This window comes from Populus alba, chromosome 10 (genome assembly GCF_005239225.2).
Source record: "Populus alba chromosome 10, ASM523922v2, whole genome shotgun sequence".
Classification (NCBI taxonomy): Eukaryota; Viridiplantae; Streptophyta; class Magnoliopsida; order Malpighiales; family Salicaceae; genus Populus; species Populus alba.
The window spans coordinates 62569-134354 of record NC_133293.1 but is presented as its reverse complement, the minus strand read 5'-3'; the positions used below and the strand labels follow the sequence as shown (position 1 = coordinate 134354).

At 32.7% G+C, this 71786-nt stretch overlaps 6 protein-coding genes and 1 non-coding gene across 11 annotated transcripts; 3 read left to right on the top strand and 4 right to left on the bottom strand.

Annotated features, from left to right (window-relative positions):
* Positions 1–16172: 16172 nt before the first annotated feature.
* LOC118057322 (COBRA-like protein 7) lies at positions 16173–19434 on the top strand. Its single transcript, XM_035069861.2, has 2 exons — positions 16173–16968; positions 17761–19434. The coding sequence occupies exons 1-2, from the start codon at positions 16437–16439 to the stop codon at positions 19179–19181; spliced, it is 1953 nt and encodes a 650-aa protein (XP_034925752.1). The 5' UTR covers positions 16173–16436; the 3' UTR covers positions 19182–19434.
* Positions 19435–20583: 1149 nt separating this feature from the next.
* LOC118057321 (two-component response regulator ARR2) lies at positions 20584–24793 on the bottom strand. Of its 4 annotated transcripts, none has more exons than XM_035069859.2 (7): positions 24320–24793; positions 23718–23870; positions 23232–23615; positions 22767–22843; positions 21414–22607; positions 21249–21301; positions 20584–21156 (listed from the first exon to the last, which is right to left on the bottom strand). In XM_035069859.2, exons 1-7 carry the CDS (start codon positions 24474–24476, stop codon positions 21153–21155), a joined length of 2022 nt encoding a protein of 673 aa, XP_034925750.1. In that variant the 5' UTR covers positions 24477–24793; the 3' UTR covers positions 20584–21152. The 4 variants fall into 4 exon arrangements, with proteins under 4 accessions (XP_034925750.1, XP_034925749.1, XP_034925746.1 ...); XM_035069858.2 differs by having other exon boundaries at positions 21249–21304; positions 24320–24791; XM_035069855.2 differs by having other exon boundaries at positions 20584–21301.
* An 11270-nt stretch (positions 24794–36063) lies between these two features.
* Positions 36064–36137, bottom strand: TRNAT-AGU (transfer RNA threonine (anticodon AGU)). The gene has a single exon. It is a non-coding gene; the product is annotated as a tRNA-Thr (tRNA).
* A 2843-nt stretch (positions 36138–38980) lies between these two features.
* LOC118057320 (protein DEHYDRATION-INDUCED 19 homolog 4) lies at positions 38981–41718 on the top strand. The gene is made up of 5 exons (XM_035069851.2): positions 38981–39181; positions 39276–39409; positions 39774–39851; positions 40297–40559; positions 41434–41718. Exons 1-5 carry the CDS (start codon positions 39118–39120, stop codon positions 41537–41539), a joined length of 645 nt encoding a protein of 214 aa, XP_034925742.1. The 5' UTR covers positions 38981–39117; the 3' UTR covers positions 41540–41718.
* Positions 41719–42684: 966 nt separating this feature from the next.
* Positions 42685–47150, bottom strand: LOC118057319 (uncharacterized). 2 transcript variants are annotated; one of them, XM_035069849.2, is made up of 5 exons: positions 46645–47150; positions 45780–45997; positions 43792–44077; positions 43512–43689; positions 42685–43418 (listed from the first exon to the last, which is right to left on the bottom strand). In XM_035069849.2, exons 1-5 carry the CDS (start codon positions 46927–46929, stop codon positions 43159–43161), a joined length of 1227 nt encoding a protein of 408 aa, XP_034925740.1. In that variant the 5' UTR covers positions 46930–47150; the 3' UTR covers positions 42685–43158. The 2 variants fall into 2 exon arrangements, with proteins under 2 accessions (XP_034925740.1, XP_034925741.1); XM_035069850.2 differs by having other exon boundaries at positions 43792–44074.
* Positions 47151–54198: 7048 nt separating this feature from the next.
* On the top strand, positions 54199–55044 carry LOC118057318 (major allergen Pru ar 1). The gene is made up of 2 exons (XM_035069848.2): positions 54199–54446; positions 54546–55044. The coding sequence occupies exons 1-2, from the start codon at positions 54263–54265 to the stop codon at positions 54836–54838; spliced, it is 477 nt and encodes a 158-aa protein (XP_034925739.1). The 5' UTR covers positions 54199–54262; the 3' UTR covers positions 54839–55044.
* Positions 55045–68015: 12971 nt separating this feature from the next.
* Positions 68016–68966, bottom strand: LOC118057317 (major allergen Pru ar 1). Its single transcript, XM_035069847.1, has 2 exons — positions 68722–68966; positions 68016–68520 (listed from the first exon to the last, which is right to left on the bottom strand). Exons 1-2 carry the CDS (start codon positions 68903–68905, stop codon positions 68222–68224), a joined length of 483 nt encoding a protein of 160 aa, XP_034925738.1. The 5' UTR covers positions 68906–68966; the 3' UTR covers positions 68016–68221.
* Positions 68967–71786: the final 2820 nt, after the last annotated feature.

Below are 71786 nucleotides of genomic sequence, written 5' to 3'. Positions count from 1 at the left end.
ACCTCTGTAATTTAGGTGTTATTGGAAGTATCTAAGCTTTTTATATGCTACAAGAGTCTTTTCCCTACCAATTATAGGTTTATAACAGAAATGCTCACATGTCCTGCACTCGGTTAGCTCAACATTTTCAAAGTAGTACAACATGCAAAAGTTTGGACATATGTCAATTTTCTAGTACCTTAAACTGAGAGGTTTCATCATGGACTTGGCAACATAGAAGTTCTCTTTCAGCCTGTTGCATTTAGGTATAATACTTCTTGTTCATTCGATAATTCTATCATAACTGGCCTCACTCAACCCATAATTCAGCCTGATGGTAAACATCTGTGCAACAACCAATAATTTACTATGATTTGTGCAGCCATCAGAATCTTTTAAATGATCAAAAAAATTGGTCGTGTCTGTATTAGGTTCTTCATCTATAATTGGACATTAAATGGCATAACTCTAATTCATTCTTATCGCATCCATAACCATGGTCTTATAAGGATTACTGTTGTTATTTACAACTATATGCACGTTACTAACACTAGAAGTTGACTCAATCATCCTTTTTGTGAGGAACAAATGGTTCTTCATATACGTACCAACATAGATATTCCTCCATAAATCATTTATGTAGAAGATGCATCGTTACAATATCTAGATCAAGAAACTTTTTATTTTTACAGCTCTTGTACGGATACATAATACCGCCTTCACTAAACCCTGAACCTCATTACAATAATCCTTCCTCTGCAATTCTTAGGGTGAATCTTGATGTATCTATGAACGATCATCCATGACTAATTCTATCGAACCTATATCAAATAATGATGACAACATGTATTAATTAACTACGTTAATTAAATAAATTTACAAAAATATTAGTTTAGCTCAAGATTATCTAATGTATTTCCATACTTCTCTTAATTTATTATCAATTATCTACATACATACAAATTTGTACACATTAATTTATGAAAATCACAGGTCAATAATAAAATTGATAAAATATAAAATGGACTCATTAAATAAACAATTATTTATTTCATCACAACACAACTAAGTTGGTAATTCAAAATAAGTTTCAATAATTTACAAACAAATATAATTTTACAAAATCTAAAACATAACATGTACAAAATCATAAATTCATACAACAAGTTTGTTTGAGAAAAAACAATAAAACAAGTAAAAACTCAAACAAAATACATATACTACAAAAATATGCAATAAAAAAATAACATTTTAAAATTATGTTCAAATTATATAAAAAAAAAGGTAGATTTACTTACTTAAAATGAAAAATCTACAATAAAACACAGATGTTGTGACTGGAAAAGTTGAAGAATGATGATTTGTGTTGAGATAAAGAGGGATGTGAGGGGGCGTTCGTTTAGTTACAAAAAGGGGGTTTGTTTAGTTGCAGAGGGGAGGAGAAGGTCGATGGTCAGGTAATATATTAACTATTACCGATAATATGTTTTTGTCTTTTGCTTCGTCGACCATTTTATCAATATAAGTAACGCATCACTATATTGACATCCCTATTTGAATCCAACTGTAATTCTATCAGTAAAATTGTCCATAAAAACTTACATATCATTGTACTGTTTGATTTTTTAAAATTCCTTCTATTTCGACTAGGATTTCATTGGTATAAATACTGACAGAGTTAGCGATGGATAAAATTCAATCGGTAAATATTACCCTAAAATACCGACAAAAACAATTCATCGATGATTCCATTTGTATTCATAGATTTTTTAGTAGTGTATGTTAACAATAAATGAATTTAAAGATATAATCAATTATCTCACCTTAAAACGATTTATTATTTGTTGTAGAATTTAATTGCAATATCATTTCCAGATCCACTCAATTATCTACCCTCAACAGATTAAATAATGAGCCAAAGTTTGTAAATAAAATTGTTCCAATAACTGATAAAAGAGCAAGATGAAGAAACAAGAATTTACTTGTGTTCTTTACAAGAGGAAAGTATATAATGGAAGATGTTTTTTTAAATTGATACCTATATATATATAGTAATTTATTATCATTCCTTTTTTGTTTAAACTTAAAAATTAATAATTTTATTTCAAATAGACACAACTTTAGGTAAATTGTTTTATGTATTTTAAAAACACATAACTCTATTTAAAACTTACTTTTACATAATTTCTCATTCACCTTCCATTTAAAAATTTACTCCATTTTCATATACCATAAGAAATTAATCCTAACAAAGAGAATTTATTCATTTATTTGTTTTTTCCATGGATTCTCTAAAGTTCATAACAATGGTTAGACAACAAAGAAGCTTGTGTTAAGTAGCAGAAAAGGAAAGTCATCTTATTACAATGAACTAAATTGATCATCATTATAAAGATGATGAACTCAATATATTTTAGGCTTTTTCCACCCAGCTAGTTAATGGACTTGACATTTGCTAGCTTTTTAGTTGGTGAATACGCTCCGTATTACAGTACGCCATGAAACTTGAGTTTTTGAATGTTTGGATAATGAATATTCACATGTGAATGTTTATCTTTTATTCTCTATATAATTGAGGGTGTAGAGAGTTGGTGTAAAAGGTCTAGATTCCTATAAAACAATCTTTTTTTGTGAGATTTAGAGACCTTTCGATGATTTTTTAGTGAAGAGTTGTAGTAAATAAGCATTAAATTCTAAAAACCATAATGATTGTTCTTAGTTCATGCATGATAAATGTTGAGAATATATTGTAAGAGAGTGAAGATTGTGAACTTCTTACCTGAGTTGTTTGTGGAGTATTTATAATCTTTGTACCTTAAACTTTCTTCCTCTTATTCGAGGGGTCGTAAATCTTTTTTTTCTTCACATCCAAGTGGAGAGAGAAACCCTTACATAAACATGTAAGTGTCTCCTTATATAAATATTAATGTTGATAGGGGTACCATGTGCCTATAAAAAGTGGCTCTACTTCGTTCTGCACATGATATTAATGTTGATAGGATCAACCCTTATAACTAACATTAATATTGATTGAAGTATGGACAACTCTTAGAGGAATTTTTTGCATGACTAAGGTGCAAAGAGATGATGATCCTAGATTTTCATGTTAGGTGCTTGGATCTGAAGTATTCCTAAGCCCAAAGATGTAGGCCCAAAGATGTTGGGTGTAACATCTTGTCAGACCCACAAGCTCTTGGGTCTGATGTGTAGCCGAACCCAAGAAAATTGGGTTTAGCATCTTACCAAACACTCTTTTCACGAGTTTTGATTTCTGTTGAGCCTTTATATTGGGTTTTTTTTTTTTTTTCTCATATTCCCTTTAGCTATGAGTCTAAAAAGGAAATGATTTTCAATATGAAATGCACCGATATACTAGCATGATTACGTCGGTGGTGATTTTTCAGTTCTCTTTATGCCTTGTTTGGGAAGACAAATATAGTCACAGTTAAACCTACATTCATAAATTAAAAACATTAAAATAATGTTTTTTGTTTGGTAACGCTGGTACAACCATGACATGCTCACATTCCTAAATGGATGCAATATTGGTATGAAAAAAACTCGAACAATGTAAAGCCTAAATATATTGTTGAAACCCAAATATATAGAGTGGCTAAGATATTGGTATGAAAAAAACTCCAACGATATAAAACACAAATATTTATTTCCAAAAAGCCTGAAAAGGGTGTCTAAAAAACAAGACAAGATGAGCAGATCCAAGTCCTTTTCTATGGATTGTTGTTTCTTCAGGGTGCATATTTCGTTTTCTGAGTGATGATTAGCTTTAAATAACTTGAAATTGATGGGTTTACATATGAAGCAAGCACAGGAATTGAATACATGTAATTGACATGTAATCTAGAGGACCCTATATGACACACACCCCCGCGGGCAAAAGAAGTCGGATTTTGTTAGGAAAAAAGCAATGGGGGATGTGATGGGAGGGACCAGAATCACTCTCATGACAGGCTCTCGGTACAAATTATAAATATTTTTCTATTCAACATAAAAGGTATTTAAATCGTTAATTGACTAAATGCAAAATTATTTTTGAAAAAATTATATTTTTAATATTTTTAAATTATTTTTATGTACTGAAATTAAAAATAAATTTAAAAAAAAATTATTTTAACACCTTCTTAAGTAGAAAGCATTTTAAAAAATAACTGTTATCAACAACTCTAAAATTAATTCATTCAATTTTAAAAATATATTCTATATATTGATTTAATTGTATTAAAATAAATAAAATTTATTTATTTTTTAATCCTCATCAAGTGCCAATCCGCAAGAGTTGTTTGGTTTCCATGTAAATTACAAGTGTCTAATGAATTAGTCTTTGTCTCGGTGAGAGGGAGAACGAGAGCAGCTATGTGGCAAAATTATCAATTTTGTTAGTTCTATTATATTTTTGTTAGGAAATATCGTATATCTTGTTTTATTTATCAATTTTATTAGTTCTATTATTATTTATCAGAATTTATAATTTATTATGATTTATTTTTTTTAATTAAATTATATTTTTATTATTCGATTAAATTGTTTTTTTAACTATTTGAATTTATTAGGTCATATCGGTTTAACTTTTATTTTTCTATTTGTGTTTGTAATTTAAAATAGATGATTTTAAATTAATTTATATTTGAATTTGAAATAAAATTATATTTCTTGAATTAATATTTTAAATTATATATATAAGTAATGCAATCTAAAACAGTACACCGGGAAATTTCAAAACCAAAACATATCATTTCAGTAAAGAAAAAACAAAAAAGAATATAAAATTGACAACCGAAGACTAATTGCCATTGTGAATTTATACAAATTAATATCCATCCTCATCTTGAGTCCATTTCGGATGGTTTTCTTCCTTGAATGAGTTCCATGTCCTTTTAGTCTTGGGATTTGTCTCCAATCAAATAAAAAATTAAAACGCATAATGAATTATCGTTTTGTGAGCTCCCAAAATTTGACCCAGCTGTCAAATTTATTATTAATTAACAGTGACTACATTTGTCCGTTGTGAATTATAAAAATATCTAAACCAATTTCGTCATTGAAATTGGAAAAACTCCAAATTAAACTTGGGTTTGTTTTTGGTAGGCGCACTGGGCTTTGAGTTTTTTTAGGCTAGGCCGCGGCTCATCACTTTTTTCGCAAAATAAGTCCATTGTCGATATGTGAGACCCCCTCCTGATCTCAAAATTAACAGGTATGTTGGAGAAAATAGCGTATAATAAAAATAACAAGAACGTAGAAGAGTGAGCCTTGTGATTGTTGTGTGTCATTTTATATCATGACATTGATCTTGGCTAAGATTCAAGGAAGGCAATTTCATTTTATATCATACAAGGCAATTTCATTGATAGTTTTCTGGTTTATATTTTTATTCATTAATCTTGTCTAAGATTATAGGAAAATTTCTTTTCGTGAGAAAATCTATCTTATTGAGTTAAGTCCTAAATATTTTAAGATCCGAATTTTAGTATTGTAATTATTTGCTAGATATTATCCATCCCTAACATTTATTGCTATTAATTCATTTAATTTAATGTCGTGAGTGTACTTTATATTGCAAAATTTATATCTCAAAAATTAATAAAACAAATTAATTGTTCTGGGATTTTGGGTATTTTGACTAAATTTTAATGGATGATCATAAACTAGTTACGATATCCATTTTTATTTTTTAAAACATAATAAAAATGTATTTTTTAAAGAAAGAATGCATGACAATTTTTTAGAATTTGGTTACAAAAACAAAACATATTTTTTATGTTTTTGAAATGAGGAAAGTTTTTTGAATCATTCATATTTTACAAAATTTCAAAGAGAACCATGTATTTTTAATATCGAGAATACATCTTATAGTGTAAGTCTATAGTCCAATATTAAATGAAATTCTTGAAAAAAAAAATATTTTTTGCATTCTGAAATAAAGGAATTTATTTTGTATTTTTTTGAATTTGTTAAGAAAAATCAAGTACTTTTAATATCAGATCCGTATTTTATAGTATAAGTTTACAGCCTGATATTAGATAAAAATATTGAAAAAACATGTGAGGGACCCAAAAATAATTTCAAAATGATCCCTAATTTTTTTTAGATTTTTTTGTGAAAATTTTAAGGGTCTATTTGGCTTGACACAAAAATATAGATAAATAAAAACTAAAAAAAAAGGCTTTATGGTGTGTTTGCCAAACACGTCATTAGCCTAAAATCAAAGGCGTAAAGAATTTATTAAAAACATGTTTGTCAAACATGCTCTAAAAAGCCAAATAAGGTTGATTTTTATTGGGCTAGCAACTAGCCCAACAAGCCTCCTTCTATTTTTTTATGTTTGGATTGGACCGAGTCCACCCTCACAGGTTGAGTTTGTGTCTAGCTCAAACCTTGAATGGTCACTAGCCCGACTTAGTGACCAAGCATTTTATAACGTGCAGGACGTGAATTATATTTAATATTTTGCAAGTTTTACTCCTATTTTTTCTTGTAGGTTGTAGTTGAAAGAAGGAGGAGAAAGGGTACCTAGTTCAGGGTGGTAGTTGTCAATGGTTGTTGATGGTGGTTGATAATGGTAGAACCAAGAGAAGAGAAGGAAAATCTATAGGGTTTCAGAAAAAGAACAATGGTGGAGTTAATGGTGATTTATGGCATTTTTTGAGTTCTTTTTGGCTGAAGTGAACTATGGGTTATTGCAATGTATGCTAGAGTGGTTTGGTTTTGATTTTTTGATGGTTTGATGTAAAATAGGGGGTGGAGTGATGGCACAAATGGTGGTTTTTAGCTTTTTTTTTTTTTTTTACTCCATTCTCTTTTAATTTTATCTTCTTTTTTGTGGAATGAAATCACTTTTATTTACAAGGAATGAAAAAAGAACATTGTCTGTTCTGGTCATGAATCTTGTGCATTGATTCAAATAGGAAGGATCATAAATTTTGGCCAAAAGTCACCATCACGAGTTGTCATGGCCGATCGAATCAGTCTTTTTGGATTAACTTTGCAGACATATCAGAGCATAGACAGGACTGAAATAAGGTTGACTCTTCTAGTGAATATCAATAAGCTTGGAGATTTTGATTTCGATATTTATTGGTTAGATCTTGCTCTTAATATTGATTTGTGTTATCAAAGCTAGGATTGTCAAGGCGTCAACAAACTAACTCTTACACCTACTCATGTGAGTGAGTTATATCTCCTCGAACTCATTAACTTTCAAAGATAATCCTAATATAGCTTCAGCGTCTCATCTTTGGTTTGTCATTTTTCTTTCACTTGACAGGTAATTAGAACTTCTAGATTGATGATGCAGGCTTCATCCTCGGTTGTATTATTGATGCATTCAAATTGCAACCTCACCGAAAGATGGTATTCCTTTTTTTTTTTTGGGGAAAATTATCACTGCTCTAGGCTCATTTCCTGATACATTCTCCATTCTATCAAAGTACATGGTCCGCTAGTTGTTCATCTCATTGTTATCTTCAACTATTAGGACATCCTTATCAAGAAGGTTAAAATTCAGTGGCTCATAATTTTCCATAACATGATTTACCAAATGGTTAGCTATCACGCTTCCTTTTACAATTTTCTTATTATATAAACAATGTCGTATTCTGCTAACAATACTTCCCATCTTACTATCTAATTTGATAAATAAGGCTTTTCACATATATATTTGAGTAGATCCAGATTTAAAATCAACTAGGTTGTATAATACAACATATATTATTTAAGTCTTTTTGCCCCCAAACCAAGGTCTAACATAACCTTTCAATAGCAGTATAATAGGATTTCGCAATCATTAAACTTCCTGCTCAAGTAGTAAGAGTGTGTTTGGTATTGCGGTAGCTGTTGTGGTTGTGGTTTAAAAAAAGTTGTTTTATAAAAAGAGCTTTTAGTTGAGTTTGGTTTGAGAAAATAGGTGTTTGGTTAAAACTGTGGTTGAAATTAAAGTTGAAGAAAAAGTAATTTAATGTGTTTGATTAAGAATGATTTTAAAATTGAGGTTGTCGCACCCGACATCGCGGCGGCCCTAAAAAATAATAATTCTCTTGAATTAATTATGAAAAAAGAACAGATTCTGGCATCCGGTTCTTTTAGGAAAAATGTTTTATTTGAGGAGTCGCCACCTAGTATTATGGTCACTAGGAACCCTAACTGGTCAACAGAGATTCTATGGCTCGGGATTGGTTACGTAAAAGGGAAGATATTATCACCCCTTAAACGTTCTGCCTAAGGCAGACTGCATTGCTGGTTTTGTCTTAAATTGCTAAATACTTATTAGTTTATGCTGTGATGATTTGTTTAAATATTCCTGACTCTGGCGCCAGTGAATATTCGAGCTCGAATAATTCCAACTCTGGCGTTGGTAAAAATTCGTAGTTACGAAAATTAATTAGATAAATAAATTAGATCAATATTTTTATTCCATACTCTAGCGCCAGAGAATAAATAAATAAAAATAAACTTATTTTTACACATGCACATATTTTTTTATTTTTCTAGCTAAATAAAATAAAAATACAACAAATAAAAATAATATAAATTTAAACCGGTATTTTTATTCCTGACTCTGGCGTCAGTGAATAAACCAGTAAATTTACATTATTTTTATTCATGCATACACATTTTTCTATTTTTTTTGTTTCTTTTTGTATTTTTTGTATTTTTGTATTTTTTATGTTTTTGGGCTGTTGCACGGTAAAAAAAAAAGAAAAGAAAAAGTTGGGTCACTGGTTGGACCAGTGACCCGGCTGGCCACTGTTACATGCATGCATGAGTCACTCACGCATGCATGCAACAGTAGCAGGGTAATTAATTTACCCAAAGAAGGAAAGCTGAAGAACTTACCTGGCAAGGCTGAGGGAGACGGTGTTCACGGCTGGCGATTCAGCTTGCTGTTCATGGCGGAGAAAAAAACCTCTCACGACTGAGGAGCCGGTGGACGTTGGCCTCAAGAACACGATGGGGAAAAGAGGATTACTTCTTGGCCGGACACTCTCCCCTGCTTCTTCTTTTCTTCACTGGTTCCCCTCGCCTGTTTTTTTTATCCCCTGCGTTGGTTCTGGTTTTCTCCTTCGTGTCCCTTTTGTTCTTCGTTTTCGTCTCCTTTTGTTTGCGTCTGCTTGCCTTATGTATTCCTTATCTGGTGTTAGAGATGGAGAGGGCAGTGGTCCCTTTTCCTCCGTGGCTTTCCCTGGCTTTTATACCCCCGGAGGACAGCCTCTGTTTCTTTGAGAAGAAACAGGGGAGTGAAAGTCTGCTACCCAGTTTCTCTCGGTTCCCAGTCTCGTGCGTCTTCTGCCTCCTTCTTTCTCCTCAGTTTTTCTTCCTTGTTTGTGTCTCTGCCCAGTCTTCTCCGTGGTGGTAAAAGCACGAGGATTTGTTGATGGTTGAGGGGCCAAAAGTTTCTCCGGGTTCTGTCTCTCTTCGTCCCCTCCTTTTTGTTTCAGTCCCTCGGTTCTGCACCTCTTTTTCCCCGGGTTTTTTCTGCTTTGTTCTGTGATTTCTTCCACCCGCCAGTCTACTGGTTTTTTCACCCTCAGTTCTGTCCCTCTCCCTATCTTTCCCCCTAGTTTTTTTTTCACCCTTTTTTTCGTCCTTTCCAGCCTCTCCTAAACGTTCCTTCTTCTCTGGTTTTTATCCCCCCTTGGCATGTCATCGGTCGATCGTGCCTCTGTTTTAATGCAGGAGTAAAGGCAGCCGTTTTTATTTTTTTGGGTGAAGAAGATGAACAGTGTTGAGGATTTTTGCGTTTTGGTCCTTGATGTTTTGAAAGTTTGCAGTCCAGTCCTTGGGTAAATTTCAATTGAACCCCTGCATCTCAGCGCTATTTACACATTGGTCCTTGAATTTTAATTTGTTGCAATTGTGCCCCAATTAAACTCCAAACTTTGCTATTTCTTCAATTAAGTCCCTGATTTCATTAATTTAATTAAATCCAAAGTCCAATTAAATCTAAAATTTATCAATTCTCTAATTAAGCCCCTAATTGGATTAATTAAATTAATTTCAAGCTTAATTAAGTCTCAAAACTTATCAATTCTCCAATTAAATCCTTGATTGGATGAATTAAATTAATTTCAAGCTTAATTAAATCTCAAAACTTATCAATTCTCCAATAAAACCCTTAATTGGATTAATTAAATTAATTCCGAGCTTAATTAGATTAAATTCAAAGTTTAATTCAACATCAAAACTTCCGATCATGTTGCCCTTAACCCAAATTTTAATTCATTCTTCATTTATTTAACTTACTTCGTTTTTCATCATCATTATTTTTTTATCATCATTTTTTTTTATCCTTTTTAGTAAATAAAATAATAATAATAATTAAAATAAAAATGGTTAAAAATTGGGTTATGACAGAGGTTATAAAATAATTTTTAAAATATATACTAGTACTTATGATTTTTAATTTAAATATTATGGATTTAACTATTGCTATTATATCATGAAATAAATCATACTTTATATAAAATATTTTTTATTATTCCATGAAACCATTTATAATTCAATTACGTACGAAATTTATCTAACAAAAACTACAGTTTTCATAATATTTTTAGCATGTAATAAAATTAGATAAAATATTATCAGGTATAAAACTAACTCTATACTAATTTTTTTAATAAAAAAAATAACACACACTAAAAAAAAAAAAAACGCAGGCAAGTGAACATTCCAAGAGAATTGCATTGTTCACTATTCTTAAGTGAACAGTGCAACTCTTCAGCACTGCTCACATCAACAGTATATAATATATATGAAATTACTGTTCACGTAATTGCACTGTTCATTGGATAGTGCAATTAACGTGAACAATAGAAAAAAAGCATGAAATAGTTGCTTCTCATTTACTGCGTTAGAAACGCAGAATTTAAGTGGGGCCTATAAACAATAAAATGCTTTTTTTCTTAACCAAACAGCTGCGAGCTGCGTTTTAAATAAAACGCAGCCGCAGCCGCAGAGCCAAACAGACTCTAAATAGGCTTGTGATTTTCTTCTTTATTTGATTTCGCAAGTATATTGTACATTTAGGCTTGTACTTTTCATATTGTCATAGAATAAAGTAAATATTATTTTTTGATGCGTGACGTCAGCATTCCTGAATCCAAATAGCATCACTTTACAGTAAAAGATTCACCCAGATGTGACAAAGATGGTTGTTTCTTAATCCTTCTATGCCATTTTGATCTGGTTATATTCAAAGAACCCATTTCTATGGCTAGTGGTGGCGCCGTAAATGGAACTCTTCTCAGAGGAGAGGAGCCTTATATAAATATGAGACCAACCAGGCTTGTGACGTGTGGATTTAGTTTAAACAGGCACTGGCATGTACTAAGTATAAACGTAAGGTTTCATGTATCCTCTCTCAAGTCTTGGAGCCTAAGTGAGATGGGTTTCTCTCTGGCTTGTTTTGTCTAAACAAGTTGACTCGTAGGGTAGGGGAAGCATCAATCAAGAGCAGTGATTCATTATTGGGTTGGGGCCTTGGGGGTCCTCAAGAACGGCTACTTGCTGACACGTCAGCCACAGTCGATGGCTTTTCCAAACCTGTTAATGGAGGTTTTTTACAGAGAGATTTGAATTAAAGATACCTGAAGGAGAGAAGGAATCGAGAGGAGGACACTAACGATATCGATTGAGCTTCTGTTCATACTCAAGATTAAACCAGTCAAGTTTGTGATATAATTATAAAATTGAACCCACCCCGGAATTAAAATTTGTTTGCATTTGAGACAAGATAAATTATATTAAATTATTTTTTTAAAAAAAAAACAACTCTTATTGAATACTTGAGATTAAAATCATCGGATGTCAGGAGTGAGAAACGGCAACAACGCATGCAATTGAAACTCCCCTTCTTCTAATTTTCACTCGTTTTTATCTTTTTCTTTTTCTTTTATATTAAATTTTTATGCCCGCGCAGTAAATCTTAAAGTTAATTTTTATTTAATTCCACGGCAATTGAAATAGTAACATATTTGTTTAGTAAATATCTTTATCTTTCATAGTCTGAAAATCTATCCAAAAAGGAAGTTTGAAATAAAATAAAATAAAATCTCTCCATATCTTTTGCATGGGTGTATGGAAAAATAAAATAAAAATTAATTCATGAAAACCATATAAAAATAAATAATAAAAAATATATTTTTTATTCTAATTGAATATTTATATTTCATTCTTTCACTATAAGGTTCGTATATAATTAATAAAAAAACATTATCGCAAATATAACCATAAAAATTTATAATCTCATTTAAAAACTATGACATTCTTAAATGACATTGTATTTACTAATTTAAATATGGATCTATTTCAAACTAATAAAAGGTTTCCTAACCCAAAGAATCTAAACTTGTCTTTTAAAATCCAGGGACTAGAATGTACAGATATAAAAGTACGAAGACCAAAATATGAAAAAAGGAAAACTTGAGGGTTCAAAATGTACTTTCCCATGCCTGGGTGCTGTAAGAAAGTCTTATTTACTTACAGTGAAATCCAAAATGTGTATAGGAAAATAGTAAAATATCCAGTCCAGTTAGTTTATTTTACTATTTTTTTTTTCGAGATAGCTTTAAAGATGTTTTTTAATCTTCAAGTGCCTCTTAAATGATTCTTCTGGTGATGTTAATATCATTCCATCGTCTTGCGTTGCTGTATCTGGAGAAAAAATATATATCTTGTTAGGTGAACATTTCGTTTTTTATTGATGCATTTTTTTATTTAGACAAAAACATGTTCTTTATAAGTAGCATATTTTTTTAATAAAAAATAAAAACAATTAAAATAAATATTCGCATTTGAATTAAGAAGGAAAAAAATTGTCTCTTCAGCAGAAACTTCCTTTTCTTATTCATATATTTATTTTTTTTTAAATAGTTTTTTTATATGAAAAAACATTTGTTTTTTAAATACAAACTTATCATGATCTGAAAATAAAATTCCAATAAAAAATATTAAAAATCATGATTCAATAATTTATACATGATTAAAAAAATAATTAACTTTAGAAAATCATGTTAAAAATTTGAAATATTAGTTTAGTTATTTTATTTGTAATGAATTCTATTAAAATAAATAAATAAAAGGATAGAATTAAAAGAAGCCAAGCATCTATGCATAATAAGGGTGAATATTTTCGGTTTGATCTTTTTTTCATTTAAAAATATAGCCACCAAACTAATTTTTTTTAAAAAAAATCAAAATTAAACTGCAACCAATTTAAATCAATCAGTTTTTGTTCAGTTTAGTTTGGTTAATTGAAGGGAAAAAACAAAAAAAAAACTTGTTTATATTTTTTTTTTTTTATGATTTTTTGATGGGGTCATTTAAAAGGCTTATAATTGATATAAAAAAACTATATTCATTATTTAACTTTTCTTTACCAAAATTCATTCGAATTATAGGAGAAATATCTTTTAATTTGCAGTCGGTAGTTTTCTCAAACCAATCAACTCTAATCAAACTTCAAAATAAAAATATACAACAAATAACATGGATAATGACTAAGACCTTGAAAATAATGAGCTCAGACCAAAAAACAATGCTCATGATAAAACTAAAAAAATACAACTTACAGAAGTCCTTTGAAATTATTTACAGAAGTCCCTTGAAATTGAAATAAAACGCATCAATTATCTCTATTTAAGCCTCCACAAAAACAAAACAAAAGAAAAATGCTGCTACTTTAATATTATTATTAACTAAACCATATGTCTTTAACATTTTATGGCTTGTATTTTCTTAAAAACAAGTGAAAAGAAACCGTAAAGAAACAAAAAATTATCGAGGCGCGCACGCAAGCATAGACATTAAAACTACAACTTGTTCTTTTGAATAATTCACAAAATTTTTTAACAAAACAAGTTAATATAAGTTGATAAAAACTAAAAAGAAGAAAAGAGAACATGTAACATCAAATTTCTCATCCAACATAAAGAGGTAAAGAACTTGAAGGAACGACTGCTAACTTTGATTTAGAGACAAAAAGATTGACAAATAAAAATTTGATTGAAATATTGAATAAAAAGGAGAAGGTTAGGGGCAAAAATATTGAGAAATGAATATTTGATTGAGAAATTGAACAAGAAAGAGTGGGTTGGGGGGTGGCGGTGGCGATTGGGTTTGCTAGGATTAAAAGAAAAAACTAAAAAGTAGATTAATTTAGAAGTTATTTATAGTACCATCAGTTTTTTTATTTCTATTTAAACTGGTTTGATTTGATTTATTTAGTTTTAGTTATTTAAAATCGAAACTGGACTGAATCAAACTGAATTTTTTTTTAAAATTTTTTTAATTAATTTAATCATTTTTTTATAATTTTTTTTTTTGAGTTATTGTTTTTTCTTGTTATTTCAATTTAATTATTTTTAAATTTACTCACAGCCAATAATACAAGAAAAAATTGTCCAAAATGTCTTGTTCAAATTAAATAAAAAAGGGCCCAAGTAACAAGCCCATGCACCTGACTTTAGTTTTTTTTTAAAAAAAGTATGAAGACAAGTCGTACAATTGCTTCTGTAAGCACATGATTAGTGGCTGGATAAGACACATGCACTTGTCTTTTTTTCCTTTTTAAATGGACGAAGGACAATACCAACAAAGTATTGCTTGCGTGGATAGATGAAGCATCCTCTGCTCATTCAAATTGTAACAATCCATGGTAGATGCAAAACCCAGGCTCTAGTATTTTTAAACCCTAAAAACTCATTTTCAACTGAAAACATATATATTAAATAATTCTATCGACCTTGTTAAACCTATTTTAACTTAAAAATATAGTTGAATTAGTCTATAAACTCAAAACTAAACTGAATTAAAATCCTTATTGAATCCTAATTATTTTTTTCCCTGTGAGATGAAGAATCTAAACCACTTATATAAATGCCTGTTTAAGAATATAGTTATAATTGTTTTTTAAAGTGTTATTCATACTGAAATGTATTAAAATAATATTATTTAATTTTTTTAAAATTATTTTTGAGATCAGTATATCAAAACGATTCAAAATATTTAAAAAATAATTTTTAACAAAAATAAATTTAAATTTTTAAAATTTATAAGTATAATCATGTTTCCAAACACTTTATGCATGTAAGAAGGAAATGAAAAAAAAAATTGTTTAAGAAATGGTGTTATCCGTAGTCATTTGTGAAAATCAATAATTAACTATCAAAGCGTGTTTTAATTTTAGTTGAACAAATCAATAATCACTTCGTTGAAAGACTCCAACCTCCAATTGTTTTCTCACCACTTTTATAGTAATTAGAAGTATCCATGAAGATTTAATAATTTCTTTTAAATAAAATCTAAGCTTCTAAAATAAAATAAAAAAACAATAAAACATTATGGTAGTCCTTTACCTAGAGTTAATTTATTTTTATTTTAATATCAGTTATTTTTTAAAATATTTTTTACTTAAAAAAATAATTTAAATAATATATTTTTTATTTTTTAAAATTTATTTTTACTATTAGTAATCTAAAAATATATATAAAAATATTTTAAAATAAAATTATAAAAAATCTTTAAAAATCACTTGGATATTTAACGGTGATTGGTGGGAAAGAAAGCGACTCCCCTAACGCGCACGTCCCTCCCTAGCAGACAGACAACAAAAGACGTGGCCGCAACATCAGCCTGATTTTGCGCCCCTCAGTCAGCGAGGGGGCGTGTTCATATTCTTTCATACACGCCGCTCTCTCCTCCTCTATCCATAATTTAACCTTCTCTTTCGTGTGTGTGTTTTTATTTATTTATTATTATATATATATATATATATATATTATAAAACATTATTATAATTTGGACCCAATAATAGTGCACTGCACCCCTCTTCCTACCCACGGGAAGCTGTGAAATTTCCTGCTGTGACCGTAATGATATGATTTGACTTGGACTAAGGTGAGATGAGGCTGCCCTTTATTTTTATTATTATTGGCAGTATTAACCAATAAAAAACTATAATGAGAAATTTCTTCTCAGAATAAATATGAATTGTTAGATTGGTATAACCTATGATTGAATCCCATTTGAAGATTATGATCTAATTATCAATATGTATATTCTTACATTTTTATTTATTTTTTTACAACCACTCCACGCATGGTCTTTACCGTATACAATCAATTCATTCCTGGATTTACTTTTTAGGATTTCAAAATAGGAAGAGAGGGGAGCCTTTCATAAATACAACGGATCCTTCCTCTACCCTCCCCCAGCAACACTTTTCTTTTCCCTTTAAAATACCATTCTTTGAAATTCAATTCCTTGACGCTACAAGATTAAAAAAATCAAATCAAATCAAAAGATAACAGCTTTCTCTAAGCTGTACAAACCGAACACCCTTCACGCGTTTGCCCTCTTTCACTTCACCCTCCCCTGAAATACTCTTTATAAACATAAAAAAATATCAGATCTTTTTGTTTCTCCTCTCGCAAAACCTCAAAAAAATGGTGTCTTTAACCTTGAATCTCCTGTTTTTCTTCGTCTTTGCAACAATACCCTTCGCCAACTCTCAAACACCAACACCAGAAGCACCAGCTCCAGCATCCAGTACTTGCAATGGCATCTTCTTATCATACCAGTATAATGGGGGATCACAGATAAAACCAACAGACCCCACACTCCAACCTTACAGTTTTAAATCAACGCTAACTGTGCAAAACAACGGCCGTGATGAACTTAAATCATGGAAGGTTTTTGTGGGTTTTCAAAATGATGAGCTTTTAGTTTCTGCTTCTAATGCTGTTCTCGCCGATGGTACTACCTTGCCTGCTGCTGTTGGGAATGGTACTGTTTTCGCTGGTTTCCCAATGACTGATTTGAAAACTGCTATTGAGACTGCTGGCGATGACACACAAACTAGTGTCCAGGTTCAGTTTTTAGGGACTCAGTTTGGAGTTCCTTTGAAGGATGTGCCTTGGCCTTCTAATATTTCTCTTGCTAATGATGGCTATGTTTGCCCTGCCACTACTAAAGAAGGTCAGTTTAAAGTTTTCATCTCTTGGGAGTTTTATATATGTGGTCTTTTTTTATATAAATTTTGTGATGTGGGTTTTTTAGTTTAAAATGAGATTGGTGTTTTATTTAGTGGGTGGGATTTTTGTTTTGATTCTTTTTTTGGTGGATGGATCTAATATTAGCCGCTCCTTCAAAAAATGGATCTTGTATTCTTGGAAGATCAGAGAAGATTACATGGGTTTACAATTTTTTTTTGCAAGAATTATGAATAAATTGAATAAAATTCTTGATCTAAAGTGGGAAATTTGTGCTCTTTATATAGCTGAAATGGTGGGATGCATTGTTACTAAGGTTGTTGAGAAGCTGGTGCTGCCGAAGTCACTCTTTAGCGTATCAATTTGATTTTTATGGCTGGACACCAACACCACTAGCTTATTTTATGAATTATGGTTTTAGCTTATTTTATGTCTGGCAACTTCTGGTTGTAGTTTTAGTTCAAATGTAGGTGGTCATTTGTGTCAAGTTGGCTTATGAAATGAAAGCTAACCATCTGACTTGCAATTTGGGAAATTTGTTTCATCATGTCGAGTCAATATTGTTTGGACAAAATGAAGTCAGGAATGGTAGAGATTGTTATGAGATTTGGAATTTGTTATTTGTGAGATTTTTTTCCTTTTCATTCATGTGATAGCTACTTACCTATGGATATATGATTGTCAGAATTAAAAGATCACATGATTCGCTTCTCATCTGATTTGGGAAATTCATGTGTTGTTACATCTATTGATGGACATCTTTTTTGGGTTTTCGCAGGAAGCATCATGTTTGTTTGCTGCACTAGAGACTCAAACTTTAAAACAAACATCACTTTAGATGAAGAGTTCTTGCCCCGCCAGAATGGAGATCTTACAATCATGTATGACGTGATCAGAACATACGACTCGAGTTATTGGGCACAGGTTTCTATTGCAAACCATAATCCTCTTGGTCGACTTGATAACTGGAAATTGAGCTGGGACTGGATGAAGGAAGAATTTATCTATTCCATGAAAGGGGCTTATCCTTACATTCTTGATTCAACTGACTGCATATATGGTCCTCAAGGTAAATACTACGGGGAACTAGACTTTTCCACTGTATTAAACTGCGAGAGAAGGCCAACGATAGTTGATTTGCCTCCAACAAAGGCTAATGACTCAACCTTTGGATTGATCCCTTTTTGTTGCCGAAATGGTACTATCTTGCCACCATCCATGGATCCAAGCAAGTCGACTTCAGCTTTCCAGCTTGAGGTTTATAAAATGCCTCCAGATCTCAATCGCTCTCAGATCTCACCACCACAGAACTGGAAGATCAATGGCACACTTAACCCTGATTATCAATGTGGACCTCCAGTTAGGGTGAGCCCTAGCCAATTCCCTGATCCATCTGGCTTACCAGCAAATAAAACTGCAGTTGCCAGCTGGCAGGTGGTGTGTAATATCACCCATCCCAAGGGAGTAAGCCCTAGATGCTGTGTTTCATTTTCTGCTTACTACAATGATTCTGTTATCCCTTGCAACACTTGTGCTTGTGGGTGCCCTAGTAATACTGCCCGTACTTGTAGTGCTACTGCCCCAGCTGTTCTTCTTCCACCACAGGCACTTCTTGTTCCTTATGAGAATCGGACTGCCATGTCTGTAGCTTGGTCTGCTCTCAAACATCGGGCTGTGCCAAACCCATTTCCTTGTGCAGATAATTGTGGAGTTAGTATCAACTGGCACTTGTTTACTGATTATAACCGTGGATGGAGTGCAAGAATCACACTCTTCAATTGGCAAGAAACTTCATTCCCTGATTGGTTTGCTGCAGTGCAATTGGACAAAGCTGCTGCTGGTTTTGAAGCTATGTACTCATTCAATGGAAGCATGTTGGAGATGGATGGTGTCAACAACACCATATTAATGGAGGGGCTTCCAGGGTTGAACTATCTTGTGGCAGAGACTGATGGAGCCAACCCACAAAAGGATCCTAGGGTTCCTGGAAAACAACAGACAGTGATCTCATTCACTAAGAAAAATATACCAGGAGTAAATATTGCTGCTGGAGATGGGTTTCCTACAAAAGTGTTCTTCAATGGGGAAGAGTGCTCACTCCCTTCGATATACCCAACAAGCAACAGCAATGGAAAGGGAACGACCATGATATTATCAATTCTCCTGGCAGCTGTGGTGGTGTTGTTGATACAGCAATAGTTGTCGGATGTGAGATTGCTTGATTTTGTAGCGGCTTCTGATTCTTTTCATTCTTTCATTGCTTTGATGGATGCATGCTTGACCAGGAGCTTTGACATTTACCAGAATCACTAGAAGATATGCATGCAGAGCTTGGTACATAAAGGGCAGGTGTTGATTTGATTGTATCTGGTTGGTGTTATATAGGACTCCGTGACATCAATTTTATAATGCTAATGTACAATTCGATTATATATCTAGTTCTTATTGAACATGATTGTTTGTTTGGTTTTATTTTTTCTGCTATATTTCATTTACCATCTCTATTCTAGACTCTAGATACCTTTGTTACACACAAACTACCTATTTGTTCATATGCATCTTTTCTATCGTGTTCATACTCTAGAGGTTCCATCTTATTTGCCAGAGATGAATTGCTGCCTCGAGAAATTTGGTTCAGATCTCTTGGTTTGAATGTTTGTTAGATTTCATTAAAACACCTTTGCTAATAATCTCTTGCACTCAAATTTTCAAGCTCATATCTGTCAGTGTTGTATATTTATTTTGGCTGGATTGAATTGATGCTTACCTCTAGTGGTGGCTCTTCGCGTGCAAATCTTCCAATATTTGACAGCCTACGTAAACCAGGTCAATATTTCTCAAGTGTGAATTCCGTCTATTGGCAGGACAAGTTTTCTAGCCTTGGTATATCTAAACCACTGATTCACATTATTTCTTCTATAGAATCCATTGTCTGCGCTCTTATCTGATCAACTTGGTCCCTTTAAGTTCACACAACGATGGTTCTTATTTTGATCAACTTGTTGCAAAGCAACACTATCTTTTACTTGTCAGCAAGAAAAAACTGGAGAATTATACTGGCTACAGCTGGTTTGGCCTTCCATTATCTAGGGTCAAAACTAGATAAACACAGCTCAGGGCCGATGAGCCTAGAATGATGAGAGGAGGATTTTTGTACATAAATGGTGGACTTTAATCATGATCTCACAAGTTCTTTATCTTGTTTCTCAACCACTGAGCCACTTTTTCTTGTACCTAGAAACATGAGGCAACTTTATTGATAGAGAATATCTAGGTTGGCACATGGCAGCATCACTTGTGCTCTTTATCCCACAAACTGATTTATATCCCCCCTCCGTCCAGAGAACAGCTTCACTTGTGCTATTTCTTGTCTCCTTCAGTCTCACATGCTCCCTAAATGCATTCTAGTAAATGATGGTCAAAAAGTTCCTGCAACCTAAATGTAGAGCTCTCTACATTTTACAGCATGTGCATACTCGTCGAGGAATCCTAGTAATCCAGAACGCTGGCTGTTACTTGCAACAAACGCTCACGCTCCATGCAACGTCAAATAGCACATCACAAAAATTGAGGTTCGATTATGAAATTGCAGATCAAGAGAGAAGAAAACGAGGACCACCTAAAATTACTAGAAAAAATCCAGGGAAAGACATACTCAGACTTGTGTCTAGAGCAATCAAATGGAATATGTACATCAAGGTCAATCCCTTAATTAATAAATATAAATAAAAAAAAACAAGGAGTTGAAAACAAAATCAAACTTGATCTATTATTAGAGTTAGAAAGGTTCCTAGAATTCTGCAGATGTCTAAGAAGTTGATTCCAACTTTCCACAACCCGAGCCACCGAAAACTTCTCACGAGCACCCTATAATGAGTTGCTTCTTGCTGGCTTTTCCAATGAAATGCAGACAAAAATTAGCAGGTAAGCCTTTGCATGCCATGCAATTGTATCTTATGAGCTTCCCAATTATCTTCCATTGGAATTTATCCACCTCGACTTCCATTTGCCTGAATTTTTTTAATGTTCCAAACTGAAACAGCAAGAACATGATAATCACAAGAGAAATGTGGCTACGAGAAATCAAACAATCCTTTCTGTTTTTTTTTTTTTTTTAACAAAACACTGACTTGAATTGCCACCCTCCAGTTGCACAGAGAGAAATTAAATTCATCTGTAGCAGCAGATATGTACATTAGAAACTGCAATAGCTAAGAGAACTGAACACGGGGTATGTCCTACACAGGAATATTATCCAGGGAATACCCATCGAAGTCGAATTCAATTTCAGCTGGTCCAATGCCTGCCTGCTGCTGCTGCTGCTGCAAAGGAAGAAAAATTGGCACAAATTATTAGAAACCTTGGTAACTGAAATCAAAGGCAACTTTCCAAAACCCAACATATAAAATTAATGTGGAAACAGAAACCAACTTGTTTGAGAAGCGCACTCATGAGATCTTCCTGACCAAACTGTTCATTAAAGAGGGTAGTTTGAAGGTTTGCATCAGGGACTCTTTCAGTCTTAACTCTCACTAAATTCTCGGCAAAAAAGGTGTTGAGAGGTTGTCCAAGACTTTGTGCATTCATATGGTCCGTTGCATCTCCTGCTGAAAATATTGGCTTGCCGACAGCAGATATATTCCTGCCCTGTCCATTACTTTGGCTAGAAGAGAAGCCCTGATGAGCTAAAACTGATGATGCCACATCGACATTGCTTTGCAGAGAGTTGGATTGCTGAGAACCATTGAAGGCCATGCCTACATTCTGTAACTCCCAATCATGGGATCTGTGGTGTTGCAGGTCACTAAAAATATCATAACTTGGCATGATGAATCCTCCAGGTCCTTTCATTTCTGAGTTAATATCTTCGGGAAATGTCCCCTTGGATGTGAGACTAGGCACCCCGGGAGCAGTTCCAAGAGCAAAACTACTGGCTGTCAATTCAGCTGTGGTGTTCAAGGGGAAATTCAACGTTGGGGATGATTGTGAAACTGGATTGAATCCTGTTCCTCTGCCATTTTCAGCTAATCCATTTCTTGCCAAGACCCCACTGGCAATTGCATTAGTTACAATAGGCTGCCCTATGGATGATGGGAGTCTGGGAACTTGGCTGCTGGTAGTTTCATTTAGTACCTGGCCCCTAGACTGCTGTTGAGACATCTGCATCAGCAAAGAACCACTCTGACCACTCTGGTCTCCATGGGCATTGAGTTGCATATTCATGCTCCCAAGGGACTGTGCTGAATGGTGCAAGTCGGCTAGCTGCTTCGGCTCCATTGTGGTTGGGATTCCATGAAGTAAGTTCATTTGCTTCCCATTGTTCAAATGTTGCTGTTGCCCCTCCCCAAATCTTAATTTTGGGTTTTCAAAGCTGAAAAGGTTCCTCTGATCAACAATTGGCATGGGCATTCTAGGCTTTGCTGTTGATCGACCAAGTCCGGCAGCTTGCAGTGTGGCGAGGCTTTGTGCAGGGATTTGACCAGCAGCAGCAAGAGTTTGAAGGTCAAGCCCATTAAGCGAGGACAACGGACCATATGTTGCTTCTTGCGGGCTGATAAAAGAGTTGCCCATACCGCTCTGGTGCTGTGAAACCCCACTTAACCTTCTAAGATACAAGCGATATTTCTGCACCATATAGTTGGATAGTGAGCAAATTTGGGTGGCAAAGTGAAAAGTCAAGTCACAAGAGGTGTGTATGAATTAACCTAGAACAGAAAAAATAATAGAAACATATACATCGTATTCTACACTAAACATTCCATGCTAAGCAAATATGTTACATACCTGGAGGTGGCTGGCAACATTTTCTCTGGTGAGCCCAGGAACATTCATCAACTCCAGAATTTTCTTGGGAACAGCCTCTGCATCCACAGAAGAAAAATAAACATATAAGAGGGCAGAAATATTGAGAGTAAATGCACATAGTCCAATACAGACAAGTATGAAGGTGTAAGGTTCGAGCTAAAGTCAAATTACATTTGAATGACAGGATTGAATGGTAAAAAAATGTCAAGGCACAGCATGGAGATCTGTAAGTGATGCAGATGTAACATAAATCTAGTCAAAACTACGAGCTGATGGTGAGCAAAAAGGCAACCAAGAAGCATGTTTATCGCTTACACTTCCCCAAAGATTGTTCTCCTAATATCCACCGCATGCTTCTCTAAACAAAAGGTGCTGCGTTTAGGTGCTTGTAAATAAGGAAGTATAGCGGTGTTAGCTATTGAAAGAAATGGTTAGGACACTTACTGTCAATTCCTAGTTGATTAACTGCTGCGACAAACTGTTGGTGAAGTTCAACTGACCAAACCACACGTGGTTTCTTTAATGTGGATGTATCATCCCTCTCATCTGCTTCTTCTTCCTCGTCTTTTCTCCTCTTCGAATTTTTCCAACTTCCTTCGTTTGCTGAGGATGAGTAATCTGCATCTTCAGATTGTTTCTGCTGCCTATCTCCTCCCTCTTCCACACTCCCTGATTGCTCCAAATCCTTCCACTCGTTCTTTCTCTTCCGAACCACGTGCTGCCATATGTTCTTAAGTGCCTCAATGCGAATCGGTTTAATCAGATAATCACAAGCACCATGAGTTACACCCTTCATGACCACATTTTTCCCATCATCAGCTGACATCACTGCACAGTTCATAAATTATGCACCAGACATCTCATTAATGTTAGCTCTTTAACAAGAAAGATCATTAAATCCATCTGAAGCAACTGCGAAAGGAAACTTACTGATAACAGGCAGATCCATCTCTAGCCCAATAAGCTCGAGAAGTTTAAATCCATCCATATCTGGCATGTGGACATCACTTATAACAATATCGTACCCGTTTCTGTTCTCTCGAAGTAAAGACAACGCAATCTCTGCTCGGTTACACTTTGTGACTGAAAATTCCCACACAGACCAAATCAATCAATCAATCAATTTACACAAACAAAAATGTCTTTTAACACACACCCACAGACCTCAACGGGAGTTTACCACTCAGTGACCGAGAGGAAAGCATCAGACATCACAAATTCAAACAAATCTCCAAGACAAGAAGAGTAATAACATCCAAATTCCTATAAATCTTAAAACCGAATTTAGAACTCCAATTCATTACATAATCATAGCACAGATGCGACACCACCCCTCGAATCTCAACACTGCCACATAAGCTCACAAGCAAAATCACTTAAGAAACAGAAGAAATGACCAATTATATGTCACACAGAAATCATAACACACCCAAAATAAAACCCAATTCATGTGTTGAGCATCAAAAACAACAAATTCAAGTAAACTATGCTTGATCTTTGGAAGTATAATTCACATAAATCTCCATAAATACCTTCATAAAGGCAGGTCCTGAGCATCTTCTCCAAGATCACAAGACATGTTGGATCATCATCAACAACCAACACACGTAACCCTGCCGGAAACTGTTCTGAAACGCCACCAGAACTAGCCGTTGACATTGATCCTTTACAGTAACCGAGATTCAACATGGCTGCAAACAAAAACTTTGATCTCCAAACCCAGCAACTAAACAAAAGAGAGACACTACTAAATTCACATGTTTGAAAGACTTCAACTTTCCATAAAAGAGTCAAAAACTAAAAGAGCCCAGTCGAGATACACGAGAATTTGAGGGAAAGAAGGGAAGTTTTGGATTATTAGACGAGAGACATAAAAAGGGAAAAAAATATTGATAATTATAGAAGAGACATGTATCTTCAGCTTCTTCAATTGAAGCTCTAAAAATCTCTGCTTTCTTTCAGTATTAATAATCTATTATTTTAAGTAAGGATTATTTTATTCAAAAGTGGGTCAGTCCTTGAAGAGTGGATCCAGCTCACTCTTGAAGTTAACTAACTCCACCGCGTATCTAAATCTACTCTAACAGAAAACCCCTAACGTTAAAAGTTTTTTACTGTTGTTCTGTAGCATGTTTGTGTTGCTGTCTTTGCTTTTTTTCACTTCTTCTTCGTAGGTTTTTGTTTCTACCGTGGACATAACTTCTCTTCTTTCTTTGATGGGTCAAATTTTGTTGCACGAATTTGAAAATCTGTTGCAAATGTTGGTGGATTTGGGTCTAGTTGAAACAAAATGGACTTATCCATGGTTTATCATCTTTTAAATTTCAAATTTCAAGTCAAGATTACGAGATATTTTAATGGAGAATCACATGTTTTGGTGGTTATTTAGTTTATATTTTTATCCCTTCAGACAAATATATTTCTTTTGTATTTTATTCTAGTACACTATCTAAAACGCAACATTGAACCAAGAAATAGAGTCAAAGACAAAGGAGAAACGCAGTAAATTTTAAAAAGGCAGCCACTCAAAAACAAAAACTCAACATTTTGTTTCCTCTGTACAAATGGAATGCCATTAATGTGTTGGGGATGCCTTCTTTATACTTGAATCCAAGAGTGTTTAATTTGGGGATGTCTTCTACATAAAGGCAGCCACTCCATGAATGTAAGTTACATTTTGTTGCCTGATCATGCCATTTGAATTACCTGCAGAAACATGTAGCCAATTCAAGGATGTTTGTTTATTAAATTGTAAATTACACGACCCTTCTCTTGAGTCTCTAATTTCATTTCGAAGCATGATTTGATTTGCTTGATAAGCTTGCTAGCTCCAATATAAACTACGTCTTTCTATGCACACAAGAAGAGAAAAGGGGAAAATATATATTGAGCCTATTTTTTTATGGAGACTCTCATGCACAAGCTGGTGATATTTTTATGTTTCAAAGCAATGTATGGCACGGCAGCAGCCACTTGCGTTGTGGGTTGGTTTAGGCTTCCACTTTCAAGTTCCGAGAGTGGCCATCGATCCTTTGTCACTTTTTCCTTTTTTATGTTTTCTTTGGACAAAAGCTTTCTGCAATTTGTCATTCTTTCTTTTGGTAAAAACAACCACCTGGTCCTCACTGATTCCCGTGACAGCATCACAGAAACGCAACTGAAAACACGTAAACCAGTCCAACATATTTCCTTGAGTGCATTTTATTCCCTATAATTTTAGAATTATTTCATTTCAACCTTTACAGTTGAATATTCTTCAATGCTAATCCTAATCAAAAGCTCTGATCATATTACTCTCTACCGTGAAGTTATCATCATAGATCACGTATTTTATTTTTTTTAATTCTAATCATATTAGCAAGCAAGAAAGCAGAAAACCCAAAAGTAATTACCGTTTAATTTAGGAAGCCATTGTCTACCTCCATCCGGAATGTTAAGTTCCTGGTTATAATTTCTCATTATTGAAGGGGGAAAACAAAAGAACATGTAGCCTAATTGATAGCAATCGCTTTTTCCTTTTCTTTTTTGATTTCTTATCATATGATGCTGTGTTGGGCATGTCAATAAGATTACAGAATGTTTTTGGTTTTATGCAGTGTTTTTTTGTGTTTACATGGTAAAAAAATAGATAGCTTGCTTTTTCACTGCAAGAAAAGCCGTGACCTCGCTACTAAAGGAGGGCAGACTGCAGACGTATATTCCCTGAGACCTCTTTTTATCTTTTACGATGAATATATATATATGGATAGATAGATGTTAATGTCATCATCCACTTTGATCACCACCGTGAAACCTGTGATGATTTTTCAAATTTAATATAATGTATTAACACCCCTTGAAGCCTCAGAGCCCGATAAAAAACCCGAGCAAGCAGATTAAAGCTACTGTTTGAGGGTTTTGAGCTTTTTTGGTGCAAGGGAGATGATGCTTTCAAGGGAAATCGAATATTATTTGTGTGGTAACTGCGCAGCATTATCCTTCACGCTCGCATTAAATTATGATTTGCGTGACACGCTCTTATGATAGCTTACGCTTTCCTGGTGGGTTTCAGGTGACTGGACCCTCGACACGTGGCATCTCCTTGAAGTTGGAGAAAAGGCCCTTCCATCCCCTTTGCCATCCATCCCTTTTGAACGGCGAGTTCCAACATGGATTTTGAAAGTCTGCACATTGTCTTTCTCCGCTAGAAAATAACAGAACTCGACACCGGCTGTGGTGGTCATCTACGGATCACCCCAGTTCCCTTCTGCAACAAAGAAGAAAATAACTTCCGGTGAATTTAGTCATTTTCCGGCTATCCATTCCTTCCCCTCCGCAACAAGCAAGGTCGAGGGCCTTCATTGCATGTGCCAAGCACATGATCCCCAGCTCTATAATAATTTGATGGGATAGCTTCATGTGCTGATGTTGCCATTCCCTTAATTTACCCTGATCTCATGTAGTGAAGAAGCGTTGAATTCTTGCGATTCCTTTAATTTTAATAAAAATTGCTTTTTTTATATATACAAGTCGCAATAAAAACATGATACAACATGAAATTAAGATCTTTACTCGATCTTCTTACAAACTCTCTTAATTTAATGCTGTATCATGTTTTTATTGCGACTTGTATATATTAAAAATAGTTCAAGTCTCATTTTAAATAATTTTTTTTTAAATACCCTTTTCATCATTTTAATAATTAGAATAATGCATTTATAAAAAAACAATAAATCTTATTAAACATTAATTATAAGATTTAAGGTGTATTTAATATTGCGCTTTAAAAATATTTTTTAAAAAAATTAAAATTTATTTAGTTATTTTAAAATATATTAAATTAATATTTTTTATATTTTCATATTATATTCTAATATTTTAATGTTAGAATTAATTTTTAAAAATTAAAAAATATTATTTTAATATATTTTAAAATAAAACATATTTTAAAAAATCACACGACATTAATAAAGTGTTGAATTCGAAACCGGGTGCCGATTGAGTTTACCTAACCAATAGTGGAGGCGAAGGGCCAGCTAGGCTAGGCCAAGATGAATGAGCTAAGAGTTGAAAAGGGAGGGACCCATCAAACCCACTTTCAACAGGTCCACATCAGCCGACGGTGACGTGTGTTAGGCGATCTTGAACTCACAATCAAATGGACACGTGGTGATGTCCTTAGTGCTGAAGTGGGTCCCGGGGAGGGAAAAAGCCAATATATTATTACTTACGGAGTTTGGACCTCAATTCGAGGAAGGGAGAGGGACCCACACAAGAGCCCTTCTAAACTCAAAACCCCAGGGCGGTGAAAAGGGATCTGGGACCCACTCTGTGGTGTACGTGCACGCCTCATACACACATATCTTGTCCTTGTGTTGACCTGGCTATAAAATACATACAGCCATACAGGGCTGCGAGGGGGAGAGAGAGAGAGAGTTAGGTTAGACACTATTCGTTTTTGTATTTTAATAAAAAAATTATTTTTTTAATTTATTATATATATATATATATTGATATTATAAAATAAATTTTTAAAAATAAAAAAAAATTATTTAAATACTTTTTTTTACTAGTTTACTAATTTAAAGTATTGATAATTATTTAGGATGAGGAGCGAAAGCAGAAACCAATTAAACTAGTTTACTAATTTATTTATTTTTCACTCGGTGTTAATTTGTTTTCCCTTTAATTGATTATGTACATATAGAGAAATAATGCAGGGCGAGATTTTACGTATCCTTTGAATGTGCATGTCTATACATTGTATTGCTTTAATATAATATTTAATAATATATAGAATGTATGAATTGTTCTGTTTTTTTTTTTTTTAAATGATACGTACAATATATATCATGGACAGAACGAAACAATAGTGACAACCTTGCGCTTGAATAATATGATTCCTAACTGGTTTACTATATTTTATATTATTAAGTGTCATTTCTTCTGATCAGTATATATCGATGATAGAAAAATTAGCGTCGATAATCATATTATTAAATTTAAAACACCTTCTAATTAACATAAAGGTTGAAAATCAATAAAAACTTTCTTTTTTTTGTAGCTAGTTAAAAACAAGACAATTTTTTATTAAACTTCTTCTCTGAGATGAAATAATTAACACCAAAACTGATCATGTTTTAGCAGTAGGAATAATATCGTTGACCAAATTATTTTTACTCTTTTCTTTCCCGATGATTTTCTTTGTCTATTCTCAACATCTGAGGACTGGATTGTGATAAAAATAAAATTTGAGAACTAAAACATACAAAGACCAAATATGCAAAAAAATAAAAAATAAAACTCAAAGGAACATATTAAACATTTTTACATCTTAGGCCATGTTTGTTTTCCGGAAAGTAATTTCCGAGAAATCATTTTCCAAACTTTTCCTGTGTTTGTTTGCCATTAAAAAAGTTGGTCAACAGAAAACACTTTCCGGTCAACGAAAAACACTTTCTGGTCAACTGAAAAATACTTTCCGATCAACGGAAAATATTTCAGTCAAAGAAAAATTTGGCTTAGTTTTCAGAAAAGTATTTTTCTTTAGCTGTGTTTGTTTTCCGGAAAGTGATTTTCAGGAAATCACTTTTCAAACTTTTTTGTGTTTGTTTGCCATTATGAAAGTTGGTCAACAGAAAACACTTTCCAGTAAAAGAAAATTTTGGCTTGGTTTTCAGGAAAGTGTTTTCTTGAAAAATTTAGGCGGAAAACACTTTTCGGAAGTTGTGAAAAATTTAGAAATGTCATTATTTGCTGATTATATCAAATTTAATCCTCAAACTTTTAATTGCTATATATTTTGTTTTGAATATTTATTTTTCAATTTTATTTCTTAAAATTTTATTTTTATATTAACTTTGATCCTTATTTTTTATAATTGCTATTTGCTTTTTTCTTATCATTTTTTTACTGAAATTTTTTAGCTATCAAATTTGGTCCTCATTCTTTTGATTGTTACTTATTTTATTTGAAATAATTTATGAAATGTTGATTATTATTATTTTAATTTCTTCATCTTTTATTTTTTTTTTAATTTTTTAGATTTGATCTCTATTATTTTGATTATTATTTATTTTATTTGAGATAATTTATGAAATTATATTTTTTTCAATTTTATTCTTATTTAATTTTTTAATTTGTAAGATTTGTTCCTTATTATTTTAATAAACTTCTAGCTCATTTTCCATGACATAACCAAACACTGGAAAGTGTTTTTACAACTTATTTTTCATTACACTACCAAATATCGGAAAATATTTTCTGTGAATTCATTTTTCAAAAGAAAACTACTTTTCAGCAAATAAACGGGGCCTTAGAGTAAAAGTAGCATACGTCTTCGCTCACTTATATATATATATATATATATATATATATATATATATATATAGTAGTGCAATAACACAGCGTGTGTAGATTGTATTGATAATAAAACAATGTCTACACGAATTCAAATGGCATTTGTATCCCCAAGAATCTCATGAATTTATTATTGTCATTGAGTTGCCTTTTTCTTATGAAAAGAAGAAAACAATATATATATATATCGATAGATTGGCTCTGCGAGTAGCTAGGTCTAGCGAGGGTCAGCAAAAGAACATAATTTTGGACGAGTAGTGAGCAAGGATTAGTTGTGAATGGTTGCTTTCCAAGACTCGATCAACTCCATTTATAGCTAGGAAGGTTGAGATGTTTCAATAAGACAAGCTGGGGGGAGGTGGATAATTGAGCAGGTGGGAGAGGAAGGTCTTGCTCCTCGACATCCAACTAGAATCCATCCATGTTCACGAATCTCTCTCTCAATCATGACAATAATTGAAGCGAAGCGAAGCGAGGCGAGGCTTGGAACTGCATGCATGCATAGCTGTTTTGTAATAAAAAGGGAGGGGTGTGTACTAGGTGGAATTAGATCCACATATGGCTACTTTGCCAGGCTTGCAAGAGAGCGAGTGGGTCCGGCCAATTTGCCAGTCGGTGAGGGCTGTACTGACCAAGGACCACCACCAGCCACCAGGAATGTAATCAGACTGTAATCCTCATGGCTATATCGATTTTACCAAGGAGGAGAGAGATTCCTTACAAGATGGTGCATGGATCCTTCGTGCCCACTGCTGCCCTATCATTGATTCCTGAGTCCTGTCTCCACGGAAGAATTTTGTTTCATTAGCTCTTGTAATGGATCGTCCTAGACACCATTTTTGGAATTGCATTTGATGTGCTCTTTAAAATGCTCCCCTTTTTCTTTTTTTATTATTATTGTTATTATTCTTATAAATGACGACTTTGACTCTACAAGACTCCCTTTATAGAATTCAATTCTTGAGGCCTCGAGCTAGCTAACATTCTTCACATATGCCACCATAAATTCGCTCTACTTTCAACAGTTTTTGAGGTCAAGAAACTCCCTTTACTCTCTCTTAAACACTACATATTAACAAAATTGCAAAGAATAGAAGATACTTAATTCGAATGGTCTCGAATTCTGTTAGAAACCCAAAACAATCATATAAAATTATATGTTTTGTTTTCAATGATTTTTTAAAGGGTTCTTGATTTATTTTAACTGTCAAATCAAGTAGGGAAATAATATTTGCAAATAGTTCAGAGATAAAATCTATTAAGTTGATAGATAATATAGATCTGGTCGCTGCATTCGTCTCACGGTGTGTCAATTTACCCTAGCTAGCACTTGTTTTCTAATTATTTTCGTGAGAGGAATGTTGACTTGCTGAGTGATGGTCAACAATTTGATTGGCCGAGACCGAGTCGAGTTTGAGTTGACCACCAATACTAATTAAAATATCCCCATCTCCATGCAACTCAGGATGAGTTGCACAATTACTGGTAACACATATTTTTCTATTTATTCTTTGGTGCATTATATCAGAAAAATATTTTTTTAACACAATACAAAATATATAATATAAATTTAAATTGTAAAATTATAAAATTATAAATAAAATATTTTAATTAATTATATATTAATAATTTCAATCAAGTAATAATTAACATTATAACACAATTAAAATAAAAATAAAATAAACAATAAAAAAGTTCAAATACCTTTATTTTATTCACATTAATTCCTCTGTTTCTTGGATAAATCGATCCACTTACTTTGTCATTTACAAGAAACAAGTCTTTTCAAATTTTGATAGACCATTTAACATTGATTACTCCAAGAGTCAAGCATGCCAATTTACAACTTTTATTTTATATAATTACCAGCTAAAATAGAGTAATATATCAATTGATATGTTATATAATAGTTTACATAAGATATTATGAAGAATGAATGTGTATTTTGAATTTTACGGAAATGAAATCGATAAATAACTTATATCGTTAAAAAAAAATTATAATAATTATAGTCAAAATCAAGCCCTTAATTATCAAATTGCACAAGTTTTGCAAGATATAAATTTAAAACAATGAAAATGTTGAGGTACAGATTATCAGAATGTATAATTTTATATTTTTTTGGTTTTATTTTACCGAGTTTGAATGAGTTTGATTAATTTTATTAATTTTCGAGTTTTAATCCGATTTAATACGTTAGATATATGTTGACTCATAAAATTATAAGATAATTTTAAGAGTGAACCTGTTTTTTTCTTTTTTCTTTTTAACAACATTGCATTACATCACAGATAATGCTACTACTGTATTTGCTTCACAAGTGTTTCATTATTCAGATTGAAGTGCTAGTCAAGAATGGTTGAAATTTCTTATTGTACGATAAGAGAAAACATGGATCATCTAATAAATTGTTTCGGGAATGTTTTCTTTTAAAAAATACATAATAATCACAAAATACATAAAATGGAAAAGACCAATTAATTAGCGATGGGGTTATTATAAAAAGTAATTAATTGTTTAAAAGATTAAAAAAAAATTGAAGTAACACAAATATAGCTTTGATAATTTTGGTGGTAAGGAGATTTGTTACTATTTATTTTTAATAAGAACATCATTGCAAATATATCTTTTTGGAAAAAGGCTTATAATAGTTTAAATAGGTCCCTTATTGACTTAATCCAAAATTAACTAGAAAAAAAAAAACATAATTTTTTAGGTCTGATTTGAGAACTCCGTATCCTTTATAAATTAAAACTGATAGAACTTGTTATCAAAATTTAAGCTTAATATTTAATAATCAAATAAAAATTATGTCCATTTTTTTATTAAAAAAATTATTTGATGTGTGTAAGCCTCATCTGCTAGTCATTTTGTTAATTCAAATACTCGAGAATCTCTGCATTATTTTCTTGATTCTCAAATGTTCAAATTTTAGGGCCAATTCTCATCAGGATTTATTAAATTTTTCTGGAAGCAATAAAGGGGATATTTATTTAAAAACAAACTTACTTTGGATTAACATAAAAAATTAAAATATTATTATAATAAAAATTGATTTTGGTTGTAATTTTCAAAAGGGCACAAGCATCTTTTTGTATAAGTTAAATAGATTGTTGGAAATAAAAAATGAGCAAGTGGCTTTTCTAAGAGCATTATAGGTATGATTGTTAAGTCACACTCTATTAGTTTAATATGCTATATAGTCAATTGGTTAATTACATGTGTTATTATTATATTTATATAAATACATATTTATTATTAATAAAAACTTAATTTATCTTTAATATTCATATAATATTAGATTAATGAATCTAGAGTAAATATAAAGTTTATGGGACAAAAATGCTTGCAAAAAAAATTATAAAATTGTTATAATTATGATATTTTTATTCCATCAAAATATTATTTCTAAAATGTTTATAGTCAATACTCTCTTAAATATTTGATATTCATTAGAGCTATAAAGACGGGTACAAATTATATATATATTTTATGAAATGAAGTAATTGTTCTCATAAATTGAGATATGAGGGATACCTAGAACTATTTTGTAGGTATTTGTCATAAGACATGTACACTGAATTAACCCACATGAGAATTCCATGTGGATAAATTACCAATGTCTATGGAAAGACTCACGTGATTGTTGTATAAGTGATACTTAAATATGACATCACTAAGTCATCTTATATAGAGAATTTTATACTTTGATCTTGTTACATGTTATGTTAATTGAGTGTAAATTGAATTATACGAAAATACTTGAGTGATTAAGCGAGGATTCATCATCATAAGTAGAGAAAATGTTTCATCTGTTTTTAAATATTATTGACTGAGAAATTATTAGCTAAGGTGGAATGAAATTTGAAAAGGATTTCAAATCTTATTCACACGATCAATGACTATTATATAAAGAGCAAACATGATTTAACATAACAAATAAACTTTACACTTTAATATTAAATTTAAACATTATTGATGAAAAAATATTAATTATATTGAGGAACTGATAATTGAAAGGTTAAGTCAAACTAATAATGAATTTTTTAATATTTGGAAGTTAATGACACTTTGCTAAACAATGTGCTTGATCTTCAAACATAAATTAATAAATTGTTGAATTAATAATAAATTAAATTGTTTTATTTATTTAATTATAATTATAATTTATATTTGAGCCAACATATTAGAAATCTAATGAGTCACATACATTAAGAACTATTAGTCATAAACTAAATTGACATGATTTTATTAAATATGACTTGATTAAAATATATTTTAGAAATTAAGTACTCGATTTTAATGAATATAATGATTATATTTCTAGATCTAAAAAAAATCAAGTAAGGACTTGATTGAGTTAATTTCTTAAATAGTTCTAAATTAATATATGAATATTATTAAGGAGGCAAATTGATATTTTGTCAATTTATAAGATTTTTTAGATTTTCTTATAAATTATAAGCTATGCCTCTTATTATTTTTTTTTAGTAAGGAATAGCTATTTGTTAAAAAAAAAAAAAAAGACTATATAAACATAGTATTAGAGTTAGCACTCTAGGCATAGTAATCTCTCTCTTTTAAATAGAGATTTAGAAGACTTTACACAAGTGATTCATGTAAATTATCATTGAAGACCAGATAATTAAATATCTTATATTTTACAAAAACCTAATATTTAAATAATTATTTAAAATAAAAAAATAATCAAATATTGATATAATAAATTTCTAAATAATTCTAAATATGGATGCCAGAATCATAAAATCTTCCAAATAATCTTGTTTCTTTCAAAGCATTTATGATATTCTTTTATGAACTCGAAACACCCATAATTGGATGGTACAGACCAGTCTCCTTCCATCGTGGAAGTGAAAGGGCAAAAACTGTGGTCGCTTGCTATCCCAAAGGTCAATCGATAACGTGGATGCTTCCAAATGCTGAATCAGAGCCCATTGCTGCAAGTGGCCGCAAAAAAAACTACTCCCTCTCTCATCATTAGCCCATTAAACAGGACCTAGAACTGGTGTTCCTTGTCGAGCCCAATTATCAACCAAGGAACCTACAACAAACAGAGTGATTAATAGTTTATAACCAGAATCAAGTCCTAACATACCAAATCTCCATTAAGAACATGACCTTGCCTTTTCAAAGCATACATGACATCCATAACAGTGAGAAATGTTGGTTCTAAAAGATGTTTGCTGTTTATTTCTTACTCGAATGAATGCTCAATACACCTTCGACTAGTTATATAGCTTTGCTTTCTAGCCTAATAATACTTAACTTCAGTTGCTGCTGTTTCCTTGCTTCTTCCGTGCCTTTGCTGATCTGTTGTGAGCCTTTCTTTGGTCCTTGTCAATAGTTTACAACATCACAGATGACATTCTCCTCTAGTCTCCACATAGATAAGACCAATGGTACGCTTGACCCCGCCGTGTCTTGCCAGACGACAGATCGCGGGCCTCGTGATGCCCTGAATTTAGATTGCTTGAGCATCCTCAGGTGGAGGTCAATAGGATACGCGGGACATCAACAGGAAGTAGCTGGAGACATTGAAAGGAGCGACGAAAGCAAGGCCAGGCATGAATTCCTTGACGAAACAGTGAAAACAAGGACGTCTTCAAGGTTTGGAAGCATAAAATTGTCGGACGTCGAGCAAAATGTTTTGGATGTGTTTGTAATTGATCTTCAAATCATTAAACTTTGCAGAAAGAGGGGGCGGAATATTGAAATTGCAGTTAGGTAGGTGTCTTTCAGGAGGAGAAAAACAGTTAATCCTGTTGCTCATTTACATGTAATCCAGGCATATACTTGGCAATTCCTTCCTCTAGCACGAGAATTTAAGAGACCCCACCCAATGGCTTGTTCTCTCCGGGGTAAAATAGCGAGAGAGAGATAAAACAAAAAAAAAGATGAAAAATTAATTACTTAGCTCTGCTCTCGTTGAGAGTCGAACTCAAGACCTCCCGCTTACTAAACGGGTGCTCTAACCAACTGAGCTACGAGAGCCTGCAGTTTAATTGTCTTCCCCCAACTATTATCTTTCTGACAATACCTCAATTCGAGTCTCATCGTTAAATATGCATGCCAAATGCTACTAAATATGTTTTATTTATGAGATATCTTTCTTATTTATGTACTATTTATAAAAAATTGTCTTAAAGAATAAATTGAAAATAGTTTTCAAATAAAAAAGGGGGAGATAAAAGATCATATCATGAATAGAAATAATTTTATAATGTCATATTTACATGCATAGTTACGTAGAGACTTGATGGAAATTACCTATTTAGTTAATTAGACAGGTTTAGGCAGTAAATGTTAATTGTCTTATTATATTTTCTAACTAGTTATTAAGTATAGTGTCTCAAGAATTAAAATAAGTCATTTTATATCCGAAAGTGATAAAATTCAAAATGAATTTCTTTTCCTCCGTAGTTTTCACTATGATATAGTTACACTTACACATTGACCCTTCGAAAAATAGAAATCCCAACATGTTCCCTTCCCTCAGCAAAAACAAATATCTAATTTTAAATGATTGCATTGATAATTAAAAAGATTTGTTTATCTTCTTGATTTTTAAAGTTTTAATTCTTGGACTGGTATTTAGAGAGAATTTATGGTTTTTTTAATGCACTAGGTTGATATGGAATATATATTCTTAAGTTCGTTTGAAAAAACTTAATCTTAGTTAGTATTTATTTAGTATATTTTTTAAAAATTATTTTTAATTGAAAATATATCAAAATAATTATATTTTTTTAAGTAAAAAACATTAAAAAGAATTATACCACAAAAAAAAACACTCTCTTCAAACATATTTTTCAGTGGTTTGTGCTTTTAAAAAATAACTTGATTTTTTTTATTTTAAATTAAATATTTTCAATGTTTTTTAGATCGTTTTGATGTATTAATGTTAAAAATTAATTTTTTTTAAAAAAAATAATACATTTTTAGTAAAAATATTTTAAAAATAAATTATTATCACAATACCAAATACTACCTTAAATTAAATAAAGAATAATCTTACCTTCTAAAAGAAATAAAAAAAACATGGTCCTTAGAAGGAGGGCAGAGGCCATATTTATATATCATTGGATATTTGATGATTTAATAATAATAATTTTTTAAAGTATATTTTATTTAAAAATATATTAAAATAATATTTTTTAAAAAAATTATTTTTAACTTCGTTACATTAAAACAACCAAAAAATATATTAAAAATATAATTTTAAATAAAAAAATATTTAAATTAAATATAAAGCTAAAAGATATGGGAAAATACTGCTTCCCCACACTTATTACAATTATAGATTACAATAGTAAGTCATAATGTTTTTTTCTTTCATTTTGACCCTTTCTTTCATTTGATTGTTAATTTTTTTTTTTAATTTAGTTTTATATGATGTATTTACAAGGAATTAAAGTTGATAATTTATTTTAATTTGTCTTATATACGCTTATCGCAGTATAAAAAAAATATCCTAGCATCGGATCGGTATCAGGAAAATATTAATGTATTTGCGGTATAGTCTGTTTTTTAAAAACATTTAATTAAATAAAAAATGATTTAAAAAATGTTATTAAACTTTGTGAAATCAATGACGTAGCTTGCAAGTTTAGCGAGGTAACCCTGATTACCCCAATTTGTGGGTTTAGCGAGGTGCCTTTTTTTTTTTTTTAATTGAACTCAATTACGTGATTATCTATTTTTTTATATAATATAGTTAAAAAATTAGTCTTGGAAAAAATATGTTACGGAAATTTTTGAAAGTCCATGACCTGTTGATAGGCATGACAAGTTTAAGTTTTCTTCTTCTTCTTCTTCTTTTTTTATTTTAATTTTTAATTTCATCATTTGATATTGAACTATTTGAGAATTAAGTTTTATAATTTATTTCTGTCTTGCTTTCTATGAGGTTATCATAGTTTTTTTTTTTTAAAGTATGAGGTATTGGCTTGACATTCGATTTTGCGATCGTTTATTTTTCTTATCATATAGTTAAATAAAAAACAGTTTTAAAAAAAACAAGTCATCAATCCCAATGGAAGCTCATTACCCGATTTTGCAAGTTTAATGTGTTGACTTGAGCTACCCAATTTACAAGTTTAGTAGGTTTATCCATTAAACTTGATATGTTTTTTTTTTTTTAGTTTTTGATCCTTTATTTTTTCTAATTGTTTTTTTTTATTTCACTCTTCTTCAATATTGGATTGGTTGAGAAATATAATTCATGACTTATTTTTTCTATTTTTTATAGAGTTATCATGATTTCAAATAAATATCTTTTTTAGGGTTGATTCTTGATTTTAAAAGCATTCAGTGTTATCATGAAATTAAATAAAAATAATTTACAAAAACAAAGAAGTTATATAAATCTTATTGAAGTTCATGATCTAGATCGCAGGGTAACTGGATCGATTCAATCTGACATTGTCTCAATATAATTTTTTTTTCGTTTTTAAGTTTTTTTAAAAGCTAAGTTATATTTGTATCAATCATTTAAATTGTTTTTGAATCAATCTAAATTGAATAATTTACTTTGAATCAGTTTTATGGTGATTAATTCAAAACTTGAGTTAATTTTAAAATCAATTTTATTTGGATTCAATGATATTATCAAAACAATTTCTATATTCTTTATCCTTTTTAAGGTGCACTCTTCTTCTTTTTTATTTTTTTTAAGGTGTGTGAATGTACATTTGTTTTTTAAGGTGTTTGATCCACGTTCCCCTATACTACGGTACAAAACGAGAGGTCCATTTCTGCAATCCAACAAACCCTCTAAGCCCATATTTGCAAACAAAACTTTCAATAAAGACAGACTGAAACACGTACAAGTGAGTTTGGTGAAGTGTTTCTCTGCTCTCTCTTAGCAATTTCCTCTTCCTTTCCTTTCCTCTCTCTTCTCTTCCTCAACATTCGTTTATCATCATAAAAACCACAACTTTTGATCACAAAACAGAGAAACCAATAAAAAAATATGGCTTCTGATTCATGGATTTCTCGCTTCTCAACTTCGTCAAGAAGATATCAGACTCGATCTGGTTTGTTTAATATCTTTCACTTCTTTTATAATGTTCATAGTTTTATAAGAAATGTTGTGTGAAAGTGTCTTTTTTGTTGGGCTTGTCGTGTTAGATCTGCATGAAGAGACTGAAGCAGAAGAGGATTTGAAAGCTGAGTATTTGTGTCCGTTTTGTGCTGAGGATTTTGATGTTGTTGGTCTCTTTTGCCACATCGATGAAGACCATCCTGTTGAAGCCAAAAATGGGGTATCATATTTTTATCATTTGCTCTTTTTAAATTTTTTTTTAAACTTCTTTTGATGGATTTCGATTAAAAAGTATAGTTCTTTATTGTTAAACTGTGAAGGGTTTTAGTTATATTTATGGGGTTAGTCCTTTAGTGTTAAATTGTGATCTTGGAAAAGGGGTTTTAGTTAAATTTACGGGGTTTGCTTTTTAATGAGATTATTTGGTAAACTGTGAACTTGTCGCCTTGTTTTTGAGGACTTTAATTGTATACTAGAGTACAAATTGGTCTCTTTTGTGTTTAAGGCAATATTAGGTGCACTTTCCTAGTTACGTGTTGCTTGGAGACTGCTACTGAGATGATGTCTGAATTGTTTGTTTTCAGGTGTGTCCAGTTTGTGCTAAAAGGGTGGGGATGGACATTGTTAGTCACATTACTGGGCAGCATGGGAACTTCTTTAAGATATCCTTTTATCTCAAATTTGACTTTGTCACATTCAACGTTTTGGTTCAGATTTTTTGTATAATCTGGTTGTGTGTATGTGCAAGCGAACATGCATGTTTATGTGGTTCAAATGTTAATGGCAAGTGAACTAGGTTTTGTTGGTAGTTGAAAATCTTTCTAATGAATCTCTTGAGGTTCAAAGGAAATTTTCAACATCTTAGGGGGGGGGATCATGAATCACTTGTCATGTTGGTGCTTCTTTCCTTCTTTCATTTGCTTCCTGGGTTAGTGCTTCAACTTTGTTTTGAAAGCAGTCTTTTTTTTGCGCTTTTATTCTTTTGAGTTGAGCAATCTAATCACATATCTATGACACCCTCGAGCCTATGCCCCTATTTATTTTATTTGTTTTTTAGTATTTCTGTATGGTCACAGTAGTCCATTGAGTTCCTTGACTGGAGATTACGTTCAGCGTAAGAGAAGATTGCGAAAGGGGGGAGCTAACTCAGCATTTTCTATATTGAGAAAAGAACTGCGAGAAGGAAGCTTACAATCCCTTCTTGGTGGATCTTCATGCTTTGTTTCTTCCTCCAATTCAGAACCTGATCCATTGCTTTCACCTTTCATATTTAATCCACCTGGTTTTGATGAAGCGCCGAATGCAAAACCTCTTTCTTCTGTTGAAGCAAGCTCAGTGAAGGGGAGTACAACTGAGGAGTTTCTAGAAAGGTATGATTACTCACATCCTTTTCCCATTCAAGTCACTGCATTTGATCTTAATTTATTAAAAGAAGCTTCTGTATTTTGCCCCCCAAGATATGAACTAAAGGTCTGCTTGTTTATCTTGGTAAATCAGCTTGAATTTGTTAGCTCTTCCCTGATCATTATATTCCTTTCCCTTTAATAAGTGGAATCTATCTTGGTAACTAGACCAAAAATAAGATTGACTATTGCAAATCTGCCTGGTTCCTATCACTTTGATGTTACTATTCTCTTAATGAATGTATAGTGTAAGGACATCTTTAAACACTAATAGGTAATGATGTATGGAGTTTGATGTTTTAGGATCAGTATGCAATTTGTATAGCTGTATGATTTTGGTGCTTTTTAGTTGGTTTAGATTCAGAACATTGGTCTCCTCTGTTCTTGAACAATTGAAGGCAAGGATGGAACTTTTGTAGAGCTGATGCCATGAAAAATCTTCTCTGGATGAATAGGTAATGATTTGTGGAGTTTGAGGTTTACTGACAGCCTAGAATTTGTGTCGACTATGTTTTAGGATCCTATACTCTGTTATTATGGTCTAAGAAGATTGAATCCAAAGATATTGAAGCTTGTATGGAACTGTTTCCATAGTTTGAGCAAGAAACTTGCGCTGTTAATGATCCTTTGGTCATTACCTGTACATGATATTCACCAATTTAGTGTTGTTGGAGAAGATTATCACTCTGTCAGCAAGGTAGTTAAATGGAATAAATGCAACTTGAACCACGTAACCTTTACTTCATCTGCTACTGCTCCCCTTTGAGGCTTTCTAGCGTTGCTGGTATGTTGTGGAACTTTTCCTTTTTCAAGATTTCTAACATCAGTTTGGTGCCAACAGGAAAGTCCAGCCACATCTGTCAGACAAGGACCAAGAGGAGAAATCCCGGAAATCAGAGTTTGTCCGAGGACTGTTGCTTTCAACCATTCTTGATGATGAGTTATGAGTGTGGGCGGTAATTGTGATGGATTGTTAATATAATGTTAGGAGTATGAGCAAAGTGAAGAAGAAAGCTGTTCAATTTGTGACCCATGTTTGTATTAGATAGGTCCCATGAACTATTATGTGCAACTATTTGTATTTACAGCTCATGTGCATAATGGAAAAAATAAAGTTATAAGCCTACCTCTATACCTTATTTGCTTTGCTTTTCGCACAAATAATAATATTAGCTTATGTATACGCAACTGATGCACCATTTTTCTTCCCAGAGTAAATTGTTTGGTCAGTGGAACTGTACATGACATCTTGAATCCCATTTCGAGGTTACCATTTTTTGATTTTGGTTCGACTATTGTGTTGCAGACCGGACTAAATTTTTCTGTTAGCAATCATTTTCAGCGGTCAGGAGAACTTAATTCCTGGTGCTCTTTTTTTTTTTTTTTTTTTTTTTTTTTTAAAAAAAATGATCCAACTTTGTTTATCTGTATATTCAATTCCTATTTTTCCACCTCACGATTTATCAAACTGCAGGTTTCCTTGACACGAGTGTGCCATGGAGATCTTCACTCGGTGTCTCCCCACCATTCCTTGTTATGTTCTGTGCATATGGTTAAAATAAGTGGTTATGTCAAAATGATTGGTGCCCATTTGTCTACCCAAACATTGTAAAATGCAAAATGCCAACACCTTCAGAATCCCATCTAAAACTTCTTCTTGTTTGTACAGGATTCCATTCGTTTCATGTTCACGTGTCTCTAGCACCATCATCCATCTATCGTGCCATTTCTCCTCTCGGCAAATAGCAATTTGTAAACAAGGATTTCCTTATTCCTGGACGATTATAGAAACAGAAAAGATGAGCGAGGGCGATGAAAACTCAAGGGTTGTTTAACAACCCAGTAAAAACAAAACAAAAACAAACTAGTTTTCTGTAAAAACAGAAAATGAAACGAGCGAATACCAAACGATACTTAGGTTGCCTCTTTTTGTCTGACAAGATGACAATAGCTGTTTTCGACAGCAGTTGGGCTATAGAAGCATTTTGTTTTACAGTTATATACACTAGACGGGGGAGTTCACATCTTCAGATCAGCAAAAGAATCTTGGTTAAAGGAACTCAGCATAAATAAGACCAGTAAAGAATCTTGGTTCAGAAACTGCTGCTACAAAACGTGTATTGAACATTCTACCTCAGAAACAACCATATACAAAAGTCAGTAGTTTTTATAGGACAACGTCATTAAACAGTTGCAAAAACTAAAGCTTTCAGGCCTGGAAAACTGTCCATAAGATCAAAACACCATTTATGATCAAAAGGCTCCTAATCTGCAACTCCTCACATTAAAACCAAAGCACCAAGATAATTATCAGAAAACTCCTTCAAGCGCATGCAAATGGTTGCGAACAAGCTAAAAGTGGATCATTCTTGGACTTCGTCAAGGAGATGTGCTGGCATAGCCAGGACATGACACACTAGTCTGAGAATCCTGAAGAAATACCACTCCATACTACTCCATACAACATCAAAATAATGAAGGATATTTAGTATGAGCTGAAAATGGGGCTCTTACAGGACTGAAGGTGCCAGTTCTCTTTAATAACTCATTTATAAAGGAAACCTTTTCACCTTGGGCTTGTGTTGTGGGAAACAAAGAAACTATAGTCAGGATGATTAACATGCAAAAGCCTAAGCCAGTTGTCAGCAGCTCTTAGCAATGAACTGGCCTTTTGGCATTCATAGACTCCATTGGGATTCCAAAATGAAACTTTAAACTTATAGGAAGCAAGCCCGAATGTAGGCAAAGGTAGCTTGAGGGACATGTCAGAACGGTGAAGCTCCCTAACAGTAGAGCCATGAAGTTGCATCCTCTCACTGCTTTGACCTGTCCCAACAAGAAAAGCAACAAACACATAAGTCTGCAGGCAGATATAAAATCCCACCATGGACATACAAACATGCAAGTAAAGAGATGTACTTTGAATGGATGTTGACAGAGAATGATAGGTTAGAAAGCAGGCATCCAGATTCTGCAGTGTTGGACCCATGGGTATCCTATATATGGGATACCAAGCCACAGAAATCCAACTTGAGGGTGATAGATCACAACTCCTAAATGTATTGAGTTCTGGAAACTGAGATGCAAGAACCAAAATCTGCAGGGATGCAAGACTATTGATGAACAAGGGGAAAACATAATCAACGAAAAAAAAACCGCAAGCTCAAAATTTTAAGCCAATTAAAGACAATGAACCTGCCTGGTCAGCCAAAGGTTGGCGTGTAAATGGTGAAGCATACTCCATGTATTCAAAAATAAGCCGACCTGGTGGATTGGAAATCTCGCATTCATCACTAGATGAACCCCTGAAGGGTTTATTTCTCAGAGAGAGTCTATTCAAACTCTTAATATTTGCATCTGTAACATTAAGCTGGTTCCAGGGCTGCCAAACACCATTGCTTGCTACTCTCTCTGCTCCACAGTCACTGCTACCATCACTACACGTGTCCCTGGATGACTCTGTATCGCTCTCCTCGCCAGGCCTTCTGTCAGAAGATGGAAGCAATGACTATGTAATGCAACAAGCATACTAGCCAACCGATAGGTAAAGCTAAATAATTTCAAACATCTAGACTGTTCACTTTACTTTATCATTCTTTCCATTGGAAGGACTTCCAAAACTTGCTGCACTGCATAGGCCCAAGTACCAAAAGTAACAATCTAGCAGTACAATTTAAAATGGAAGTAGCCTGTCAGAACGGCTGGCAAATTCCTTTTTGCAGCAGCACAACATATTCAAGAAAATTATACTGTTACTTTCAGTCATACTTGCTATCTGGACCACTGAGAAACTTTTCATCATGATTAAACATAACAGTTTCAGAAAGCAAACGCTCCAGGAGGCAGTAAATGTACCTGTCTGGAACCACACTCAAGAAACTAGGAACACACAATAAAACTAACACAGAAATTCATGTGGTTAAAACTTATTCCTCCTCTTCCAACACTCCTGCATAGTATCTCTGTGATTCATTCATGTCAACTGAAGTAACAGTACATGGCCTAGCCGTTCCAATGACGGATTACCTATTGAAAGGTTAAATTTGGCATTTTCTGGAAAAAGTATACCAAGAATAAACTGTGAATTATTCAAGTAATCACCACTACCAGGAAACTAGTGGCTCAAAATTCTCCAAACCATATTAACAATTATTTCTAGTCTTGCACTTGCAGCCTCAAGGAAGCAGTTTTGGCCTCCCAGATCCGGTATTAAAGTGACCATGTTTGCATTAAGGGTTTTTACGGTAGTGGTGACACCAAAACATGATCATTTAAACCTTAGATAATTCATAGGCAGGTGGCCCCAATAGACTTTGGATCCAACGTGACAATGGAATATGGGCACAAGATATTACATCACACAGCCCTAGGATGCAGAATTTACTTCTATTTTTCTTGTTTCTCAGAAAGTCGTTAAGAAAAAAAACCTGGCAAAAGGCAGGGAAAACAATCAACTACGAAATAAAGGTTAAAACCCCCCTCATCAATTAGAGCTGTAACACAAACTGAACTCATGTCACCCAAATAAATAGCCTCCTATTTCTCTTCATCTATCACAGTCCATGATCCATCTATCTATGATAGAAAGCACCAGGAGGAACTGACTGCGATATGGACCTAACCTAAGAATGTAATACACTGAAAAAATAAAAAAAATTTACAGAAAATAAATAAGAAACCATAACTTCTCTCCAATAAAACCAAGTTTGTAGAATTTGGCACCATTTCTTAATTGGAATAATGACTTTGCGATTTCGATAAAACAGTCATCCACACAATGGCATATCCATCAAACTCTATTTATTAAAAGGACAAACTAACATCATCAAATGACAGATATCCATAGAAGCAATTGACAGCACTAGTAGTTTAAATCATCTAAAATGCGGATCTTCACCAAGAATACTACAAACCAATCACTGCCTTAATATAAAGTCGATTCCATGCCTTTCAGTGTGTCCAAACCGTAAACCAAAAAAAATTGAAACTGAGTAAGTCAGAAAATTAATCAATTACCTAAACTCGATGCATACAATTTGAATTTAAGATTACAATATTGCAGGGTGGTCATACATCCTAAGTTCACATCAATAAATCCATCAAAACCATGCCAAGATAGTTATTGGAACTGGGCACATTAATAAAATGAAAAATATAACCACATAAGAAGCCAAGAGAATGGCTCACCTCAGCCTTAGGGAGGGTTGTGATGGATCTAAATATAGTTGAATGCCAGACAAATAGGGAACATAATACTGGACAACAGTCTCGCTCCCATTCAACAGAAGAGGAACACCTGCCCCATATGCACTCCACTCCTTAAAAGATTCCCATAAATCCCCAAGCACAAAATAGACGTTCTGGTGAAGCTGCACTTCACATGTTCTCCATTCTCTAACACTCGTCTGTACAACCCACAAACATCACCATTAAAAGAACATGCATATCTTACTAAAAAATAAAGACATTCAACTCATTTTCAATCTAAAGCAAACTCAATAACAGCGAAAACAATTTTTCCAAAGATTCCTCTAAAATCAAAACCAGAACAATTATTACTTGTAAACAAAATTAAACATTTTCAACAATTGTTTCTAGATTAATAAATTGAATTGTAAACCCTAAACCTTTAGAATTTAAGACCTTCAATCAATAATAACAACTATAAAACAACACGTCATCAAACAAACAACATAGTAAATCAAATTGAAAAAAAAAGCTAATTAATTGTCCAATGAAGTCGTTTACAATGAAGACCCTGATTAATTATCGATGATTCCGTTCAAAATAAAAAAGTGTCAACAATCATTGGCTTGATTAATTAACTCAAGTCATAACCCTACATTATCCCAATTTTATTAACTAATTAAAAACCCTAATCTAATCCATTAAATTAGTCATGTTCTTCACGATTTAAAACCTTAAAAAAATATTAAGGCAAATTAAGCCGCAAAATTAAAAAAAAAACCCACACAGCAAAAAGCATAAAAACCTAAACTTTATTACAAAAAACCAAAAATCAACAAAAACCCATAAAAGTCTCATTAATTACCTTGGGCAGAAACTGAGCAGGTACAACTGGAGTAGTATACTCCAAGAATCGATCCAAATTCGTTGAGTTACTCTCGGGCCCAACCCGACCCGAGACAGAACAATTTGAAGCACATTGATCGGATTCCTTCCTCTTCTCAATCTCCACTGTTGAATTCTTCGAGATCGATGGCTTCTGCTGCTGCTTCAGTTGCTGTAATTGTTGTTGTTTTCGGATCCCGGGTGAAACATAGAACCGATCCTCTCCACGGTTTCGAGCAGTTGAAACACCACCGGAGCCTGACATTGTATGAAATTGAAAACAAAAGAAAAAACAAAGAAAGCTTTTGGGGTTCTTATGTTTTAGAAACAAAGTTGAATTATATTTTTATTGCTTGTGCCCTTTTTTTGCTTCAGATTTTAATTTGTGTGTGTGACTGTGAAATAGGCAAATCAATACGAGAGAGGGTGGAGAGAGGGGCGAGAAGTCTCGAGAGATTTTTTTTTCTTTTCTCTTTTACGTGTTGGTCCAGGGGTGTCGGATAATAAATTACAGCATGCTTTTTTAAATAATATTTTTATTTGAAAATATAATAGAATTAAATTTTTAATTTTTTATATCAATACTTTAAAATTATCAAATACACTAAAAAATAAATATTAATTTAATATTTTTTAAAGTCAAAATTATTTTTTAAAAAATATCTAAAAATAACAGTAAAAACTGTAACAAACATCTTTTTAATGTTTATAAAGTCTAATAATACTAATACTATCATGCACATCTCAAGTTAAAAAGCAAAGTTGAAATAGTAATTTTATTATTATTATTATTTTACTTGATAATAAAAGTCATGTGGCCAAATCATTGTATTAATTTCCACTATTTATTGGACTGAATTAGTCAAATTTTAAAAAAACTTTCAATTTGAGTATCAAACATTTTTTTACTCTTTCGGGTTCAATTTAACACCTAATTACATATATATATATATTTTTAATGAAAGGTTGAATTAGAAGATATAAAACTAAAATACAAAAGATAAGTAAAATAAATGGTGTCTTGGAATTTTGTTTGACAAGTTTTGTTAGTCCTACACTTCATTCATTTGACAAGTTTCTAATTTCCACTATTTATTGGATTGGAACAGTCCATTTCTTTAAAACTTTCAATTTGATTATTAATTTTTTTTTATTCTTTTGAGTCCAATTTAGCACCTAATTGTCTATTTTTTTTTAATGAAAGGTTAAATTAGAAGACAGAGAACTAAAATGCAAAAGACAAGTAAAATAAATGGTGTCTTAAAATTTTATTTGACAAGTTTTTAATTTTTAATTTTATTTCACTCATTTTCACTCTTTTTTTTTTGTGAGAAAAGAGAGAAAGGCTCGTCAGATTCTTGTATATAGAGAAAAATTCGTTGTTGATGATGATTCCCACCATCAAATATAATCGATTTTAATGTTAATATTTTACATTTCATGAAAGGAGTTTGATGTAAGTGGTTTTTTTTTTTACTTCTCTTTGCTCAAAAAGATAGATTTGATCGCGAAATCATTTTAGCTTCAAGTTAATTTTGTTTTTTTTGAATTGTCTTTTTGTGATAATAAACATATTCATCAAGGTGTTTTTGATGTTTTTAAGTGTTTTTTTTTGTAAAACATAAGTTGAAAAATAAGTTTTAAATTGAAAAAAAAAAACCAAACCCTTGATTATTTTGATGACTAGGGGTTGTTCGAATTTGTAGAAAACAGAAAACATGTTGTTTATTGTCTTTGAAAAAAAAAAAGAAATGGGGATGGATTGTCGTCCCATTAAATAATAATAATAATAATAATAATAATAATGAAAGACAAGCCTATTTGCACAAGCTTGGCTGGAAGACCAATGCACTAGGGACTACTATTTTTTAATGCCCAGCGGGCTCTTTTATTATTTTATTTCTATTTGGCTTTGAAAAAATTGATAAAACAAATAATCCAATCTAATTGAATCCATTATCCAAGTAGTAAGTTTAATAGGTTAATCCATGATATCTGGATATTTTTTTTTAATGCTTTTCTTGTTCATCAATTAAAAAAAAATACAATTTTACTATTTATTATCAATGATCTATTTTTTTTTTAATTTAACTTAAAATTAAAAGAATGTAATTTAACACTTTGTTGTCGATGATCTACCTTTGCTATCTCAACCCCATGTGCCTATAATGGTTTTTTTTGTTTTACTTTTTAAAAAGATTTCGTTTCACATATATATATAAAAAAATATCATATGCTTTATTGTCATATAATTAAATGAAAAATAATTTATGAGATAAAAAAATTATTGAATCTAGTGACTGCATAACTTTCTTGATTGACTCGTATTCATTCTATTATTTTAATCAAATGTTTTTAACTGATTTTATCCTTAAGTTAATTTGAGATCGAACTTTTTAATTTTTCTTGCAAGATTATCATTGTGAATTTCACAGATCAATCCAAATTAATTCAAGTGTATCAAATGTTTTTCATTTTAGTATTAGATCCAAAATATCATTCAAATTAAAATTAATTTTTTTAAAGATACATTCTAAATATTGTTTTTTGTTCTCAATTTCCCCCCACTACATGCAATGCGTCGTAGTGCATACCAATGAACTATTTTGGATGAATTTGTATATTAAATTCTTGTTAAAAAATGTCAAGGATAGACTGTACCCTCTATATATATATATTTGTATATTTATTAGTATTAAAGTTCTAAGTTCTGATCCAATAAATAAATTAATGATGAAGACATATTTTCTTAACTACCAAACCAGTCCAAGATTAAATAATTTTAGGTTTAGGGTTTTGTTGACTTTTGTTGAGGTGGATTTGGGTTTCGGGTAAGGATTGTTGAAGATGAAATTCGTTCCAAGTGGGAGCCCCTTTTGTTTTATGGTCTGTTTGGTTGTTCTGGAATTTTGTTAGAGAGTCGCTAGGGGAATATCCTCAACCAATAAACGAGAGATTCTGGATGCCAAGATTTCTGTCTTCTTTCTTTTTAATAGGAGGATACTACGATGATTAATAGGAGGATAATTAATTTATAGTTTTATGGTTAATACTTGTTATATAAATTTGTTAGTTTTTTATGTAGCTAAATTTATTAAAAATTATAATCTACAACTGGTCTGTACTTTTTTCTATATATATATATATATATATATTTTTTTTTTATCTTATTATCGTACTAGTACTCGGTATTAGTTAAATGAATGAATTAACTTATAATTTCTTTCTGTATTCATATTGTATGGGACAATCTCATTTTTTCTTTTTTATTTAAGCTAAATTAATAAATATCTTTTTTTGCATAATCTATACAAAAAATTAGGTTAAATGTATGTTATGAAAATAAAAACTCTTAATAATTTTTTTTTCACTAATCCGAAATAAACGTGTACAAGATCCTTATGTGCCATCTAACAAAAACATGTCTTATATTAAAAATTAAGAATATAAAATGAATATCTCTTGCCATATGTGTAAATAAAAAAATATAAAATTTATAACATTAATAAGTATTTAGGACAGAAATAGAGAAAAACAGCTTTTTGCAAAACAATTTGAATCAGAATTTATTATGATATATTTATTATTGTTGTTTTTACTTAAACCACTTTAAAGTTCGTTTTATAAGCTTTAATTTAACATGCACACTGTATTTTTTTGTGAGCACCATAAGATCATAATGAAGAAAAAGAATCTTATAATTCTATTCTCTTTATTACTTTAATTCAAACCTTTTACTACTAAAACTCTGAATTCATACAATAGAATCTTTTAACTAAAATTAAGAAATTAAATTGAATATGTATCGGTAATATATAATATCATGTAGATTTATTTTAAAATTATTTTATAAACATATATCAAGGAAGATTACTCTCAAGTAAATCCACCAGCTTCCTAGTCTACAATCATGTAGATTCTTACCAAAACGAGCATAATTCTAGCCAGCAAACTTGTATTCTTCTATATTTAGCCTACTGTAATTCCTCCATTAGAGTATACAATCTGTATATATAAGACACCAAAATCATAACAATAATATTGAGGTGAATTTCCATTGAAACACTCTCTCTGCATCTTCTATATAGCATATAGCATCAGAGCACCACCACTCCAACGAGACTACGATCCTCGCATCTGCTATGTCTTCCTCTTAACATCCGAACAACCAACCTCCGTCTCCAACCGAAACAACACTGGTTGATCTCAACATCATAGCACAAAATAAATGAGAAAATAACTCCCTCCATCTTCCTACAGCGGCATGCCTAATCCGAAGCTCTTTTCCCTTGATGACACTCCCACATCTACCCCAACAAATACCCATTGGGTTCGACAGGACAGACTAATCCACAGTGCCATTCTTGCCTCAACCTCCACCACCACCACCACCACCACTCCTCTGATAACCACCGCTAAAACATCCCACGAGTCATGGACAAAATTAAATCACATGAACGCTAGCAGATCTCAAATGAGAGCTATGCAATTCAAGGAAGAAATCACCTTGATTAAAAGGAAAAATCGTTCAATTCTAGAGTATCTTCATGCTGTAAAGGCATTGGCTGACAAGATAACTTTGATAGATCACCCCATATCTGATGATGATCTAACCCTTTACATTTTTAATGGTTTGAGTTTTGATTTCAGGGACATAGCCGCATCAATTCGCGTAAGGGGAAAATCCTTGTCTTTCGAAGAACTCTATGACCTTTTGGTGGGTCATGATAGTTATCTCCGACGACTAGAAACCACCACCCAACAACTTATGGTGATGACAAACTACACCAACTGCAGGACCTCTTTTAGGAGTTCATCCCAGAAGGATAATGGCAAGCCTTTTAGTCCTTACATAATTAGGGCCAAAATAGAGACTCAAGGTCTCAATACAAAACATTGGGCCAACCTAATAATAATGAAAAATGACACCAACCTAAATGTCAATTTTGTGACTAAAATGGTCACACGGCCAAATTATGTCCCCATCTGAAGTCTCATGCCGTCACTGCTAATTGCACATCCACCTCCTGTTAAAGGAAAGAAATTGGTCAACTATTGTAATTAGTAGATTTCTAGTAATTAGCTGAGATTGAGTCAATCACATCTATTGTGATTTACTTAGAATAGATTTCCTATTTACTTAGAATAAAATTTGTAATCTGTATAAAAGCTTGTACATTACAGTCTCTTTGACGTCAATATAAACTATAGAATTTCATATTCTTTCATGATATCAGAGCATCAATATTGGTGACTCTGCCCAAACATCTTCCGCCATCATAAATAACCAACCAATAAAGATAGCCAACATGGGTGATATAAATCATCCGAATTTGAAATCAACACATTCGACTCACTCACCCTACACCATTCAGACTCACCCGACCTTGTTCTCATTTCCAAGCCTTTCAAAGGACATAATTATGGTCAATAGAGCCATTCAATGCGAATTGCTTTGAGTGCTAAAAACAAACTAGGATTCATTGACTGAACCATCAAATCCTCAGCAAGCACTGATGCCAAATTTGATATTTGGTAGAGATGTAATGACATGGTGTTATCATGGATTCTACAATCACTACATCCCGACATCACAAGTGGTGTGCTTTATTGCACCAACACATCCATGATATAGAATGATCTTAAAGACCAGTTCTTACAAAGCAACAACTCCAGGATTTTCCAAATCTGCCAATAAATTGGTGAACATCGACAAGGGCACCTTATAATTTCAGAATATTACACCAAACTCAAGGCCCCAGGGATGAATTAGATTCCTATCATGAACCCATCATTTGCACTTGTGAGGGTTCTAAAGCGTTCGTGGCTTGATCCTCTAACACGAGCAGCAGTAGATGGACGTGCCAAACCGTCAGATCGGATCCCATGATATGCAAACCGGTCGTTATATGACCGTCAAGGGTGGCATAAGCCCTAGCAACTCTGCAACGGCGAAACCTTCTAGTGCTGGGGATGGCAAGCACGACTTCTACTCAAGGAGGTCTCTGAACTGTTCTTATTATGATAAAGACACTCATATAATTAAAAATTGCTATTATCTCAACAATTATCCTATGGGCCACAAATTACATGGAAAAAATATCAAGCCTAAAAACAAAAGGCCTGCTGCCTACACTATCGAAAAAGATCCAATTCCAGAACATGACAGCAAATCAAATGAAAGCCCAACTTTCACTACCGAAGAATACAATCAATTGATCACTCTTTTGCACAACCGACCCAATAATTTTCCACTTGTTAATGCAACAAGTATTGCTACATCCACCTGCAATCTTTCACAGTATAACCCACATTCAAATATATATATTGGAAAATGGACAATAGATCCTCAGATCATATGTAATGTTTTGCACTTACATTACACCCCTGATTGATTTGTGATTTCTCTCAATTATACCACTGATTGACTTCAGACTTTTAATTTTATGCAATTTTGCCCTTGTCGAACTTTAATATCACCTTGGATTTTAGCACCTTTTTCATTTTGATCATTTGTCTCTGATTTATAGAAATTTGACTCTTAATCGACTATTAAACTTTCAATTCTCTTCAATTTCACCCCTAATTTCAATCAATTGGGTCCCCAGGGTTCGACGCCTTTTGTTATAAAGTTCTTAGCTGTGAATTTCTTTAGTTTAGCCCTTAATTGACCTTAAATTTCTAATTTCTTGTGATTTTACCCCTGATTTCAACCAATTGACTTTATAAAAATTAAATTTGATCTTTTAAAATTTCAATCTTCATAATTAAGCCCAAATTGAGCTCCTAAACTTAATTTTTCACCAATTAAGCTCTTAATAAAATTAATTTGACCTATTTAAAGTATAACTAAGTCCTTGCACCTCATTAAATCCTTTAATTGGACCAAAATTAATTCTTAAACATAATTAAACTTTTAATTTGGCCCATGATTAAATCAAATTGGCATATTAAAAATTAAATTATATCCTTAGGCTTAATTTTTATGCAAATTCATTCAATAATGATTTAATTTTATCTTTGAATATGTATCGCCTCTCCAATTTTGAGTACAATAGAATATAATTAGGCTTCAAACTCTATCCAAAATTATAACTTGATTTTTTGTATTTATGAAATCCTTCTTAACCCGCTTTTGCCACATTGCTGGTCTTCTAGCTATTATTATTTATATTTTTATTTTTTTATGGGGAAGTAAAAAAGATAAAATTTAAGGAATAATGAGTAATCCAATTTAATTTATATTATTTATTTCTCGTGCTTCACACAGTTTTTCTGCTTCAAGCACAAACACGTGTATCTTTTTACTTTGTACATGTTCAATGGTGCATGAATCACCATGAAAACCATCACAACATGACAAGAACTCGTTAGGTAAGGTTAAAACATCAATAAAATCCTCAAATTTCACATCATAATGATATTTTGCTTAAAATAATCGCTTTCTTAGCCCTTCACATAATAATCGTGCACTTATTTAGTGTTATAAGTGATGTTAAGAACACATCATCTAATCTATAAGTACCAGCTCTGCTTCTCACATTATCTTCAATTTATCTTTTCTCTTTATTGGCTCATTTTCAAAGTCCAGGTGAATAATGGGTGTCATCACTTGTGAAAAAGAGATAGCTTTATCAATCCCTCCAGCCAAAATATTCAAGGCTTTTGTCCTTGATGGTAACCATCTCATTCCTAAGGCTGTGCCAGGGGTTATTGAGAGTTTATCCCTTCTTGAAGGAGATGGAGGGCCTGGATCCATCAAGCAAGTTAATTTTGGTGAAGGTCAGTTACAAAACCAGCTATAATCTTTAGTTTTTAATATTGGTGTGTTTCATATGAACCAGAAGGACTAACAAAAGAGCTGTAAATTAATCCTTACAGGTACTGGATACAAGTATGTGAAGGAGAGGATTGACGTGATTGACAAGGAGAACTGCATTTATGAATACACTATGATAGAAGGCGATGTCTTGGGGAGTGAATTTGAGAAAGTGTCCAATGTGGTTAAATTTGAGGCCTCGCCTGATGGAGGATCCATCTGCAAGGGCAGCAGCAAGTACTACACCATTGGTGATATTAAGGTCAATGAAGAGGAGATAGACGCTTTTAAAGAAAAGCAAATGGGACTCTTCAAGGCCATTGAAGCCTACCTTCTGGCAAATCCTGATGCTTAAATTAGTCTGTTCAAGTCAAAGAAATAAGGGTTTTCTGGGCAAGATTTTCGGGTCCCTGTAACTTCTGTAAGATGAATAAGTTATTTAGTGTTGTAATCACCAAACTCAGAATTTTGTTTTGGAAAGTGTGGGCAGTGAGAGTGAGCAATGCTATCACATCTCTGCCTGTCTGATTGAAGTTTCTTATATCTAAAATTAATGTGTGATGGGCTGATCCCCCCCCCCCCTCCCCCTTGTATTTTATTATATAACTGCATAGAACTATCATGTTAAAGCAGCCAAAAGCAAACTGCTAGATACCAATGGCAGAAGTTTGACCATTAATAAACCCGGCTGCTGTTGAATATGCATGAGAGAATTCCGTAGTTTTGTACCATAGCAAATGCTATAGAGAAGCAAAGCAGAGGAAATTAAGGCTAACAAAAAAATGTCCATGGGATAGGAGTATTCAAGGCCATTGAAGATTTACCTCTAGGAAAGTCTGTTGGTAAAATACAAAACCATTTCATTGTCATATATTGTTTTTCAACAGTAAGAAAAGTTTTAGGCTTCATATATTGTTGTCACATTTCTCCTACACAAAGGCTCGACAAAATCAGTCTTTTCACCGTCTTCCCATTTCATCTCTCTCCATTCGATTGTTTTTACAGCTCCAAGTTCATCATGGGTGTTATCACTTATGAAAGGGAGGTTAATACCACAATCCCTCCAGCCAAGATGTTCGAGGCCCTTGCCATCGATGGTAACGACATAGTTGCTAAGTTCTTCCCACAAGCTATTAAGAACATTGTCAATCTTGATGGAGATCCTATATAGAAATAACAGCCAAGATGTTCTTCCCACATGATTCTTATTCTGATTACTATTTATAATCCTACTTAAATCCGTACACATAGTATGCTACATGTTTGATTGAATGGTACATCCTATATAGAAATACTAGCTATATGACCCGCGCGATACCGCGGGTTAATTTTTTTTGTATATAAAAAAAACTAAGATATAAAAATGTTAGGTCTTTCTGCAAAGCTATATCCAAGAATCTTGGATTTGGCTATAACACCTGACCCAAAAGTAATATTTATAATATTAATAATAATATTAAACTTGCATGACCCAGTAGGTCTAGCTTCAATACCAGACCCAATAGCTTTGGATGCGGATCTGGCTGCAAGGTCATGTCATAAAAATGTGATAATTAAATAAATAAATTAAAAAAAAACCAATAGAAAGAAAAAAACTAATGAAGAAAAAGAAAAAAAATCTGAATTAACTGGGTTAATCCGTCAAACATTGGATTTGTGTCGTGAAAGTTTGATAACTAAATAGAAAAAAAAAAAATTAACGGGTTAACCTAGAATTAACTGGGCTAACCCGTCAAACCAGGTTATCTGTCAAACCCGAGATCCGTGTCATGAAAGTCTGATAACTAAATAGAAAAAAAATTAAACATTAACAACCTAAACTAAACGAAAAACATTAATTAAAAAAAAAAAAACAAACAAAAGACATAAGCCTGTTACTAATGAGGAAAAAGAAAAAAAATCGAATCAACTAAGTTAATCCGTCAAATCAGGTTAACCCGTCAAACCTGGGATTCACGTCATGAAAGTTTGATAACTAAATAGAAAAAAAAATCGATGGGTTAAACGAAAAAAAATTAACAAACTAAACTAAACGAAAAAAATTGATTAAAAAGGGAAAAAACAAAAAAAAATTTAGGTTAACTCGTCAAATCAGGTTACCGTCAAACCTGAGATCTATGTCATGAAAGTATGATAACTAAATAATTTTTTTTTCACATTAACAAACTAAATTAAACAAAAACAATTCATTAAAAGAAAAAAAAAACACAAAGAAAAAAGCAAAAAAAAAACCTACAGGCATAAACAAAAAATAGGAAAAAAAAACGAAAAAAAAAAAAAGTCAAGTGTTTGAAACACTTGTATGTAAAATTCGAGTTAACTTGTCAAATCAGGTAAACCCGTCAAACCCGAGATCCGTGTTATAAAAATATGATAATTAAATAAAAAAAAAATTTCATATTAACAAACTAAATCAAACAAAAAAAAATTCATTAAAAGAAAAAAAACATAAAAAAAAGCAAAAAAAAAAAAAAACCCAATAGGCATAAAAAAAAACAGGAAAAAAAATAATAATAAAAAAACAATCAAGTGTTTCACTGTGCACAGTGAAACACTTGTATGTAAAAGGCATGGGGAAACTAAGTAGTTTTCTCATGCCTTTTAGAGTATTCTATAATATTACACTCTCCAGGGGTTAATATTAATTTTTTTTTTAATATAAATAAAAATATTAAAAATATTAAAAAAAACGATTTGAGTCTTACAGACAATAATGCAAGATTCAAGAGCCTTGAAATATCCTTGAAAAAAATATAAAAAATGTTTTAAACGATTCGTGCAGAGACACCAGCCTTTATTTTTTTCTTCCTCGTCCGCTTCTGTTTAGTTCTTCTACTTTTGTTCTCTGTTTTTCGTTATTTTCAAAGGATTTCCCACCCTCTCTTTTCTTCCTCCTTCTCCATCTTGTGTCTGTCCTTTTCCTATGTTCCCCTATTCTGCACTGGCTTCGTGGTGGTGCTACTACTCTCGTTGGTTCATAGTGGCGGCTTCGCGGTTGCAGACGAAGATGACAGTGTGGAAGGGCTGTTCCACCAACACTGCTTCCTCTCCTCCTGTTGTTTCCTCTGTTTTTTCTTTGCTGTCCCGTTCCTCCTCCTCCTTTTCTTTCTCCTCACTATCATCTCTGCTATCTCCTTTCTTCCTCCTCCCTTCTCGTGTTTTTTTCTCTGCTTTTATAGCCAAAATTGCATGCTTTTTTTCTTTTTTTCTTTTATATTAAAGACGTTCAGTGTCCTATAACTGAACAATCAAGCAATCTTTGGCATTTTCTTCTTGCGGTTCTTGTCTGCTGAAACGACTGCTTTAGATGCCGTTTGGCATTGCGGCTGCGGCTAATAAAAAAGCGAGATGTTTGGTTATTTTCAACCACACTTTTTATTTAACATGGCCCACCAAAAACTTGGACCTCAGTTTTTAACACCTGCTTTTCACTCATGCCATACTTTTCACGGACACTTTTTATCTTGTAAAAAAACTTTCCTTGCCCGAGCTTAAGCTCTGTTCCCTTCCCTCTGTTACTAATCTGGACTGACGCCAGAGACAGTGTTCCATCTTGTTCCCCTCTGTCCCTTCTCCTGTCAAACGAAAGATTTAACACAATATTTTCCCAAACCGAGCTCGTCTCCTCTATTCCCTTCCCCCTGTTCCTTTAATCTGGACGAAGATTGACGCAGAGATAGTGTTCGTCATTGTTCCCTGCTGTCCTTTTGTTGTGAAGCGAAGATCAAATCACCTTCACCGAAATCATTTGTGTCGAGCAGTCTCCATTGTTTTGGTTTGCAGGAAGCACAACAGTGTTGGGAACTTGTTTCTAAAATCTTGATTTTTTAATGGAAATTGTCTGTTGAAGAAATTATGTTGTTGCCATTTTGGGTTTTGAGTACTGATTTGGAGTTTGTATCCGATTTATGGATCAATTTCGTTTTTTATTTATCTCCTGTGGGGCTTCTTTTTGTTGTTAATTTGTCATTCAAACTTTTTGTGTTTTCCTTACACTTTGTTGATTAGTTTTCTTGATAGTGTTGGCGGATTTCAAGATTTCGGTAAACTGTTTTCTTGTGTGTAGTTTTATCTGTTGGTGATCTTGATTTCTTGAGAGAATTGTGCTTTAGGTTTCGGGGAAGCAAGATGATGAGGTTTTTTCGAGTATAATCAAAATCTCAATTTCATTCCAGATGATTTTTTATCTGAAATTATATAGCTAATTTAGGATTCATTATCTATTTTATAATATAATAAGTCAAAAGTAAATTATTTTTTTTTTCCGACCTCAATTTCAACCACAGTTTTTAACCAAACACCTATTTTTTTAAATCAATCTCAACTAAAAGTACTTTTTATAAAACAACTTTTTTCAAACCACAATCACAACAGCTACCGCAATACCAAACACACCCTTAAAGATGGTGATGAATAGTGTGTAAGGAAACGACACCGTTTCACAATTCAAATGAATATTTCTGATTTAGTCCTTGACTGTTTTGACAATTTTGTAATTAAGCCCCCCAGATGAATTGTAATTGGATCCCTTGATTTTAGCGCCTTTTTCGGTTTAGTCTTTGGTTTTAGATTGTTTCAATTAAGTCCCTAATTGGCCATCAAACTTCAATAATTATGCAATTAAGCCCCTGATTTGACTAAATCAATCCTTCAAAATTATAATTGGACCCTAGAACTTTAATTTTTTCCAATAAAAGCCTAAATTGACTTAAAAGATCAATTTTCTTGCAATCAAACCCTCTATAAATCCAATTAAATCTTTGATAAAATTTAATTGAGTCCATAAACATCTTATTTTGAACTTTTCTTTCTTAAATTGAATTTTTCTTGTCCCAGGGCTCTTATAAGTAAAAAATATACTATTAAATTTTAACCTTTTTGCATTTTTGAACCTCTTAAACCAATTTTGACCTTTCTTTGGCATTCCAGCATCCTTTTCTTGCTTATATTATTTTTTTTTGGATTTCTTCTGAATTTTTTTTTTGTATTTTCTTATTTTTTTGTGTGGGAACCCAAAACTGAGTAACAACACCAATCATTACCAGTCTAAGCTCTCATCGAAGAGTTGAGGTTTACACAAACTTAAACCTTGACTAAAAGTCGTAAGGTAAGCTTCTAGTCCCTTACCTAACTTAAAGTTTTTTGGTATAAATTCCCTTAAAATGTGAATGATGCATGGAGCAATTTCACAATGCAAACAAATATTTATAAAATTAAAAAAGTATGAGAAAATGAGGAAATACATATTAACAATGACACAAACCAAACAATAAAACAAAGCTTAGTCCACAAGGTCCCTAGTGAAGTCACCATTCTGTCGCATGTGTGCAGCGATTGCCAACCACCCTCATCAGGTGTGATATGTCTATCTATTCCGGCAAATATGGGGAGACAAGAAATTCTTATATCTTATCAGTGAAAAAATAGAATGGGAGTCGTTACCTAATATTTGATTACTAGGAACCCTAATTGGTCTCAGATATCAGGTACGGAGATTGGTTGTATAAAGGGAAGGTATTAGCACCCTAAATACGCCTTACCTGAGGTAAGCTGCATTGTTTTATTGTCTGATAAAAATCTAAGGTCCTGTCATGATTTTTTAATTGTTGGTCTGTTTATGGTTCAAGAAAAGCCCTCCTTAGTAAGGAGGTTCTTATCTTATGGGGTAAAACCTAACCGTTCTAATGTCTATAAAAGAACTACCTTTTTAATATCAGGAATACATTTTACGTATAAATTCATAATCCAGACATTAAAACAAAACAAAACATTTTTTGATTTTTTTGAAATATTGGCCAAGTTCTCATAACTTTAATAAATAGGTCATTAAAGCCAAAATGCATATTATATATATATGAAGTTTTCTTTGTTGTATGAAAATACAATATGATTTTTTTTTTTATAGCTTTGAGAGACTTGGTCGTATGTATAAAATTTTTTTTTCAAGGTTTTGATGAAAATCGAGTATTTTAATACCGTATTTGTATCTTTATGGTATAAAATATAAATCAATATTAAGCAAAATTTCATAATAAAATACGCGGAAAAATCACAAATTTTTTTGAAAAGTTTTGTGACTAGGTTGGATCTGGCCCAAAAAAACAAATCTGGGCTGAATCCCACTGCCGCATGAATAGTGGGCGTGAATTATAATTCATGCCCACTGTTCATGCAATGAATAGATGGGACGAAGAAGATGAAGAAGAAGAAGGGGGGAGGAAGGCTGAGATGGTGGCGAGAGGACAGCGTGGTGCAAGAGGTAATGGATACGGTAGGAAGAAAAAAGAAGATACAAATCTACAGGGGGAGAGGACCGACGATTGCTGTGGCTGGACGGTGGCTGTATTGGCTTCTTGTGGTGGAGATGGTGGCTGAAAAGCTGACTTGGAGAGAGAGAGAGAGTGTGAAGAGATAGATAACAAAAAAGGAAAATTTCTAGGGAGGAAGGCTGGTTTTTTAGTTGTCTTTGGACTCAAATTTCTCCATATCTAGAGCATGAAGATCAAATCTATTTATAGGCGGTGGAAAAGGAATACTTTTATTCTTCTGGTGCAAAATTTCAGCCCTTGGTTCAACTCGAAATCATTCCAACCATTGACTCAAAGTAGCAATGATGAACTGTCAGTTTTACAAGAAAAATGGCTGGTCGGGTTGGCCATTTTGAGGCAGTGCCACCGTATCTGCAGCCTCGATCAGGCCGAATGGCTTACACTAGCGTGTAGTCAGGTATCAGATGATCAATTGCGTGTACGTTTCATCCAATTTAGTGAAGAAACGAGGCGCTAAATGCCTTTGGGAAGGTGGCCACCCCAACCAGCCTCGTTGGAGAAGAAGATGAGTAGTATCTTACAATTTATTCCTTTAATTTGTGATTTATTTCTATCTACACCCCTGATTGGCTTTAAAATTTTAATTTTGTTCAATTTTACCTATGAAGAACTTCAATTTAAACCCCAAATTTCAGCGCATTTTCCCTTTGGTCCTTGGTTTTGGATTTATGCAATTCGACACTTAATTGATCAATAATCTTCCAATTTCTTCAATTTGGCCCCTGATTTGTTCAATTTTAGTTCCTTTGTTTACGCACCTTTTTTAATTTGGTCATTGGTTTTGGATTTTTTCAATCAAGTCTCTAATTGGCCATCAAACTTCAATATCTATGCAATTAAGCCCCCGATTTGACCAAATAAACCCTAAAAAAATTATACTTTTACCCTAAAACTTTAATTTCTTCCAACTAAAGCCTAAATTAACTTAAAAATTAATTTTTCTTGTAATCAAATCTTATATAAATTCAATTAAACCTCTAATAAAATTTAATTGAGTCCATAAACATCTGATTTTGGATGTTTTTCCTCAAATTGAATTTTTCTTTGTCAACAGGGCTCTTCATCTATAAAAAATGTATTTTCAAAATTTAACTTTTGAATATTTGAGCTTCTTCAACCAAATTCTAGCCATTTTCTGGGCGCTCTGACATCCTCTTCTAACTGTTATTGTTTTTTGGATTTTTTTTGTTTTTAGTTTGAATATTTTTTTTGATTTTTTAAAAGAAAAAAAAGTGAATTTGATGAATAACCCAAAAATAGGTTAAGACATACATAAAAAAAAAACATACAAAGCAATATAAACCAGTCAATAAATTGATAAAAAAATTACCAAACTAAAGTAGGATAACCAGTAGAAGGTTATGATTATATTTTCTCTGTGAAGCAAGAGCATCATTTATAATAGATGGTGCCACATGAGGAGTAAATGAGGAGTTGGCATTTTGAGGATATCCTTTTTCTTTAATATGGAATTACTTTGACAATTTAATAAGCTACTAGACCACCTCACCACCTCCTAAAATGAGTCAAAAAAATTAATGAAAGAACTCTTGGTAGTTGTTAAAAGGACACTACTAATAAACCAAAACTTGATTAATTGATTATTTATTAATTAATTAGTTTTTCTGTTTTTTAAAGAAAATTGAAAGAGCACATTTACACAAAATTAACGTCTATAAATTTACTTTCATTGAAAATGCCGTTGTAATTAATTAGTTTTCTGTTTTTTAAATTGTATTGAGTACTAGTCTATTTCTTTCTTAATAATTAATGGTATGCAATAAAAAAAACAAAATGAAAATCTGTGGATTCGAAGAGCCTTATGACTTTGTAATTTGTAGTATCGTTTTCTATTATTAAGAAGAATTCCATTAAATTGTATTGAGTACTGTTTGTTTGTGAAGTCCACTGCATTTCATTAAATTGTGAAAGCTCTCATCCTTTACCCTATTGAAGGGAATGGCCGGATGGGGAATTAAACTTATGAATGAAATCTCTGAGATATGATGAGAAATGGAAGACCGTTTCAAAAATCCTAATGGTGTTTTGTAATTCAGATCCATATTTTTGTTCTTTGCTGTTTAATCTTTGCATTTGTATTATGAGATGTTTTAAGTTCCACAATCTCTTGTTGTTGGAGATATAAATTTGAAAATGACATATGCCTCATATTCGTAGCATGTAAATTGGACAAGAACCAAAATCTAGATTATAGGCGGCAAACAATTTATTAAAAAAAAATAAAAATCCTTATTTCCTACCTATAAATACAAGCCTTCACCATCTCCACTCGTGTGCAAGTTCAAAATTAAAAAATCTCCCAGCTAGCAACACAAGACTCTCCCTTTCTCTTACTAGGCTAGCTATCATGGGTGTCTTTGCTTTCAGTGACGAGTTCATCTCCCCAGTCCCCCCTGCAAGATTATTCAAGGCTTTGATTCTTGACTTTGGAAACCTCCCCCCTGCAAGGTGGGTGTGTGTTTGATTCTGTGCCTTAAGGTCCGAATTAAGCAATTAAATATTTTTCTATACATAATATTAGGATAATAGAAACATAAACATTAGGATAAAAGAGGAACAGATTAAAAGGATAAAAGAGAGAGAGAGAAGAAAGAAAACTCTCTAAAATCAGGTTTTAGGCTCTTAGCTAGCAATTCTATCTCTTGTAGTAACTACGAGGAGCATGTTTTGACGAGAGAATGCCCAGCGACGACGTTCACTTTCGTCTCACCGCCCTCCATATCCTTAGCAATCCCAAAGATATTTTACCACCAAATAAACTGTCAATAGAGCATAGAAAGAGCACCAAAATGAATAAATATAAAAGAAAACGAAAAGTTGCTACCGAACTGTAAAGAGAGTGGGTGACTTATTGGGTTATAGAGAGGTATGTTTCTGGTAGACAAGCGAAATCAATTCTAAGGGGTTTGATGAATTTATTATGCATGTCCAATGGAAGATGCTAATTTGGAACCAATTTTCATCTTAATCATTTTAAGAAGTTAGCACACTCTTTCAGTAGATTAAGCAGCATCGCCATCTCCATACAAAATCTCCATAAAAAATTAGAAAAAATCGATGGAATATTTCGTTGGAGTTAAGGAAAAACTTATGTGGGCAATTATTATATTGATGGAAACATGTCATCGACAATATGCTTATTATGGATTTGCGTTTCATCGTAGATTCTGTTGGCAAATTATTTTTTTGACTAGATCATCAAATTGATGGAATATTAATGCTAAAAAAATTAGATTTTACCACCAATTCCATAAGAAATATTTCATGGCCTATTCTGTTGAATTATAAGCGGTCATTTTTGATGGCATCGCCAATAGAATATTTTTACAAAATATATCATAAGCGTTGCCATTAGAAATTCCAAAATCTTTTATAACTTTTCAACAAAATATGACCTAACATTACTGACAAAAATACTAATGAAATAGTCAATTCCATCAACGATTCCATCATAATGTCATATTTATGTTTTGTGTTGTTTGGTTGTTATAATCTCAAAATGCATTTGCATGGGATTATAATATCAGAAACTGATCACAACAACAACAACATAAAAAAGAAAATAAAATTGGGATTATATATATCTTATTATATGACTATATAAACTCTACATGTGTTGAATGTAAAACATATAATCAAATTATTGAATAATATTTTTTTTTGCTATTCTAAATTTCTATAGTATCCATCCCTTTTAAACTGATTTAATTTTGGATGGAGATGTTATTACTTAAGAGACCAAACCATAATAGACACTCAATTATCTAAATTAAATTTATTGGGATGTGTGTATAAAAACCGATACTATATGGACCTCTATCGACCTTATAAATGCCTTATGTGTTTATAGCATACGTGTTTGATATTGTGGTGCAGGGTGTTTTAAAAAATGTTTTTCGATTGAAAATACATCAACATAGTTTTTTTAGATTTTTTTAATTTTGATATTAGTACATCCAAATCATTATAAAACACTAAAGAAAAAATCAATTTAAAACTTTTATCAGGCCAACATACTTTTGAAACGTACCCAGATGTAAGTGGAAATTAACGCAATACCAACCAATAATACTTCAACGGAAATTTTCACTACAACCATTATAACTTCCTCTACTTCTTCAACTTCTTGTTCAAATGGCAGACATGAATCACCACCAACTTCTTTCACTTTCATAAGTGACCATTCAAATTCTATGAGTAGCCCTGCTACTACTCCTGCCTCTGGTACCTTACTTGAGTCAATATGTAAAGCTCGAGCTCTCTCTCCTCCTCCAGCTCCACGCATGACAATAAGATTGGTGCGAGTTATAACCAAGAAAAAGACCAACCTTGATCTATCTACTATAAAGATCTCAAAACCATACACTCTCAAACAAGCCCTGAAAGATCCAAACTAGACTCAAGCTATGGATATAGAGAATGCTGCTCTTCATTGAAAGCACCCTTGAGATCTTATTGAACAACCTTCTGATGTTAATATAATAAGCTATAAGTGGGTGTACAAGCTGAAACACAAGCCAGATGGGAGCACAGAAAGGTATAAAGCCAGCCTTGTGACTAAAAGGTATAACCAAACTTATGGTCTTGATTATTTTGAGACCTTTATTCCAGTAGTTAAGTCTACAACAATTCAAATCATACTAACTATTGCTCTCAGTTTTAAGTGGGAAATTCAATAACTTAATGTTAATAATGCTTTCCTGAATGGTGAGTTAGAAAAGCAAGTATACATGTCTCAACCTCTTGGATACATGGACACTCAATTCCCAACCAAAGTGTGTAGATTGAAGAAGGCTTTATATGGTTTGAAACAAGCACCATGAACTTGATTTCAAAGACCCAGTTCTGCTCTTTTATAGTGGTGATTCAACAATTCTAGGGCTGATAGTTCTATATTTCTACACTTTGGTGAGTCCACAGCTTTGATAGTCCTTGTCCATGTTGATGTTATAATCATCAACGACAACTCATCAACACAGATTTCTTCACTTATAGCTAAGCTTGACTCTATTTTTGCCTTAAGAGACTTAGGGCAGCTATCGTACTTCCTAGGAGGTCTCTTATAATGAAGGCTCTGTGAATTTGAGCCAAACCAAATACTTGGACAAATTCTTCCCAATACTAAAACAACATAAAATATATATATTTTTTGTTTTTGATATTTTGGCCAATGTTCTCTTGACTTTAATAAATTGGTTATTAAAGCCAAAATGCATGTTAAGACATTATTTTTTATTATATGGAAAAAACACTATGATTTTTTAGTTTTGAGACATTTAGCCGTATGCATAAAAATATTTTTTTTTTATTTTTTTTTGTATTTTTGGAAGTCTTGATGAAAACCGAGTATTTTCATATCGGATTTTTTATTTTTAGTAATATAAAAATATTGCCCGATATTAATCAAAATGACATAAAAATATGTAGGAAAATTGCAAAATTATGAAAAATGTTTTTTAAATGTTTTTTTCTTTTTAATCCGGAAGTGGGCCATACCCAGCCCAAATTAGTGGGTTAGGCCGGAATTGGCCCAAAACTAAAGGGGTTGGTTACTCTGCATAAGCACATTAACCAATCCTACCTCATTTGCAAGGGCGAAGCAATAAGGAAATAAACAGGGCAGCAGGAGGTTACTTGGGGTTGGTGCAGCTTGAGCATAGCCGTTAGTGGCAGTGACAGTGGCTGTGACAGTGGCAACCTCTCCTCTATTTTCTCTTCTTCTCCACTTCTTCGCATATCTTCTTCATTTATCTCCTTACCGTCTCTGTTTTTTTTTCTTTTTTGTTTGTCCCTCTTGCTCTCCTTTTTCCTTTTTCTCTCTCTTTTTTTCTTTTCCTTTGTTTTTTTTTCTTGCTCTCTCTCTCTCTCTTCCTCTGTTTTCAAGGGAGGGACATGGCTGGGGTGGCCACTGTGTTGCCGTCCCACGACTGCCCTAGGGGCACGTTCCCTTCTTTTTTCACCGCCTCGTGGTAGGCCACGGGTCAGAGGTTATACAAGTGGGGTTATGGTCGACATCTTTTTTATGCTTTCTGGAGAAAGAGGGAGAGAAAAGTCAGTGAAAAAAAATCTTATTTTTCCCTTGCTTCGCACGTCCAAGGAAAGAAAAAGACCTATATTGCTGTTTAAAATGGCACCGTTTGGCTCTTATTGTTTTTTTTTTTACGTGAACAACACATGAAATAACGTTGTTTTGGACAAAACGCGTCGTTTCATTTAAAAGGAAAAGACGTCAAAAACATGTCAGAGTTCACATTGGTCCTTAATTTGTGATTTGTTCAATCAAGTCCTCAATTGCAATTTTGATTGTAAAAATCAATTCAACTGTATCCTTGCCAAAAATTAAACAGCGGCGCCTTTTTCACTTTGGTCCTTAGTCTTGAATTTATGCAATTTGACCCTCAATTGAGCAATAAATTTCTAATTTCTTCAATTTGACCCCTGATTCGATTTTAATTACATCCCCTCTATTTACGTGTCTTTTCCAGTTTGGTCCTTGGTTTCAGATTTCTTCAATTAAGTCCCTAATTGACCATCAAACTTTAATATTTATGCACTTAAGCTCCTGATTTGACCAAGTTAATTCTAAAAAATTATAATTTGACCATAAAACTTGAATTTCTTCCAATTAAAGCCCAAATTGACTTCAAAATCAATTTTTCTTGCAATCAAACCCTCCATAAATTCAATCAAACCTTCAATAAAATTTAATCAAGTCCATAAACATATGATTTTGAACTTTTCTTTCTCAAATTGAATTTTCTTTGTCAACATAGCTCTCATCAGTCAATAAAATACCGTTAAATTTTAATATTTGTATTTTTGAATCTCCTCGACCAATTTTTGATCATTTTTTGAGCGTTTTGATATTCTTTTTTCACTGTTATATTTTTTGATAATATTTTTTTGATGTTTTTTTTGTATTTTATTTATTTTTTTTTAAGAGAGAAAAAAAGTGAATTGGGGAATAACCCAAAAATGAGTTATGACATGTATTATCCTAATATATATGTATAGCAAAATATTTAATTGCTTAATTCGGACCTTAAGGCACAGAATCAAACACATACCCAGCAGCCGATTCCATAATCCAAAAAATAAGACAGAGTCACGTGCCAAACTAGTTATTCAAACAGTCATATATTTTTATTTTTATTTTCCAATCTCAACATATGGTTCTCAATTTACAACAAAGAAACCAGACCAGAAGGAGAACTCTATCGGAAGGAACATGACAATAAAATCACAAGTGAATGATGATCATCAAATCCTTATTTTATGTTTTTAACACTACCCACCCAAATTATGGCCACCATAGCCTAACTTAAACACGTACGGTATCATTAAGGATATAGCTAGTGAGATATATATAATAAAAGTGCAAAAAGCACTTAAGCATAGGCTTCAGGGTTTTGAAGGAGGTAAGCTTCCACAGCTTTGTACATTCCCAGTGCCTTCTCTTTGCCTTCCTTAACCTCCTCTTCGGTAAGCACAATATCACCCTTGGTGTGATAGGTACTTTTCATTTTATTTATGCTACCACCATCAGGACCAGGCACAAACTGTACCTCATGAACAATGGTTTCCATCTTATCCAATAATCCTTCACCTTCAATCAAACTGTACGAGTAGGAGAGATTTTCTGGGTCAACAGCTTCAACTCGGTTCGTAACAGACTTAAGACCAATACCTGCAATAATACCATCGACACGTGCACTTTGTTATAATATTTGCGTAAAAAAGTTTTTACATTCACATCAAGACACTATTTACTGGCTATTAGTATTGTGCTGTAATGAATTGTTGCTTAACTAGTCAATTATAATTTCTCGTATAAGATTTTCTCCTTCTATATATGCAGGTATTAGGTTGACCTAAAATTTACACTCACCATCTTGAAAGCTGATCTGCCTGATGCTGCCAGCCTCTCCATTGCCTTGGGTGAAGTCAACGCTCTTAATAAGCTGTGGCAAGAGTTTTGGGAGGAGGTTTCCAAAGTCAAGAATCAAAGCCTTGAATAATCTTGCAGGGGGGACTGGGGAGGTGAACTCGTCACTGAAAGCAAAGACACCCATGATAGCTAGCCTAGTAAGAGAAAGGGAGAGTCTTGTGTTGCTAGCTGGGAGTTTTTTTAATTTTGAACTTGCACACGAGTGGAGTTGGTGAAGGCTTGTATTTATAGATAGAAAATAAGGATTTTTTTTTTTTAATAAATTGTTTGCCGCCTATAATCTAGATTTTGGTTCTTTGTCCAATTTACATGCTACGAATATGAGGCATATGTCATTTTCAAATTTATATCTCCAACAACAAGAGATTGTGGAACTTAAAACATCTCATAATACAAATGCAAAGATTTAACAGCAAAGAACAAAAATATGGATCTGAATTACAAAACACCATTAGGATTTTTGAAACGGTCTTCCATTTCTCATCATATCTCAGAGATTTCATTCATAAGTTTAATTCCCCATCCGGCCATTCCCTTCAATAGGGTAAAGGATGAGAGCTTTCACAATTTAATGAAATACAGTGGACTTCACAAACAAACAGTACTCAATAAAATTTAATGGAATTCTTCTTAATAATAGAAAACGACACTACAAATTACAAAGTCATAAGGCTCTTCGAATCCACAGATTTTCATTTTGTTTTTTTTTTTATTGCATACCATTAATTATTAAGAAAGAAATAGACTAGTACTCAATACAATTTTAAAAAAAAATAAAAACTAATTGATTACAACGGAATTTTCAATGGAAGTTAATCTATAGACGTTAATTTTGTGTAAATGTGTCCTTTCAATTTTCTTTAAAAAACAGAAAAACTAATTAATTAATAAATAATCAATTAATCAAGTTTTGGTTTATTAACAGTGTCCTTTTAACAACTACCAAGAGTTCTTTCATTAATTTTTTTGACTCATTGTAGGAGGTGGTGAGGTGGTCAAGTAGCATATTAAATTGTCTAAGTAATTCCATATAATAACCATCCGTTGCTAAGAGGAAAAAGAAAAAGGATATCCTCAAGATGTCAACTACTCAGTTACTTCTCATGTGGCACCATCTATTATAAATGATGCTCTTGCTTCACACAGAAAGTATAATCATAACCTTCTAGTGGTGATCCTACTTTAGTTTGGTAATTTTTATATCAATTTGCTAATCGGTTTATGTTGTTTTGTATGTTTTTTTACTGATGTACAAGCTTGTTTGTTTTTTGTTGACCTTATAGGTCCTTTATAATAATTGGAGCATAAAAAGAGAAAAAGGCAAGGAGGAACCCAAAAATTGTGTTAGGAAAAGTATTCTTTTAGCTAGAAATCAACAAGAAACAAGAGAAAAAAGAAGGAATAAGGGAACTTGGGAGAAAAAGAGAAGACATATTGATGGCAAAACTTACGATAGCTATAACTCCACCGTCCACCGTTGGATTGGAACAATATTGGGATATGTTTTTCTTCTCCATATCTTGTAAATTGTCATTGGAGGGATCTTCTATATCAATTCTTGTTTGAGAGATATCGCAGGAGGAAAATTTATGGGAAAGTACACTTCTAGACAGTTTTAGTTGTCAACCATTTTCTCCACCGTCCATCGTTGAATCGGGCTATAATTTGGATATGTTGTTCTTCATAATGCTGTATAGATTCTGAACAATGGATATCAAAACCAACCATTCCGAACAAAAGTTATGCTTCTTGTATAATAAGTCTACAAGTTTTAGGTTAGTTTGGTTAAACCTATGTTTCTGGAAAATTTCACCGTTGGATGGGGTTGATATTTGGATATGTGATACTTATAATATTAATTATAATGTGACCGTATGGATGGTTTGTATTATGAGTCGTTTGTGATTTATGGTTGATTGAAACTGTAGCTAAAATTAGTTTTGTGTGAGCTGAAACAGCCGCAAAATTAAATGGAAATGGAGCAATAGAAAGACTTAATTTTTAGGAGACTTTGGGGTTGCTATGAGAGCCTTGAAATTCTATTTTTAGGGGTGGGCTAAATACCTCTCCATTTTTGTTTTTTTTAAAACAACAGGGGCTAGAGTGCTAGCCTTAAGTGTAGAGTTGTCAAGGATAAAAAATGTCTCCAAGAAACTAAAGCAAGGCTGTTGTGACAGCTTTACTAATGGGTGTTAAGGGGTTGATTTGAACAACCCCAAGAGCAAAAAATTATGAGAAATTAGAGTCCCATATAAAGTGATTAAGGTGAGGTAAGTTTGGGTTAAGAAATTAGCTTGGAAAAGTCTGTACAATTCGGGTTAATGGATGGATATGTGAACATGAAATAATGATCTAATTTAGATATGAAAATCTTGCATGAAATCATAAAATGATGCTTTCTAGTTGATAAGAAAATATTGAAAAGGGGAGTAAGTGAACACTACAAGATTTTGCAGTTTTATCGACAGAAATATTCCGTCGGTATGTGATTAGGGATTCGTTGGTAAATTATTTACTGACTATATTATTGACGGAATACGTCCGTCGGCTTTCCTTTCGTTGGTGATTCCACATTCCATCGCTATATCGGTCGGAAAAACAAAAAAATCATTTGCCGACGGTTTTACAGATGGAATTTGAGCGCAAAAAAAAAAAGTTTCCCGCTTGAAATTTACTGACGGATTTCTATTTCGTCAGTGATATCGAGTATTACCGATGGCTAGTTACCGTCGGTAAATTTATCGGTGAGTGTTTGAAATACCGACCGAATATATCCGTTTGTAAATTTGTCGGTACTTGTGGCAACTACTGTCAAAAGCCAACGGATTAATTCCGTTGGTAAACCTGTCGGTGACTATATGAAATACCGACCGAATGTATTCCTCTGGAAAGTCATCGGTGATGGTGGCAACTACTGTCAAATACCGACGAATGAATTCTGTCGGTAAAACCCCTTGTAATTGTTGTTTTTTAATTTGTTTTTTAAAAATTATTTAGAATACATA

Coding starts and splice junctions, on each gene's coding strand:
- LOC118057322 (XM_035069861.2), top strand. CDS start 16,437: ATGGTGTCTTTAACCTTGAATCTCCTGTTTTTCTTCGTCTTTGCAACA. Junction 16,969..17,760: donor CCCTGCCACTACTAAAGAAG/GTCAGTTTAAAG, acceptor GGGTTTTCGCAG/GAAGCATCATGTTTGTTTGC.
- LOC118057317 (XM_035069847.1), bottom strand. CDS start 68,905: ATGGGTGTCTTTGCTTTCAGTGACGAGTTCACCTCCCCAGTCCCCCCT. Junction 68,521..68,721: donor GCAGATCAGCTTTCAAGATG/GTGAGTGTAAAT, acceptor GTATTATTGCAG/GTATTGGTCTTAAGTCTGTT.
- LOC118057319 (XM_035069849.2), bottom strand. CDS start 46,929: ATGTCAGGCTCCGGTGGTGTTTCAACTGCTCGAAACCGTGGAGAGGAT. Junction 44,078..45,779: donor CAACCCTCCCTAAGGCTGAG/GTGAGCCATTCT, acceptor ATCTTCTGACAG/AAGGCCTGGCGAGGAGAGCG. Junction 43,690..43,791: donor GCCAACCTTTGGCTGACCAG/GCAGGTTCATTG, acceptor GCATCCCTGCAG/ATTTTGGTTCTTGCATCTCA.
- LOC118057321 (XM_035069854.2), bottom strand. CDS start 24,476: ATGTTGAATCTCGGTTACTGTAAAGGATCAATGTCAACGGCTAGTTCT. Junction 23,871..24,319: donor CAGGACCTGCCTTTATGAAG/GTATTTATGGAG, acceptor GGGAATTTTCAG/TCACAAAGTGTAACCGAGCA. Junction 22,608..22,766: donor ATGTTGCCAGCCACCTCCAG/GTATGTAACATA, acceptor TATATGGTGCAG/AAATATCGCTTGTATCTTAG.
- LOC118057318 (XM_035069848.2), top strand. CDS start 54,263: ATGGGTGTCATCACTTGTGAAAAAGAGATAGCTTTATCAATCCCTCCA. Junction 54,447..54,545: donor GCAAGTTAATTTTGGTGAAG/GTCAGTTACAAA, acceptor TAATCCTTACAG/GTACTGGATACAAGTATGTG.
- LOC118057320 (XM_035069851.2), top strand. CDS start 39,118: ATGGCTTCTGATTCATGGATTTCTCGCTTCTCAACTTCGTCAAGAAGA. Junction 39,182..39,275: donor AAGATATCAGACTCGATCTG/GTTTGTTTAATA, acceptor TTGTCGTGTTAG/ATCTGCATGAAGAGACTGAA. Junction 40,560..41,433: donor ACTGAGGAGTTTCTAGAAAG/GTATGATTACTC, acceptor TGGTGCCAACAG/GAAAGTCCAGCCACATCTGT.